The sequence below is a fragment of the Mercurialis annua genome, linkage group LG5 (assembly GCF_937616625.2).
Source record: "Mercurialis annua linkage group LG5, ddMerAnnu1.2, whole genome shotgun sequence".
Taxonomy (NCBI): domain Eukaryota; kingdom Viridiplantae; phylum Streptophyta; class Magnoliopsida; order Malpighiales; family Euphorbiaceae; genus Mercurialis; species Mercurialis annua.
The window spans coordinates 51,758,653-51,830,741 of record NC_065574.1 but is presented as its reverse complement, the minus strand read 5'-3'; the positions used below and the strand labels follow the sequence as shown (position 1 = coordinate 51,830,741).

General features: G+C 30.3%; 5 protein-coding genes across 6 annotated transcripts; 3 read left to right on the top strand and 2 right to left on the bottom strand.

Moving 5' to 3' along the window:
* Nucleotides 1-24,133: 24,133 nt before the first annotated feature.
* Nucleotides 24,134-27,812, top strand: LOC126682717 (uncharacterized). Its single transcript, XM_050378464.2, has 7 exons — nucleotides 24,134-24,616; nucleotides 25,083-25,324; nucleotides 25,426-25,548; nucleotides 25,674-25,790; nucleotides 25,882-26,064; nucleotides 26,645-26,786; nucleotides 27,443-27,812. The coding sequence occupies exons 1-7, from the start codon at nucleotides 24,265-24,267 to the stop codon at nucleotides 27,613-27,615; spliced, it is 1,332 nt and encodes a 443-aa protein (XP_050234421.1). The 5' UTR covers nucleotides 24,134-24,264; the 3' UTR covers nucleotides 27,616-27,812.
* Nucleotides 27,813-28,668: 856 nt separating this feature from the next.
* LOC126680530 (F-box protein At3g26010-like) lies at nucleotides 28,669-31,299 on the bottom strand. The gene is made up of 2 exons (XM_050375664.2): nucleotides 31,091-31,299; nucleotides 28,669-29,942 (listed from the first exon to the last, which is right to left on the bottom strand). The coding sequence occupies exon 2, from the start codon at nucleotides 29,937-29,939 to the stop codon at nucleotides 28,806-28,808; it is 1,134 nt and encodes a 377-aa protein (XP_050231621.1). The 5' UTR covers nucleotides 29,940-29,942; nucleotides 31,091-31,299; the 3' UTR covers nucleotides 28,669-28,805.
* A 2,901-nt stretch (nucleotides 31,300-34,200) lies between these two features.
* On the top strand, nucleotides 34,201-47,276 carry LOC126680531 (MLP-like protein 328). 2 transcript variants are annotated; one of them, XM_050375666.1, is made up of 3 exons: nucleotides 34,201-34,433; nucleotides 39,685-39,713; nucleotides 46,779-47,276. In XM_050375666.1, the coding sequence occupies exons 1-3, from the start codon at nucleotides 34,282-34,284 to the stop codon at nucleotides 47,048-47,050; spliced, it is 453 nt and encodes a 150-aa protein (XP_050231623.1). In that variant the 5' UTR covers nucleotides 34,201-34,281; the 3' UTR covers nucleotides 47,051-47,276. The 2 variants fall into 2 exon arrangements, with proteins under 2 accessions (XP_050231623.1, XP_050231626.2); XM_050375669.2 differs by lacking the exons at nucleotides 34,201-34,433; nucleotides 39,685-39,713 and adding an exon at nucleotides 45,733-45,956.
* A 1,168-nt stretch (nucleotides 47,277-48,444) lies between these two features.
* LOC130014477 (MLP-like protein 328) lies at nucleotides 48,445-51,020 on the top strand. Its single transcript, XM_050375665.2, has 2 exons — nucleotides 48,445-48,714; nucleotides 50,454-51,020. Exons 1-2 carry the CDS (start codon nucleotides 48,534-48,536, stop codon nucleotides 50,723-50,725), a joined length of 453 nt encoding a protein of 150 aa, XP_050231622.1. The 5' UTR covers nucleotides 48,445-48,533; the 3' UTR covers nucleotides 50,726-51,020.
* Nucleotides 51,021-53,749: 2,729 nt separating this feature from the next.
* Nucleotides 53,750-56,147, bottom strand: LOC126681224 (MLP-like protein 28). Its single transcript, XM_050376710.2, has 2 exons — nucleotides 55,922-56,147; nucleotides 53,750-54,135 (listed from the first exon to the last, which is right to left on the bottom strand). The coding sequence occupies exons 1-2, from the start codon at nucleotides 56,109-56,111 to the stop codon at nucleotides 53,864-53,866; spliced, it is 462 nt and encodes a 153-aa protein (XP_050232667.1). The 5' UTR covers nucleotides 56,112-56,147; the 3' UTR covers nucleotides 53,750-53,863.
* Nucleotides 56,148-72,089: the final 15,942 nt, after the last annotated feature.

The following is a 72,089-nucleotide window of genomic DNA, read 5'->3' as shown; positions in this document are numbered from 1 at the left end:
TTACGAGCCACGTGCATAGCACGTAATGCGAAACTAGTTGAATAAAAGAGTATCATTTATTTAAATTTTTTTGGCATTAATTTAACTTAAATTGAATAAAACTAATAAAAAAAATTCAAACATAATTAGTTTATATTTATTATGTTAGAATCTATTAAATTATTATGTTCTATATTCTATATTTTATATTATATATCACTAGTTTCTAATTTTTTTTCTTAATTGGATTAATAATAGAAAATAATTTATTATTACAAATTAAACTTTTAATTTATTAATTTATCAAAGCGTATTAAAAATATTCTTTAAAATAACAGGACCGATTTATAGGTGTCCAAATCAAAAAAATTCGATTCTATTCAATACTGTACTTTTTTTATTTTTGATAAAAAAATATTCAGTTTAGTTGAAAAACTAACCAAACTAATAAATTTAATTTAGTTTGATTTTAAATATTTTAAATATTATTTTGTTCGGCATTATTTTAAAAATTTAAATTAAATTGTGATTTCATTGGTTAGTTTCGGTTCAATTCCAAGAGAATGTAGAGCCTATCAATTTGCACATATAAATAATACTATATAGATAGATAATAATGTAGAAGCAATATTAGGGATATCTTTGTTCTTAGGACCACAATGTCCATAAACTTTATTGTCAAGCTATTCTCATACAGTATCATAATTTGAGAGGACCACTATATGTAGTGATTATTCCTAATTCATTAATTTTCAGCAATTAATCCAAATTCTATGTATTAAATCACAAATTTAAAAATGTGGTCCGCTTGGCCACCCAAGCTCTTTTATTTGGCAATTGTACATTATGATTATGTAGACATACATTTGATCATTATTTTGATTAAATCTTGCTACTTAATTCAATTCATATATGGGACGTAGAATTGAATCTCATACCAATTATCTTTTACGTCCATAGCCCAACAAAAAATTGTTAAGCATGCCCCTATACTTTACTTTAGAGGTCGAATCCGCACCAAATCCCGCATCAATTCAGTCTCTTTTGCAAACTGATCAATTATCAGAAAAGATTAGATAAAGTTAATTATAAGTAGATATTAAAATGAATTAGATATTCCCACATAACGATATTGATATTTGGATATGGATATTTTGATATGGAGATTTTAAATTAGATTTGTTTTGAAGTTAAAAGACGTATTTTCTTCTGTCGTCCCTGATTTTTAGGGACTTTTATCACTTGACGTTCCTAAATTCAATTTCCGGACTTTAAATTTTTTGAGTTTCGATTTCACAGTCAATAAACTCTTTCAGTCTAAATTCCGGCTAACGCTGCTAACAGATGCTTAGGTGACGTTTTAAAAAATAAAAAATATTAAAATACATGTCACATCACTTGACACGTCATCAAAATACTCTAAATATATAAAATACCTAAAATACCCCTAAAACCAAAAAAAAACTCTACAAATAAATTATTTAATTGTCACTATCCAACCCCAGCTGTCATTGCCCTCCTCCACTCCGACCACCGCCCTCCTACCTCCATTCCGACGTCGACCTTCATCTACAAATTTGTTCGTTTGAGACAAACCTCAGACGAATAAAGTTTTTCGTCTGAGGTTTGTCTCAGACGAACCTGCTTGAGGTTTGTTTGACGAACCAAATGGGTTCATCTCCTCATCTAAGATTCTCAGGCAAATGTTTCAGTTCGTTTGAGAAGATGAACCCATATCTGGATTCGTCTTCTGAAACGAACTGAAACATTCGTTTGAGAAAAGGCAGCCAACGGTGATGATCGCAGTGGTTGTGGTGGAGGCGGCCGGCTGGCGACTGGAAGTGGTGTTGCAGCGGAGGCGACGTGAATTGTGTTGGCAGCGGCGACGGCCGAGGTTAATTAGTTTTAGGTTTTAGTTTTGGGAATTTTAAGGATATTTTTGATGATATATCAAGTGATGTGAAGTGAGTAATTATTTTTTTGAACGCCACATCAGCATGTTTTGATTGCATTAACCAAATTTACACAGATTTTAGTATATTGGGCGTGAGATCTAAACTCTTGGAATTTACAGGCTGAAAATTAAACTTAGAGACGTTAGTAATAAAAGGTATCGATGAAAATAAGCAGAAGTTAAAGGGGACGATGACAAAAATACCTAAAATTTTAAAAATATTTACAAAAGTACTTTTAAACTTTTTTTATTTACAAAAATATGACTGATTTAAAATTAATTACAAAAGTACCAAAAAATGAAAATTAATTGCAAAAGTACGATTTGTATAATGTCAGTATAATTATGGTATAATTTTGGAATACTAAAACTATAAATCAGATAATTTAATAATAATATTTGGTTTATTATTGGTATAATTTCAGTATATTTTTGGTATATCGATTATAAATTTTTATATATATTTTCTAGTTGATAACATGTATATTTTTTTTATATGTACTTTTTACTATAGTTGGTAATGAACTAGAGAATTTGTATATTGTTAGGTTAATATTTAGTATGCGATGTGGTGTAATGTTGATGTAATAATAAAATTTTAGTTTATTTTGATGTGTACACTTTTGGTATACTGTTGGTATAATTTTGGTATATTATTAATTTAATTTTTAGTATACGATTTGATGTAATTTTGGTAAATTTTTATTTAATATTAATAAAATCTCAGTATGTATAATGTCGGTATAATTTTGGTATAATGTTGATATAATGTTAGTTTATTAGTATACTGACACTATACCCACAATATACACCGTATGTTTGATATTATTTTTTATTTTTTTGTATTTTTGTAATGAAAAAAATCAACATGTAATTTTGTAATTTTTTTTATTTTTTTAAATAAATGGTGTAATATCCTCAAATTAAAGAGGAAATTACATGTTATACCCCTTTTTCTTGGATCTTTGCAAAAACACTCTTTCAAAAGTTGCATTTGCAAGCGTGCGTACATTTTTAATTTCCATTTTCAAATATACTCTTTTTTTTTTCATACACCTAAGTCATTCTTTCTTCTCTGTTATTCATCTTCTTGCTTTCGTATATATATCAGTTAACTTGGATTTTCTTCTTCTTTTTTTTTCTTTTATCATTTGATTTAGATTTCAATTATAATTTCTACTAAAATCCGAACCGAGAGGGAATAGTTTCTCGCCGAGAAGGAATAGTTTGTCCCGGAGTCGGCGCCGAAGCTAGTGCAAGGACTCAATGACATTGTGTCGCAAAAGGGTTGAACCGGAGGTGCACCCACTGAAACTTGATTATGCCGTTTTTTTTCAACCTGTGGGTTCTCAGATCCACCTCTGGTGTAATCTCCGGTTGATATATCTAATTTTTCATTTCAATTCCTCCATTTAACTTTCAAAATCAAACAAATCTAAATAAAAAAAAGACTTCATCTATTTTCACATATAATATTTCCAGTATAGTTTCTAGTTCAGCTACCTCTGACGACGGAGATGACGCCGTATTTGTCGTTTTTGCCGATTAGATTCTGCAATGACAATCTAATTGGGTTGCTGGCAAAAGCAGTAGGAGTTTATTTAAGTAATTGTTCACCTTCTACTGAGAATGGAATCAATTGGAAAGCTTCTTATATAACAGAAATCTCGAAAAAGAAAATGCTTGATTATATTGGATTTTCTAACTTTTCAGGTTGACTATTCGTTGGTTTCTCTTTTGTTGCTTATTGGTTGCTCTTTTGTTGCTGGTCGCTCTTTAATTGCTCGATAGTTGATCTTTGATTGCTTTTTTGTTGCTCATTGTATTAGATATTTTTTACTCTATTTTATTGGTTGCTATTACCAATTAACATTATTTGTTCATTTGAATGACAATTAATATAGCGATGGAAGGATGTGAGTTATGCAATTTTTTGGCAAGAATCTATAGTAAACCAGACGACGTGAGTCTGTGCTGGAGGTGTGATTTGAAAATTCATGGAGCCATTTTTCTGGTGGAGAGACACATTCGTAAGACTCTGGTGTGACTTGTTAAGTAATGAAATGGCACGTGGACACGGAAGCTAATCCGTTTGAAATCTTCTACAAGTACAACTTTTTTTCCAAATCTATTGCGAATATCAGATTATGTTCATAAACTGTACTTAGATGATCAGTTGATTCTGATACCTGCAATTGGAGATCAATCACAATTAAAATTAAAACTTACAAAAGATCTACTCAAGAGCTACTGCTAAGCTACTAATTAGCTACACTATTTTTTCAATTATTTTCACAAGCAATGATATAGTGTTTAATCTCAAGTTTAAAGACTTTATACATTGACATAGAGGTCGGAATTGATGACTATCGCATATATTATTAATTAATTCATAGTAAAAAAATGAAAAAAAAACAGTAAAAGAAAAAGAAAAGAAGAAACGACAACAATTAAAACAGTAAAAAAAAGGAGTTAACGGAAGGCTTGCCTTCACAAATCTACCAAGATCAATTAAAACAGTAAATAAACCAATTTAATCGAAACCCAATTAGATTCACGAGGTAGTCAAGCCGACAATCTTGATGTTCAAATTCGATTTTTCAATTGACTTGAGTTGCTTGAACTCAAAGTCGACGTGGAACATTTTTCGAGTCAATTCAGATTAGCTAGCGAGGTAAGTCGATTTGATTACACCCCTATAGCAGAACATATTTAATAGAAACCTAGTTAACAAACAATTTTGCAAGTCACTCACTAATTATGGCTTCAAACAATTAGTTAACACAGATAAAAAAGAAATATATTATTTCTCCATAAAAAAAATATAAAAAATGATAATTGAGTAACCTGAGAGAGATGGCCTTTGAAGATTAGGCAACAGATGGTATGGGCAATGAATTTAAAAGCTGTGAAGAGAGTAGAAGAATAATATAGGAGTTAATTGTTTTGAGCTGTTAATAAAGAAAAGCGTGAGTTTGGAAATTAAAAACTAAAAAAAGCGTAGTTTTGCTAGCTTTTTAATAGCAGAGTATTTTTGCAAAATCCTAGCCCAATTCAAGCATTTGTGAACAAAACCCCAAATTAAACTGGTGATTATGGGCGTGGCCCATTAATAGGTAGGATATACTTAACATCTAAAAATGAGAGGGGACATGCTGAATTTTGTGTATTAACAAATCTAACCAATCATGTGATAGAAAGCAAAAATAATTGAAGATTAAATCATTCTCCAAACAATGATGCATTGTAGATTCAACTAGTCAACATCTCACTACTACTGTATGTGTGCTGTAGTTCTGACCACCATTATCATCATCCCGTTCTCATATCATTCTAACCAGGGGTATGCAAAACTTTACCCCAACCAAAAATGAAATCAAATAAAAAATAATTGGTTTGACATATCAATTGTTTACTAATATTTAAAAAGTTTTACTTGATTTCTAATTTTAAAAAATTAAAAAAAAAAGTATATTCCTATTGTAACGTAACTAGTAACATTAAGACATTAAAACAGCCTTAATAACATGAGATCTCACCAGGTCAGGCAATTAGAGGTTCCGGACCAAGATACCTCCACTGAATAGCATACCGGACTATTAACTGCACAACTAGACGAGTTAAGAGAAATGGTATCTCGGCATTAAGCATGACCAATGCGGTAACCGGAATAATCGACCTAACTCGGTTTATGGATAAACCGATCTCTAGTTCTACTAACAAACTCTCTGGGACCACTAACAGAATCTGACACCTATAGAAGGTTCTCCACATCGCGTATCTTACTCGATATACGAGACACAATGAGGAGCTGCCACATTAGCTAACCGATTCGTGGAGACTAAGAGAAGAGGAATAATCAGCTGAGATAGGTTTGCACAAGGTGAACCTATATAAGGCATCTTATGTGAAAACCCTGAGGTAATTCTTTTTTCTTACTCTGCACCTTCTCTTTCCTTTTTTTCTTCCTTTTCTTTCTACAAACACTGACTAGACCGTCAGAGCGATGTGTCCTCCACCGGTATTTTGTCTGACCTTTTCTGTTTGTTCTTGTTCTTTCAGGCTCTGTTGACCGGACCAGGCGACAGTGATGTATCACCTATATTTAAATTTTGACCTAATCACTCAAAACCCCCCAATTTTAATTTCTTTTGCAATTACACCCTAGCGTAGGAATTTTCCAATTTTACCATAATTTGGTTTTGTGCTGAATTGTACCCAAAACATTAAACTGATCTCTTTTTATTTGAAAAAAGTTTAAAATAATCCCTTATTTTTAGCTTATATTCTAATTAGATGCTAATCTTACTAATAGTACAGAAAAGCCTTCTTCCTTACTAAAATAAAATAATAATTATTTTCTTATCTGAGTCATATTAATTACATATAATTTTTTAAAATAAAAAATCATAAAAAATTTCCTTTACAAAAAATAAAATCGATTTACAAAAACAATTAACGCTTAGCCAACAAAAACATATAAAAAAATAAATTTGTCGGATGGCCTCGACCTCGAAAAAAACCAACCACAACTCGCCGGAGCTCCTTCTCGGATCTAGAGAAGGAGCTCAGATTTGAAGAGGAGCAGCAACTTCTTCTCCATTGGAGAAGAAGCTTCGGCAGATCGGGTGAAATCGGTAGAGACGGAAGCGGTTTTAGTAAATTTTGATTTTTAATTTATTTAAAATTTTAATAAAAATTAATTAATTATTCAATTAATATTTAATTGAAAATTTTTAAAGATTAAGTATTTGTTTGTATTTTTTTAAATAGAAAAAAATATGATATTATCCTTCCATTTAATTGTTTTGAATTTTTTCATTGTTAAAATAATTAAATCGTTAAAAAAATTCAATTCGGGATATAATTGAAATACAAAAGGACAAATTAGGATAAAATTAAAGAAATTTAAACGTTAGAGTGTAATTATAAAAAAGACTAAAGATGTTGTGTGTGTGTGTGTGAGGGGGGGGGGGGGGTTATCTTTAACTTTTTTAACAAAAGATATTCTTATAAGCTAAATTAAAATCAAACCGGTTGTTTTTTTATTTGACTTTTATTTAAAAAAAAATTCACAGTTCTTATCATCTTTTTTAGAATAGTTCACTTAATGTGTTGAGGAATCATTCATTTATAATTTTTATTATTATTAATAAAAAGTTTAGTCTTTGAAAAAAAAATTAAACGGGCACCAATGCCCATCCTAATTCTAACGTTCGAATAGCACACACCCTTTATAATTTGCACCTGGCTCAAACTACCTACCACACAAAGCAATGGGGTAACATTAATATATTACGATTTAAACATTAATGATAAAACAATTTGATTTTGCAGTTCTATAATAAGAAAAAAAGTCCTACTTGCATATATTTAAATATGGATGTGTGTATCTAAATATATTATTTTTATAAAAATGATTATCGACATTCAATTTGATATATTTTAATAAACCGACATTTATTTTTCAATAGTAGAATATTACCTGATCAATTAACCTAAATTATATTTATGTGACAATTCTTCACCTAAGTGAAATACTGGCAATCCGTTGGGCACCTAAAAAAATTAATCTCTATTATCAAAGAAATCTCCTATTATTTGAAAAATGAATATTAAAATACTAATATAATAAAATGCCGGAAATCATTTTTAAAAAAGACAATATAATGGAATAGCCAAAAAGTATTTTTTATTTTTGAGGAAATAGCCATAAAATATTCAACCTCTACTTGTACATGTTGGGTTGACTAAGTCGTCATTTTTAATTAACATAGCAACATTTATGCCAAAAAGTTTAATCTCCAGGCTTTGTTGCAAATTTGACCAATCTTTCAAAAGTTAGTATAATGTTCCAATTTGGCAAAACTAAAGCAATTTTAAGTAAGACAAAAATTAGACCACATGCAACATGCAAACATATAAAACTCTCTTCATTTTATAAAGATAGAAAATGTAGCTATTTTTTTTCCCATAAAAATAAAAATAGTCACTTTTAATATTAATTTAAAATAAAATTTTCAAAGTCTATCGTAATATATTATATGAGCATTAAATGTAGCGGTTCCTATGGTTCCATTATAATTTACTCTTAAAAATTAAAGGGTATTATAGGAATATTTTAATAAATTAATCATAATTAATAAAATTTTTAATTCTTGCAAAATCACTAATTTTTTTATTTTTATGGGACGAAGTGAGTATTATAATTTCTAAATTGCAAATCATAATATGATATATTGGACTAAGTACTTAAAACTAACTTTTATTTATTTTAAATAGAAAGAAAAATTAGCTAAAATTAAAAATTGCTTAAAATTTCATTATATTATTCTAACAAAAAGTTATTATACTTTATCAAATTGAAACTTTTTAAAAGGATTAACATTACTTTATGTATTAATTTCCTATGCCTTCTCAAAAAAAATTAGGACACTTTTAAATTATTATTATTGGACCGTCTTTATTTTAATTGATATTCCTTCCGTCCCAATAAATATCAAGTATTTTAATATTGTGTAACGAGCCAAATTATTATTTCTAGTAAAATTTCACACTTGTTTGTGACTTGTGATATTAGGAACCGTCCATAAGGAGAATTGTTTGTGAATTCGAAGACATGGAAAGTAAGTTACAGGAAGTTGATAAGTAGAAGTCAAACCATAGATTTATAGGCTTAACCGATATCGTACAATATGCATTTAAGCATAGAATAGAATGGAAGGGGTAACGGATTTTGTTATCTTGAAATTTTTGGAACTTTTTTACTTTTTATTTTATTTTAATGTCTATGATTTTTGATGATTAAACACATAAATAACAAGTTATTTATTGTCTGTTTAATCGTTTATACAAGATTCCGATAATTGCGAAATCTCTGAAACGAAAAATTGATTGTAGATGATTAATTTGATTCCGTTTATAATTAATATATTTTTCAAATTGATGGATAACGTTCATTTTCATAATAGACTTAAGAGTATCTATAATGCAATTTTAAATTGAGATGTTAATGTTATAATTTAGCATTAAATTTTAAAATATAGCTTCAATACCATGCTATATTCGGTGATAACTTTAACATATACTATATTCTTTGTTAATTTTAGCATCAACTATAATATATGCTAAATTTTAATATTCAATCAAAATTCATTATTTATTAAAAAAAATACCGTTGTTTTTTTTGCAGTATTTATTTCAATTTTATTTTTATTTTTCATTTTAAATTTTATGTGTTTTTAACGATTTCGATTGATTAATTTTTCAGTACTAAACCACACGCCAATAAATTGAATAATTTATAAAATAATTTATTTTATATAATTCATCTATTTTCTTAATTAATTTTTAGAAGAGCTTATTATTATATCAAATATAAGATAAAATTTATATTTAAAAACATAAGGGAAAAGGTGCAAAAATGACCCTAGTGTATAGTCCGTGTCTCATATTGGCAGCTCATGTATTTCAGATCTCAAAAATGACCCTAATGTCTTTAAAAAGTATCAAAAATGATCCTTCTGTTAACATTTCCGTTTAATGCCGTACACATTTCTGTTTAACGCTGTCCATTTTTTGTGTTTTTTTGATACTTTTCACAACGTTAGGGTCATATTTGAGATCCTAAATACATGAGGTTCCAACAAGAGACATTAGGGTATACACGAGGGTCATTTTTGTACTTTTTATCAAAAAATAATAATGAAAATGAAAAAAATAAATAGAATAATTATCATAATATTTTTTTAATATTTTTTTAAAAAATTTATATCGGCGATAAAAAAATAGAATGCCATACTAATTATAATATTTTAGTATCTTTGCATGCTAAAGTTAACATAAAAAAGACGATGTATTGTTGATGCTATAAGATTGAAAATTTAGAACTAACTTTCGATCAAGATTAATATTAAAATTAGGTTTAAATGCACCAAAAATCACAAACTTTTATGTTTTTCTGGTATTTAATATAAACTTTTAATTTTAACAAAACAATACATGAACTTTCAAATTTTTGCAATTAAGACACCGATACCGACTCCGACACCATTTTTGAAGTAAAACGGCACCATTTTAAATGAAAAACAATGTCATTTTCCAAAGAAAATGCAAGCATGATTTTAATTGCAAAAATTTTAAAGTTCATGTAATTTTTGTCAAAATTAAAACTTTATGTTAAATACCAAAAACACGCAAAATTTGATGATTTTTGATACATTTAAGCTTTAAAAATATTGGTTCATTTTTTTTTTTAAATTTCTCTGAAAATCTATCAAAATTTGCCACAATAACCATTTCTCTTGTATTTTTTTTTCATCCGAAAAAGATTATTCATTTCTTCATCCTTAAGTGGATCATAAGAGAAGTTATGCAGAATGTTCTCAATTGTAATTTAAACCATGAAGAAGACCTCTTGAACCTACCATTATAGTACCAATTTCATAACTTTGTAGTTGATTTGAGAATTCAACCCTAGCATCACTCTAATTATCGTTTATAAATATTATTATTGTACTGGGGTTATCAACATGGATATTTATCAAAAATTTAAAACCACACCAATTAAATTTTTTATTTGGTTTGGTTTGATTTGAAAAATCAGTAGTCAACAAATAATTTTTTATTCTAAATATTTTTAGTTTAATTTTTGATCCGAGTTCGAATATTCCAAAACTCATGCACAACCCTAGTTCACATTAAATAATAAGGTAAGACATAACAAAAATAATGAAAAACCGATTGCCATTGCCGCATATATATTTAATTAGAAATTTTAAATATATTGGTTGAAATACAATTGTAAATAAATAAATAATATAAAAATAATATAAAAATTTAACGACTCTTAAAACTAACTAGATGAACGTAAGAGAAAATTAAAATTGTATCATCTTAAATATATAAAAAAAATTATAAATGGAGAAAAGTTTTATAATTATGGAGAAAAAAATTTATATAAATGGAAAAAAGTTTTACAATTTAATCACACTTTTTAAAAAGTGTCATATTTTTACACCAATTTTTAGTTTTTTCCAGATTAAAAATTTGCTAAGATGGCAGCCAAAAATAATTACTACATCAACAAATTAATATAGAGAATGAGTGTCATCTTAGAAAATTATGATCTCATATATTAATTTGAGAAAAAAAAACAAAAATCGTTGTCCAAATGTGATATATTTAAAAAATCATGATTAAATTAAAAAAATATGGTAAAATTGATGAATTTTTATAACATTAACGCTAAAAAATACCACACTTATTTTTAATTACAGTTGTATCTTTATTTTTAGTATCTTGTATTTTCTGTTTAACGTATCCTATCATAATTCATAAGAGTATATAACAATTAATCATGGATTGGGAGTTCCTCAAGTTCAAATAAACTTGAGGGGGTCATGTTTTTAATCTACACCGTTCATTGTAAAATAAACGGTATAGATTAATTTAGTTAAAATTGTACCTTTTTGATCTATACCGTTCATTTTATAATAAACGGTGTAAATCGTGAACTTGACCCCCTCAAGTACAAAATGAACTTCAGAGAATCACAATCCATTAATCATATAGGTAATAAGTGAGTGCATATCATTTGATATAAAAAAAAGTGAATAGTGCATATCAATTTGAGACAGAACGAGTATTATTTAATAAATATCACGTGAGTAAAATCATATTCCATTATTTTAGATGAATTAAATAAGTTAAATTTGAAATAAGATCTTTTAAATTGACCTATAAATAACACAATTAAAATCTTAAACTAATGAATTTTTTTGGCTTAATTCCATAAAAAAAACCCACCTTGTACTTTTTCTTCGTTTACACCCTGACCTTGTAAAAACATCATTTGTACCCAATTTTGGATTTTTATGTTTCATCTCTACCCAAAAGCATTAAATTGTACTCTTTTCATTTGGGAAAAAGTTTAAAATATACTTTTTTTCTATTTTAAAAAATACAAATAAATCCTTAAACTTAAAAAATAATCAAATACATCCAAATAATTAATTAATTTTTTTAATTTTATAAAATAATAAAAAAATTATTATTTTTTTTATTTTTTTGGAAATATTTTTAAAAAAAATCTAAAAAACTTAAAAAAATTAAAAAAATTAAAAAAATTAAAAAAAGCGGAAATATTTTTGAAAAAAATTAAAAAAAATTATTATTATTTTTAATTTTTTTTTGAAGATGGTATTTTTGTACTATTAATAACATTAATATCTAATTAGTATATAAGTTAAAAATGAAGGATTGTTTTAAACTCTTTTTCAAATGAAAAGAGTACAATTTAATACTTTTGGGTAGAGATGAAACATAAAAACTCAAAATTGGGTACAAATGGTGTTTTTACAAGATCAGGGTATAAACGAAAAAAAAATGCAAGGTGGGGTTTTTGTAAGGAATTAAGCCAATTTTTTTTAATCATTAAGTCTTACTATAATATAAAGATTGAGGATTAGTTAAAAAGGGGAAGAAAGAAATAGAAAAGGAAATAAACACAAATATAGTACAAACATAAAGGTTTTTTTACCGATGCCTTTTTATAAATATATTGACATAAAAATTGAATAAAACTCCGGAGACAGCGGCTATTAATACTGGACAGTCCCACAACACCTTCTCCGAGCAACATGAGAATTCAAAAACAAAAAAAAATTGGATTTTTTTATTTTAAAATAATTTAGTTAATAAAAACCCTAAAAATAATATAAATAAAGAAGAAAAACCAATAAAAACAAAAAGAGATTCCAAAAAAGCAAAAAGAGAAGAAACCAAATCAAGAAACACTAGCAAGTAGCAGCAGCTTCTTCAGTTGTGTGCATATGTTATAATTTAGTAAAAAAGGTTCAAACTCCAAAGGTTTTTCAGCAAACAAAAATTATAAGAAGGTTCCATGAATCAAGGGTCAAGATCATGTGCTTAGACCCATAAGATCAGGAAAATCCTCTCTTTTTCCCCTTGTTTTCTCTTTGTTTAATTCTTCATTTCTTGAAAAAATATTCTTACTGATTAAAAAAGATTCAAGAATTATCCAAAACCCTCTTCTTCTTGCTGTTTTATGGTATGTTTCTTGGTTTTAACTCTTAAATTACTGTAAATTTCTGCTAAAGTTGGTGGTGGTGGTGGTGGTGGTGCAATGTTACTTCATAAAGGAGCTACCGGAATACAAAGAAACGGCGGCGGAGTTCGAGTTGTTGCTGCTGTTTTTTTATTTTTATGGGTGTTGTTAATTCTTGCAGAGGTTGGTTTCTTTTACGCAGTTCATGAAGAAACAAGCAAATTAATAGTGATCAAGACCAGTTATAACAGTACTGTACCAAGGAAAATGAGGTTTTTAGCGACAGAGTACTCAAATTTGTTTCATGATGCTCCTAGCAATTCTTCTTCGTCTTCGTCGTCGTTGTTATCATCGTCGTCGTTTATGGTTAATGATAAAAATAAAACTGAAGGAGATTCAGCAGACAAAATATACGAAGATGATAAGAGGATAATTCACACAGGTCCAAATCCTCTTCACAACTAGTTAATAATATGGTCGATTTAATTAATTTGTCGTGTATTCTGCTTCTGCTACTGCTGCTGCTGCTAAAGGTTCTTATTTCGTGACGAGAAAATTAAATGACTGTAAGTTTGTTTATTTCGTGACATGCATGGATCGACAGCTGATTTTTTTTTCTTTTTTTTTTTGCTGTATTGTTTCATTTTAAATATTAAAAACCCTAGAGAGAGAAAGAGAATTGAGCATTGGCTTTAGCCCTTTTCAGTGAATTCATGTAATGTATTAATGAGATTATGGGACAGTGTAGTGTTAGAATTAGAAAGAAAAAAAATGCTAAATTCAGAGATATTTATATAGAGAGAGAGGGGCTAGTTTTAATGGTCTTGTTTTCTTTTGCAGTGTAATTTTTTTTCTTTTTTAATCTTCTGTTGTTGTACCATTGTTCTGCTTCGAATTTAATTGCTGTAGTTACTCTTCTTCATCTACTTTGTTCTTGAAATTATTATTTATTTATTTATTTGTTTCCTGTTTCTTGTTTCAATTCAGTGTTTTTAATTCAATTCCCTCCATTTTTTGTTTGTTTTTCAATTTGAAATTCTTGGTTTGAGACTGAAGAATTTGTGAAATTGAATTGAGAGTGCATGTGTTTGCATTTAATGTTGATGCTTTAGCTGGCTAGACAATGTGAAAATTATTCAACATTGTTCATAAACTCTTCATGCAATAATGGGTAAGTTTAATCACTATACTTCTTAATAATACCCATCATTTCTAGTGTAGTTTTTCCTTATGTTGGACGGAAATGAAAATGTTTTAACGGAAAATGATGAACCGAAAAATGGCGAAATTGTACTTTTTTTATAAAAATAAATTATATCGAGTTTAAACAAAATATAGAAACGTTTAATAAGTTCCGTGCAACATAGGTTTATTAAGATTTTATTTACTTATTTTATCTACTTTTTGGGTTTCTGCTCATCCATTTTTTTTGACAATCCGCTTAAAAAGGCAGAAAACAGAAAGTTGAACGTGGTGAAATTGAGGCATTGTTTATGCATGGAGATTTGCTAATTAAAAAAGGGTTAAACTAGGGTTTCTAGCTTTTTGTTGCAACTTAAGTATAGTTAAATTTATTTATTTATAGTTGGATCATTGTTTAATTGACATACTAGTATTTGAATTGCAGACCAATTAATTAAATATAATTGTCTCATGTTCATGGTTACTCCATATACTTAGATCTTGTATCTTAAACCCTAAACGACCACCCAAACCATCATCCTACCGTTGATCATTGTACCTTATCAGCAATAAAGGGCGGTCAATTAATATGATAATATTAGTAATAATTTGGAATTAATAATTGGAATATTGAGGAAGAGTTTTGATTGATTGTTCCTAGAAAAATTGACTTAAATGCAAAATCTAATTTTCTCAAAGAGGATGCCTGTCTTGCTGGCCCAACACGCTTTCTCAAAGCTTGAACTTTGTACCCCTTTTATTTTTATTTTTCCTACATGAATGCATTATCTATTTAATGCATACAGTTAAATTTTTGGCACTTCACTTTTTTTGGCTAACGGAAAAGGAAAGTGTTTTACAGGAAACTGGAATTCGAAAATTTAAGTCCATCCGAGCTCGAATTTGAACTTTTATAATACACTCAATCTTGCATTTGAGTTTCACATAAGTCGAACTCGGCTTGACTCGTTTATATCATATTTAAAATTGATGTAGCGTAATGTTATATCTGTCTAGAAAGATTAAGTTATATACATATATAGACGTTTTATACCAGATTTATTACATTTCGAACGATGATATAGTTGTGAATAAATAGATTGTTTTTTTTCTAGTTTATATGTACATATATTGACTGAATTAATAATTATTCATTCAAATCCAACAATTTCAAATTTAATTATTAAACTTTTAATATACTATATGACCTACTTCACATTTTTCTTTTAAATAGTATTGATTGTCACGTACAAAGTCAAGTTGAGTGTTGTATTACTATAATTTAAAAATTCAAAAATCAGCCATGACAATAACCTTATATGTAAAACAATTATTTAAAACTAAATTCAAAGTAATAACAATAAGAGTAAAAGAAAAAGAATGAAGGGAAGTCTCCATCCCATACTCTTTGAAAATAGATTGAGATAGTAATTAATTAATTAAATAAGCTCCTACGCAACAATAAGAGAAGCTATAGAAACTTCATTGGAATCAGTTTGTCTGTTGAAAGTTGAAACCTAAAATATGATTTAAAAATGACTGAAAAAATAAAGAAAAAATATTTAATTCTTAAAATGTAAGTTTTGATAAGTTCAAAAGATTCTTTGAAAAAAGAGAAATTAATGTGAAGATGTAGTAATTAAGAGCTTGTTTTTTATTTTTTCCCTATGAAATGAATGTTTGCTTGGTTTGCCATTAAAGCAAATAAATGAAAGAGTTAAAAGAGGACTCTTCTCTCTCTTTGTCAATTTCCCAATAAAACTCTTGTTTATTGCTTCCACCCACTTCTAAACTCATTGCTTTCTGGCTGCTACTGCTCCATATTTATACCTTGAAAAATTATTACTATATCTTTCATTTTTCATTTTTGCAATATGACTAAGGATTGAAGAATCGGACCGCCTGATTTAACCGGTTCAATCGAGAATCTGCCAACTATTCGTCCGAAAGATCTCTCAGTTGAATTAAACCGACAGAATCAGACTGAATCAAAGAACTGACGAATTTTTGGAAACCATCCAGTTTAAGTACCTGTTCACATTTTTTTTTTCTATCAAAGGCCAATTAATTTAAAAAGGAGGGTTGCCTTTAATTTTTTAATATTAGATAATATTATTTTTAATTTTTTGATATTAGGTTATTTTAAATTTTTTGACATTATACCTAAAAGTTGCTAGGAGCATGCAAGCGAGGCTCAATTTTTTTTAGAATTTTTTTATTTAACCAGTTAAATTAACCGAAAATTGAACCGGTTGGCACATCAATTCGGCTATTGATTCGATTTAAAACACTGAGTATGATCACATTTTTGTTATCGCTAATAATAAAAAGGACCCGCTGTAGTTTAGACGGTCGAAAAATTCTAAAATTATTAGTAATTAATTATTATATCAACTACCTAATAAAATGTCTTTTTAGTTAATGTGGGTCGCATTCATGCAAACTCAATTCTATATATTAAGGTGGTTGGTATTTTTAATTGAATGTATCTATTTTTGCTTTTTGGTTCTCAAATTATGACATTCAATATGGGAAATTTTTCCTTGTCTAATCTGGTGTTGTTTGATGAGAATATTCTCATTTTACAGTAATGAATTAAATTGGAAATTTTAACGCTAAAAGAGAAAGCTGGGTAGAAAAAAGATTAACAAAAAGGTCTAACTAATCAGTTAATCTTTAAAAAAAAAAGCTAATCAGTTAATGATTACTAAAACTATAGTCATTACATTGTTTCAAGGATATAATCAGTCATGGTAATTGTCAATTGAATGATTATCAAACAAAGTTCAATGTAACAAAAAGAATATACTCCCTCCGTTCCGTAAAAATAGAAAAAACACTTATTTTATAAGAATTAAGAAAGTAGTTATTTATAGGTAACTTGTGATAATTTATCTAAATTACTCTTTGTAATCAATTAGTTATGTACATTTTCCAAAGCCACTTTACTAAATATAGCACTTACAACTCCTTTTTTTATCTTTTCAAAATATGCATTTAATGTTTTATGATAAGCATATAAGGGTATTTTGATAATTTTTGACTTAACTAACTCCAGTTTTTCTATTTTTATGGGACAAAAAAAGGTGTTACTTTTTCTATCTTTACGGGACGGAGGGAGTAGTTATTTAACAGAGTTTACAGTACTGCCTAAGGAAAGGGAAGTGATTATTATAACGACTTTTTTTTGTAGAAAAAGATAGTATATCTTTCTTAACGATTATTCTAATATCGTTTTTTAATAAAATTATTTGATAATGACTAATAAAATTGTTGTAAAAATTAATAATTTTAATAACAGAACTTACTTATACTATTATTTTAAATTTCAATTATTTTGACAGCAAAATCATATCGTTTTTAAAAGTATTTTTAGTAACGACTTATTTTGATTTATTTTTAAATATAATTATATTACAGCAATTAATTAAATTATAATAAAATATTTAGTTTTTCCAATGATTTAATTTGTGTTATTTCTATAAATAACCATTTTAAAACGATAACCAATTTTAGTACTAAAAGAAAAAAACAATCCCACATTAAAAAAATGAAGTTTAATTTTATAATAATGTCTAGGCTATAATTAAAATAAATTATCAAAATTAAGTTGATTTTTTTTTAATAAAAAGAACATGTCAATTTTTTTTTTTTATAATTTGGGGAGGGGGAGCGCTTGTGGGAGGAATTGAACCTACGACTTATCAATTTGCTGGTTAGCGCTTATACCATTTGAGTTAAAGCACATTGGTATGTTAGAATTATTTTTAAGTTAGATATTTTTGAGATTACGCATAATTTAATAAAAAATTTAATTTGAAGATTTTTTTCAAGAAAACAACTTCAAAGTTCAAGCATGTTAATTTTGGCTTAATTGCACCAAAAATTATAAAATTTCGCGTGTTTTTGGTATTTAACATAGTCTTGTTTTCTTGGCATAAAAAATCGACTTTCATTTTTTGGCATATTCGTCCACATGACCATTTCTTTTGAAAAATTAAGCGCAAAACGGCACCGTTTCACATCTTGTGGACAAATATGCCTAAAAATGAAAGTTGGTAATTTTTCATGCCAAGAAAAAAAATTATATTAAATACCAAAAACACGCGAAAGTTGCTGTTTTTCTATGCAATTAAGCCATTTTTTTTATAATAATAGCCAAATTGTTGTTGCAATAATAGCAAAACTTTAGATTTTTTTGTTACAAATTTGACTATCAACTTGTAATAAAATAATAATGCAATTTGACTATTATTATAAAAATTAAAAAATTAGGTTTAAATTAAAACAAGTTGTAAATATTTATTTTTTTTACTATCAGTAATTCAATTAATCTAACAGTTACCAAATATAGTCCTATCTTATTTATGATATGATATTTTATCAGCCGACCCAAAGATTTAGGGCTAAAATATAGACGCAACGAGAAATTCTTAGATAGATTCAGTCTATCATGTCATCCGTGAACTAAACCAATTATATCATATCACCTCATTAAAATGAGAGTATTATTATAATATTATTATTCAAAAGTGTATGTAAATAACAAATAAAATTATAAAAATACCCTCATTTTAATGAGATGTTATGATATAATTTGTTTAGTACACAAATGACGTGATAGACTAAGTCTATATAAAAATTTCTCTAGAGGCAACATTCGGCCAGAGAATAGTTTCCTTTCTTAATTCAAAGTAAATGATTATCCATGAAAGTCGCCTTATATTGTTTTACTCGATTAAGTATTCTTTTACCTGAATAGTATTATCCCTACATCTTTTGAATCTAGAAATAGATAGCTGACCCCATATTTGTGCATACACTATATGAATTTCTGAGAATTGTGTACATGTATTTAATCTCTCATACTATTCATTTTTATTTATATATCACTAATTAAATTCATACATTTTAATATAAAATTTTATAAACTTCATATCCAATAATATTTTTTCAAGTATGAGATGCTTTACATTACATCGTTAAACTTCAATTGAAATTCAACTCTAACTCATGACCAATGTTTAAAAATAAATCGACTTATCGTTTTTAATCTTTCATTTCGAATCACTCTATTCATGATCAGCCGAACCAGACTATGATGCTATGTTGGAATCAGAAGACACATAATTTATAAATAAAATAAAAATCACAATCATAATCAGACATATAGTTAATTCAAAATTCAAAAATAATAAATATTAAATACTTTCTAACATTTTTATTCTATGTCATATATTGTTAACATTGATTTTTCATCATATTTGATATTTAACAATGAAGTATGTACTTGGTTTGGTTTGACCGATTTATTACTGATGTTTTGGTTCAAGCTAATTATATTGCTTTGACACATTTTCAAACCAAAACCAAACCTGATAGTAATAAACTAATAAAATTGATTTGCTCTAGCTTGATTTTTTTTTTTTGTAACTAGTTTAAAACATCATCAAATAATTATCTTATTTATCATGTAAAATAAAATTTTAAATAATTATCAATTATTTATTCATCACTAAAATAAATTTAAATTTATGGAACAAATTATAATAATGATTAACAAATGAAAAGTATTTTATAAGTTTTTAATTACCATTTTATTAATATGATAGCATAATATTATAGAAATATAGTATTTATTTATCGATAATAAATATAGAAATATTTAAAATTATAAATAATTATAATTATTTATCAGATAATATTTAAATATATTATTTTATCAAGTACGATTTTAAAAAATAATGTTAAAATTTTATTTTTAAATTACAATATTTATGTTTTTTTATTAAAAGTATGAATATGTGCATATATATTGGTTTGGATCGGTATATGTTGATTTATAATTTTTAAAACTGCAGATCAAACTAATAGTTACTTTTTCTTTATTTTTTAAAGTAAAATCAAACAAGTAATCTTTCAAGCAGTAATGTTAAAACTATTTTAAAGGATTTTTTTATACTATAATTTAGTATATAAAATAGAAAATATCAAAGGTAATAACTAGCGGGCGACCCCCACCTTGCTTGCTTCCTCCCCCCTAGCTCAGTCATTTGACAACACAAAGACCAGTTTCATGAGTAATTATAACTGTAATATTCTCCCTTTATCTCATTTTAATTGACAATAATTTTTATGTAGATTATTTAAGATAATTCGTTAATTATTTAAGATAATTCGTTAATTTTATTGCCATAATTCAATTTTTATACTCTCTTCTTACATTAAATACATTTCATTAAAAATTTAACTTAAAAAAGTAATGATATAAGATGATGAAACAGAAAAAAAATCAAGAAAAAAACATAATGAAAATAAAATATCATCACCTAATATAGATATCTTTTTTTTATCTAATAGAATGAGATAGAGGAAATAATTTAAAGTGTTTTTGTCCTTATTAAAATATCAGTAACATTAAACAGAAATTGATTAAAACACGATTTAAATTAAAAATATTTTTATAACCATTGGTGGTTATAAATTAAAGATAATTTGCACGAGTGACATATATAAGTGGAGTCGATGTCCATGACAATTACAAGTTATAAAAACGACAAGTACAGTGGGGCTAAGTAATTAGAGAGTGCAATAATGTCGTTTAATGATTTGAACTACCTATGCTTTAATTCATAATGAATTCTCCATCACTGTTGGTTTTCTTGTACTGAATTCCAGGCATGGAAATCTGATAATCTCAATTGCCATGACTGGGAGGAAACTAGCTTTACTTAACCAAACAGTCAGCAGATATATTATTAATAAGCCAAATGACGAAAAATACAAATCTTTTAATTTGGTTTGTATCGTTCTGAAATGCATATTTTAATTTCACTAATATCCGACCTTAAAAAATTTAAAAATCTGCGTTTTCAAGATGATATAAATTAAAAAGTTTGAAATTTTATGAAAATTTCTTCAAGATTTGGCTTTTTCCCGTCATTTGGCCGTATTAATATAATTCTTTTTTTAAATTTAAAATCAAATAAAAAGCATAGTCATTTCACCTTGAAATTAATAAAAAGGTTTTTTTTGAAAAACATTCAACAATAATATGTAGATCTTTTATTTTGAGTAATTGTATTTGATCGTTTTATGGATAAATTATTGAGACTCCCTTAAATTTTATTGAAATACACTAACTGATTTTCTAGTTTTATAAATTTATAGTGACGTCCCTCATATTTAGATATATTATACTATTACACCTATTCGTTAATTTTTTTTTCCGTTAGTCAATTCATAAGTATAAGCACTAGATAACAATTTGCTAGACCGTAAACTCAATTTTTCCCTTTTCCCAGTTCTAAAAAAAATATTAGTTCGATTTAATAAGTTTTAGTTGAATATTAGTTTGATTTTAGTAAGTCTCAATTTAGCCTCAGTTAAGTTTCATTAAATTTCAATCAAATATCTATTAAATTTTAGTATGTTTTTATAAATTTCAATTAGAGAAGTTTAGATTATAGGAGAGTGTTATGCTATGGGGAACTTTAATAAGACTATTGTCGTTTTATGTTTTTCACATATGTCTTGTAGTGTGATTCATCAAATATTATATTTATGTCTATTTAATAATTATTATTATAATTATAAATTATATTTAAATACAAAATATTAAATAATTATTAAAATAGTAGTTAATTAGGAATAATTTATTTTATATTATTTATATAAATAAAAAATATTAAATAATAATTAAATTAATAATTTATTTGAAGTAGTTTATCTTAATTAGAATTTTAATGGTTTAAATAATAATTAAAAAAATAATTACTAAATATTCAAAATAATCTATCTGATTAATATTCTAAATAATTATTTTAATATAGTACTACAGATATTTTATTTTGGTGAATAGTTTAATTTTAATATTTATTTTCAATTTTTAATTTTTAATGAAATTTTCCCGTTTTTCTTTTACGTTTTCTATTGGAGGCTTTGAGCCATTTATAAGGAAAAGGTGGCCGAAGAGTGCTGCTTCTCGATTGCTTGATTTGAAAGCCCAATTCCAAACATTGTCGGCCCAACGATAAATATGCAACTCAACAGCCCATTTTCAAACCAGACAAACTGGCAAAGCTGTACCTTGACGAGGATCTTTCAAACACATTTTGCAGATTTTATATGGCTACAATGGGTACATGTTGAAAACTATATTTTTTTTAAATACAAATAAAATTGTCTGTATGATTAAATAAAAATAAAAATATAAACTATGTGTTTTTCTTAATTCATATAATTTAAAATGTAAATTTTCATTTTTTTTGCTAATTCATATTGTCAATTACGTCTTATTGATGAAATCTATAATTACTAATAATGTAATTTATAAATAACCTATTTTATAACTCTCCCTGTTTTTGTAAAATAATATTGAAAACTAAAAATAAAAATATGATTGTTCCGATCGTATCAACAATAATAGATTAAAATATTAATCAGTAATATTAAATTGTAAAAACTAAAGATAATACACAAAGTTAAGTCTAGTAATATGCTTGTAAGATGGAGATGAATAATTCTAGACTATTTAATTGCCATCGGAAGTGTTTTGATTGAGTTTTTACCGTGAGGAATTGTTTTTTGTCATTTTTTACTATTTGAAAATTAAAGAAAAGAAGATAAGAGAATGTAAGAGTTAGATAATAATTTAATCCATTAAAACAGCTCGACCAATAGACGTGTTCATGAGTTTGGATATCACCCTAAGGCTGAGTTTGGACAATAATTTTTAGTCCCTAGCACTGGTGCAGCCCAAATCCCAAAAGAGCTCGCTATTTTATGAGCGAATTTGACCTTTTATTTTTATGTCGTAAGTCTAAAAATGTATAGTCTGACCGATATAAAGAGTAAGAGCCGAGTTTAAATAGGAAATATGAAGTTCCGACCAAAATTGAGCCGATTTTTTTTATAAAAAATAATAAAGCCTAACCCGAACACGGGCCGTGAACAAGCTTAATGACAGGCAACAAGGTGCATATTTGTTAAAAAAACTCAAGTTCGTCATCAAAATATTATTTAACATCTAATTGAGATCCTAAACTATAAAATTATATAAATTACATGTCTTTCTTTACAATTATAAATTTAATTATGTAAACTAAAATATAATAATTTCGTCATAGTATATATACTAAAGCCTACTAAAATTATATTAAAATATGCTAATAATTTATAGAAATATACCAAAATTAACTTACGATATTTAGAAATTATACATACGTTTATATATAAATTAAAAATATACATATACCAATATGATATCGATAATTTATAAACAGTATGCTAAATTAAATTAATAATTTTACAAAAGATATACATATTAAAATAAAATCTATTTTTTTATTAATGGTAACATCAAAATATATTGAAATCATACCAAAAATGAAACTCATATTTTATTTTTCGATATATTTATCTATTTTTACATGTTTTCTCTGTATTTTAGAAGTCCCATATTCTATTTTATAATTTCTCATTTTAAATATTTAATTTCTATTAATTTTTTTTATCTTTCGTTAAATCACCTATAAAGAATTTAGTATAGAAAATTCTACCATCATTTATAAGAGTAAAATAAAAAAACATAATAGTAATTAGTAGATTTAATGTTTTTTTAATTTGTAGGTAAAATGAAATGAGACGTTTATAATGAGACGGAGAGAATATATTTTAATAAATTCAGATATTTTTAATAAGGATCCCTAAAAAAAATATCTCCAATTTGCCAATAAAAATTGAAGAAAAAAATAAGATGGGTCAATAAAATCAAGCGAAAAATAGAACGCCAACCATAATTGGTGGCATGTTGTCTACTACGACCCTGCCAAAAAGCCATCAAAAACACAGAGGAATCTTTACTTGCCCAACTCAACGAAAAACACGTGTCCACTCAATATCACTTTCACCATCTTCTTTCAAAACGACATCACTTAACTCTCCCACACAAAAAATCTTCAATATTGCTGGTCAGCATAAGAACAGCAGAGTAAAAAGATTCAATCTTGATAAAAATGGAGATCTGTTCTTTCAAAAACTTATAAACTAAGAGACTTCAGATTTCACAAAAAAGCTTCAAATGGCAATGGCGTTTGAAACGGCATCGTTTCGGTGCTGTTCTTCAATCGCTGCAACCAGAAGATATTCTTCTTCAAAACGCTATCGTTTCAACTCTGTTACTTGTTGTAATTCAGTTGACAATTCTGATTCAGGTGGTAGTGTAAGAAAGTCAGTGAAGTTAAATGTTTTTCCGTCTATTAAAAGAAGCAGAATTGACGGCAATGGCGACGATAAAGACGACGCTGTTAAAGGGTTTAAAAAGAAACGCGTTTCGAGTTTGTTTGGAAGGAAATCTTTTTGGAAAAGGATAGTTTTTGTTTCAACTAAAGCTCGAAGTATTATTTTGCTCAATCTCATCACTGTTATTAATGGTATGTTAATCTTATTCACTATCTAGGTAGCACGGACACGTGGAAACGGGACACTGACACCGAAAAATGGTGTTATTTTATCCTATGTAAAAAATGAAGTTCCGTGTCTGAAATGTTCAAGTGTCGGAAATATTTCCGACTAAATGAAGTGTCAGTGCTACCTGATCTATTTTTATTCTGTTATTAATGGGAGTATAATTTTAGAGTTTTAATTTACTGGGTGATGGTTATTTTGGTAATTTAGAAAGTAATATTGAGCTGCTCAATTCAATCTTATGCAATTGTCACATTTTAGTTCAGCTATATAGCAATTTTACAAGATGAAAGTTTGGTTTGCTATGAGTATTTAGGTGGGGGGGGGGGGGGGGGCGCAAGCAGTGTTATCAGTCCTGTTATAAGTTGCTTGTTAGTTTTTAGTATTATATTTGGATGACAGTGTTGACTTTGTTGTAATGTGATGTTGTAGCTAGCAACATTCCAGTTGTGAAAGAAGTTGAAGCATTGATTGATCCAGCAACCTTTACAGTTGTGCGATTTGTTGTATGTGCTATTCCCTTTATCCCGTTTGTATTGCAAGCTCGGGGTGATGTGAAAACGCGCAATGCAGGGATAGAATTGGGATTTTGGGTTAGTTTAGGCTACCTAATGCAGGCTCTTGGACTGATGACCTCGGATGCCGGGCGTGCCTCCTTCATATGTATGTTCACCGTAAGTTTCTTGATCAATTCCGAGGTATATTAAGAGGTATTTTTTACCCTGTGATGTGTTATCTAGTAATGAATTAGGCATGTTTTGGTTGAATTTGTCAGGTAATTGTGGTACCATTGCTTGATGGTATGTTAGGAGCAGTGGTTCCTGCACGCACCTGGTTTGGAGCTCTTATGTCCATCGTAGGAGTCGGAATGCTGGAATCCAGCGGATCTCCTCCCAGTGTAAGTCATTTCTCTGTGCTTTTAAGTTAATTTTCCGTTCATTTGTTGGTAGTAGAGTATTAGTTCTGATCAAAATTTATGTTGAAACGTTCATACCATGTGGGCAATACTTAACACCTTTTCAGATTGGGGATCTCTTGAACTTCTTGAGCGCGGTGTTTTTTGGTGTACATATGCTTAGAACAGAACACATTTCGAGAAGCACAAATGAAAAGAACTTCTTACCTCTTCTTGGGTATGAGGTGAGCGGTTTATCCACATGTGCCTGCTAAGTAGAAATGCTGCCCAGTTGCCTTTATACATGGTCTGAACAAACCTGATGTTCCTATGTAGGTATGCGTTGTTGCTCTCTTTTCAACGATGTGGTATTTTATCGGAGACGGGTTTGATGGCATCCAAGATTCCGACCCATCATCCTGGACGTGGACAATGGCTTGGCATTGGATGGTTACTTTTCCATGGATACCAGCACTTTATACAGGAGTATTTTCTACAGGGTTGTGCTTATGGGTAGAGGTATCTTAATAGCTTGACCATTTTCTGAAGAAAATACTTTAGGTTCCAATGCACAATGGTTTCTTGAATTTCTTTATTTCGGCACATTGTTTTTTCCCCGATTTGTTTGTGCAAATTAACTTCCTTCAAACTAGTGAACAATTGGAAATGGATGCCACAAACTTGAGGATTTTTGTTTATTGCATGTTGAGTCTCATGGTTCTTCATCACATATTAGGTAGAGGCCTGGTTGATCACTTATTTTACCTACCATGTGTTCCTCTTGTTTCTGGAAACTGTAGATTTTGCTAAACAAAACTATAAAAGAGTCTATCGTTATCCTTACAATCTTGATTCCGGATTCTTGAAATTCCTTTCTGTTATGTCCCTCGTCAAACTTGTATTGTTATTTGTTCGGCGTTGGAGGCAAAATTGTTTGTTATTTTACAATTAGGAGAAACAGTCGCATACAGTGACACAACTTCTCCTGCTTACTATAATTTTCTCTCAAGTAAAAGATAATATAAGCCACATTGCACTCGTTTTCCCCTTTACTTTGTAGGAACTGTAGCTTGATGATTAAAATTGATTGATTGTGCAGATGGCGGCGATGTCCGATGTATCAGCAACAGAAACTGCAATAATTTATGGGCTGGAACCCGTGTGGGGTGCGGCTTTTGCATGGTTTCTACTGGGAGAAAGGTGGGGTACTGCTGGCTGGATTGGAGCTGCTCTTGTGCTTGGTAAACTAACTTCTATATTCAGTTCTTTTTCTCTTCCAATTTTTGTAGATATGATAAACCTGTTTGGCCAAATGTTTCTCTTTAATATTTACCTCTCTAAACCAATTAATCTCCATCTTCCATCCCATGAAAATAACATTTATGCTCACTTGGAAATGCAAAGCCAAAAACACGAGGTCTGGTTAAGCTGTCTTATGTACTGATTATCGACAAGTTTATGAATTTAATCACAAGGCATAATATGTTGCACGAAAACTTGTCAAATCTTACGTTTCAGTGTTTTATATTACACTTCCGACACTTTGAAACTTTATCTTTATAATAAATTTTGTACAAAACTCTCCGTGCAACATTCTGTCAATTAGCAATCATTTGGTTAGAGGAAAAATAAATCTCAGTTTAGTTTCTGAGAATAAAATAATGAAAATATCACCGGAGTAATCAGAAAAGAATGACTAAATGTCTTGTGATTCCTAACTTGAACACCAAGCTATATAAACCCATAAATAACAACTTAGATACATTCCTGACTATTTACATGTCGAAACCTTGAACTTGGATGGTAGTTTTTGTCTTGAACTACACGATCCAATACTCCGTTTGAATCCTCGAGTTGATACAACTAGTATTCATTAGCTTATCATTTTTGCTTGCAGTTGGAAGCCTAACAGTGCAGATATTTGGATCATCATCCCCCGACAGGTCTATACAAGATAAGAGAAAACAAAAAGTTGATAAACTTCTGGCTTCAGATAAGCAGAACGCTTTGTCGACCTCTCCGGTTCCGGTCAGTTATAAAAAGGATGTTACTGATATATTGAAGAAATAAGGAACAGAGTAGAAAATGTATTTGTACGATCTTGTAATTATACAGCATCAAAGATTAACCTTAGTTTTAGTAGCTGATACGGTCCCATACCATGGCCTTAACATGTATATCTATTTGTTTAGAAACTCTCATTTATACGGTAATTCCAATATTAGAAAAAGGCAAATAACGGTTGCCATTTCTATTTACAAATTTAACATTTAGGCCCTCTTTAATACAGTAGTTTTTCTTTCTTTCTACTTTTATGAATTCTTTGATATTTTGTACTCACTTGAGTAATTCGCCACAGTTCCAAAAAGATTTTTGGATAAAGAAATTTAAAAATACTAATCTAAAAACTAGATTTTAGGAATTTGGATAAAATTAATAAAGGGATTCTTTAGGTTGATTTAAAAAATTGGTATAGCAACTAAAGCCACTTTTATTTTAGTACTGTTGCTTTAAGTAAGATGTGCTTGATTAGCAATATGGTATGATAACATATATTAGTTTTAATAATAAATATAGAAGAGTAAATGAATTATTTAATTTAGACATACTTTTTTGATTAATAGATAAATAATTATAAAAAATTTAGTTTAATGGAATATATAATCAAAAATTAAAAGGAATAATTGAAAATTATTCAATTTTTCAAGAAACAATAACACACATATATATACACACTTTTTTCATACTTTTTTTACTCTTTATGTGTTTATAATAATATCTTTTTTATATATTAATTTTAAAATATTTATAAAAATAATCAAGATGAACTCAAGTCTCAAATATTCTAACTAGTTCGAGTTCGAGCTCAAACTCCTAAAATGAAACTCAATCGAGTTCAAATCGAGTTTCAAATTTTACATTTTAGAGTCGAGTCGAACTTGATAGTATTTCGACGTGACTCGACTCGTTTATCCCCTAGAACAACAGTATTAAACAGTTGGAATATGTAGCACATATTATTTTAAAAAGAAAACAATGTTATATTTGCATTTGGTGATGACTTATTCTTATGTTGCAGGCAGAATGGTAGTAGATAACCTTGATTTTGCTTGAACACTGAAGTTTAAGGGAGTCTAAGTTGAAACTAGAGAGATATAAGCAAGTAATTACAAACTTTGTTTGGTTCAATAAACTAAACAAGAGACAAAACATGAAAATTATAGGAAGCACAAAAAGGTTGAAAGCAAACCAAATCTGGATCATGGTAAAGGAGCAAAGCTGATGGTGTAAGGAAGCACAATTGGAGTAAAAGCTGTGTAGGTACCGAACTCAGAAACTTCACAAACCGGCTCCAACCTACTAATTTCAATGTCATACAAGTAAAATCTGTTTGATACCCTCAAAAGCAAGACTCCATCTTTGAATGCTAGTGGATCCACACCTGGCCCCAGTAACTTCATTTTCCCCTGCAAGTTGATCAAGACGCCAGCTTGTTCTTGTTCCATCTCTTCCAAGGATTTTGAAAGCTTCACCGACCACTTGAACTCGAAATAATCTTCAAGAATCCACACCTGAAGTCCTAATTCTTCCGATATCATCACATAATGTAACTTCCCGTTAGACTCTCCGATACAAACCTGAGGAGCATTGTCAAATCCCATAGCGGGAACTGGAGCTGGAATTAACCAAGCCAACTCGTTCTCCACGTTAAAACTTAGGATTTCGTATTGTTGAGTTAGCCAGTGAAGAAAACCACCTATGTAAATGCCTTTCTTCTTGTGTAGTTGACTGTTGCAGCGGCAAATCTCCTCTGATAGTTTCCACATCATAGTCTTTGAAGAATATATGCCGAATGCGAAGTACAATTCCTCATCCTCTGTCTCCATTTCATAAACTCTAACCAATTTGAAGTTGGATGAATTTGCGGAGAAATCCTGACATGGGTCAAACGCAATAGATATGCTGTCTTCTTTGGAAGTTTCACTCCAGTCCAGCTTCACCCATTGCTTGTTCACAGGATTGCAAACAAATAAACAAGGCTGGTTACATGGGAAGCAGCTTCGGCAGCATACTAATCCATTGCTGGCCGTCAAGAGAACCACATCTTGAGGGAGGAAATCAAAGACCTTTTTTTGAAGTTGAGCAGCAGCTCCCCATTTCACAGGAATGTAGTTAATTGTTTCAATGTCCTGTGAACACCATTCATACCTCTGCTGCAACAAGAAACCGGACACAGATTCTCTTCTTTTCAGTTGCATCGCCACAAATGAGTGATCAGTTATTGTTTTCTGCCACCCTTTCGAAACAAGCTTCGACTCAACCAAATTTTTCGTCGGAATTCGTGACAGCACATTAAAGATTATATCACTATCTAGACTCTCAAAACTCCCCATTTCCTGATCAAGCAAGAACAACGAAAGTTAAAGATTAGCAATTTAGGAAAGGCCAACAATATTTTCTTTAAAATACGAAAAAAAGCATCTCAAAGTCAGTAACATATCAGCCATCTGCAAACTCAAACAGTCAATACCTATGAAGAAGGGAAATACAGATACGGAAAATGAAAACCGGAAACCAAAATTGGAAAGGGCAAATGGATTTTTCGAAGTCGTTTCCGAAAAAGAAACAATAACACCTAAACACAAGGCTGAAGAAGTTTTCGTGCAACATAGATTAAAACTAGTGCAAACAAACATATGAACTTGCTAGTTGCCCACAAAATGGCTCATAAAGTGTTCCTGTATTAAGCATATCACCACTTCCACTTTCAAAAGAGTATTTCCCAGAGAGAAACAGGTCATATGAGTACTGAATTAGGGTTGTGGTGAAAAGAATTGAGATGTTTTCAGGTCATTAGATGTTAAAATTTTCATATTGCATATTGATTCTCTAATATTTGGTATTGGTAAAGAATGAAAGTAGAAAATGCAGATTTGCTATTGAAGTTAAAATACATTTTGGAATGACTAAATATGCAGACTGAGAGAAATGAAATACAGATAATTTCTTAAAGTTTTCCAAGGATGGTATCAGTATTTGGTAACATTTGAGCAACCTAAAACATTAACAGAGAATTTCCCAACCAGAGATTCATATATAACCTAGGTAGCACGGACACGGGCACACGGAAATGGACACGGCGAAACGACCTTATATCAAGATTTCCCATGTTAAAATTGAAGTTTTGTGTCCGAAACGTCTAAGTGTCCAACATGTAAACCGGGTAGGCCAACAATACATACAATGCAGTTAAAATCACAACAAAAATCATCAACAAAATCAACCAAATGCCCTGTTTAGCAGCTAACGATCAAATAAACAAAAAATCGCATCCAACAAAAACACAAGATGAAAAAAAAGGACATGAAAAACAAAAGAAAAGCATGCAAAATCCATAAGCTCCATTTTCTCACCAACCAAACAAGACATTAAAATGAAAAACCCATATCAAAAACAAGCTTAAAATTCTCATAATCAGCATTAAAATGAAAAACCCAGATCAAAAACAAGAAAATACAAAGAAAAAGAGAAATATTTTTCTTACAAATTTTCTTGGCAAGAAGTGCGCAGTGCAGGTCTTGTTTTTTCAGATGAATTTCTCTTAATGTGTATGAAATGAAGCAAATAAGTGAAGACAAAAAATGTCTATTTGTAGTGCCTCTCCACTCCCCAGCAAGTTTCTGTGTGCAGTACTGATAGCAGAATACAGCATGATTGTACTGAGTTTTTTTTTTTTAAAAAAAAATTTAAAGTTATAATATCATTTACAAATTTCGTATCATTGTAATACTTATGGAACTTCTTTAAATAGTTGCCTATTTATGTACGATATAAATTTAATTTTCTTTTGAAGAGAAATTAAATGATATTATTACATTTAATTTTAAATGATGATTTTTTTATTAAACACATGTTTCATGTAAAATATACATATTTTACATAAAACGTGACATATTTTACGAAATTGACCGTGCTTCATATTTACTTTGTTATCGGCCATTCTCCAGACCAGAGTTCAAGCAGTCAACCAGTTACAAGTATCTCAATCTATAACATTGATAGCTGTAATGCCAATACAATGGCTCATTCCCTAGCTAAGTTTTCTATTCAGAACTCTTTGAGTATCAAATTTGGATGGGGCATGTTCCACTTGAAATTCAGATTCATGTAATGGCTGATCAATCAGCTCTTTCTTTTGAATTATATAATCTCGTTTTCTCTAAAAAAAATCCAATTTAAATTCTTATTTGCTAGAAATATAGAGGTAGATACTTGTTTAGGACTCAATTTTTCCGTGCAATGCCATGATAGTCCATTATCGAGTGATATGACATTTTTATTCCAATTTATTCATTCAAGTATTACTTTTAGTATTTATCTCCAGTTATCTACTTTAACATAATAAATTGTTATACGTAAAGGAGGATATTCCGGTAAATAGACAAACTTAAAATGGGACGGAATGAGTATAAATACTTAATACTAGAAAACAACAAATTACCGACGGAAAAATCCTAATTTAGCAACGAATTTCAAATTTTAAAAAAATGAAAGGTGTTGATTTTATATGGCAACTTTTAAAGAATGTGATTAAATTAAAACTAAATCTATACTATATATAAAAGCACGGATGGGGGGGGGGGGGGGGGGGGGGGGCAGACACTTTTACCTAATAGCCCTTTCTAATTCATAAATTAATAGAGGTTTTATGGTCATTGTCTAAATAATTTAAAATTGAATCCTATTGATTTCAAATCTCTTTTTCCATGTATACAATTTTTCTTAAACTAAAAGAGTCATAAAATGACCAAACTGTAAACCAACAAATAGACATTGCCGTAGACTATAGTATTGTACTATAGTATTATTGATTTAATGTCATGCCAATCATAATTAAATTAATATTACAACTTCTAATTCTAAAAGTAATATAGTCATGTATTATTAGAAATTTAAGATTAACATGTATATACAGGTACTACTGTTAAATATATCGAGTGTCTATTTATATTTTGAGTAAAAAATAAAAGTTATAATTATTAAAAATAATTAATAATTAAATATAATAAGAATATTTTGACGAGTCACACTACGAGCCACGTGTGAAACACGTAAAGCGACACTAGTAGATGTAAAGGTTGTAATTTAATATAAGATTAATCATTTTTATTTATAGTGGAGAAATCTTATAGATATGAAATACTGAGATTTACGACAGCTTATTTAGTTTTTTTTTTTTTTTGGCTTTTAGGATATGTGAAAAGCTAGAAATCATCATATTTTATTGGCAAAAATTGGTGAAGATATATAGTTTTGTTTACAAATGCATTGGCAAGGCTGTTTCTTTTTACAATTCTCATTATTCAAGTTTTTCCTTTTTTGGGAATAATGTTTATTGCAACTTAGATTGCTTTAGTAAATATTATTTACTGCCTTTCTTTTGAGCTTTCTATCATTAGCTGGTTTGTGGTTATGCTAATCTATCTTTATTTAAAAAAGAACAGGACAAGACCTATTCTAAGATCCCTTAATTTTTTTTTTTTTTGATTTTGCCTGTAAGAATTTTTTTCTTCACTTGGTCCTTTATTTTTAAAAATAAATTTATAAAGTCCCTTCGTTAGCAAAATTGCGGAAGCATGGTGCATTATTAAGGATCAAGTGAAAATACAAGGACTAAATAAAGAAATATAAGAATTTTATAGAACTGTTTTTGAAAGTACAGGCACCAAGTAAAAAAAAAACCAGAAACAGTTAGTGACAAACTAAAAACGGAAAGCACATGGACTTTAGAATAAGTTGAGCCAAAAAACAATAAAATTATTCTGAAACCCTCACATATATGTCCTAATTCATAATTTCGCCCTTCCTGTTTGAAAATTAATGTACATGATCCTTTATTTTTGTTTCTGTTAATGATTTAGACATTCCGTTTATTTTTACTGAGTCAAAGGGTTTAAATAAAAAGACTTAAATTGCAATTTGATTCTTAAACTTGTTTTTCATAGAAATATAAATAAAAGTTATGAAATTATGAAATTCAATGGCTTAAATAAACTTTATTTTATTCTTTTGATTTTTTTTCATTTAACTAAAAAATAAAAATAAAACAAGAAAACTTATTTTAAATAATAAATTAAGACATTAATAAATATTAAACATTAAATCGAACCTGTTAACTCATTAAATATCATAATAATGTAATTTCTATTTCGACAACTTAAAAATCTAATTTAAGGATTACATTGATTTTTTTTTTCTTTAGTCCTTTGACTCAAATGATAAACAGTAAAAATAGACGGAATAACTAAACTGTTGAAAGAAGCAAAGATAAAAGACTATATCATTTAATTTATAAACAGAATAGACAAAAGTACGAACTATAATATATGTGAGGATCTTTAAAATAATATACTCAAAATCATGAATAGTATGGGCAAAAAAATATCCAAAAGTTAAGTAAAAATAATGCTGAAACCTAAGGGACAGCGAGTTCAATTAACCGTAGAGAGCTGTATAAAGATCATATCTACTTACAGATAGCTAATTAATGCCATGTTTAATGGTGGGTACATGTTTGAAACGTGTATTGAATTGGATCCATTAAATTATACTCCACAAGCTGAGCCTGGCTACTATTTAAAGACAATATGTTACCTCTGAGATCTGCACCGACAGACAACATATATTTAGCATATTTCAAGGTTAGAGCATTGCAAATATATAAGTAGAAACATTATGGCTCAGAAACTGGAAACTGGGTTGGAACTGAAGTCAAGTGCTGAGCAATTCTTGAGTCTATGGAAGGGTCGAGCTCACCAGGTGCCTGACCATACCCCTTCTAATATTCATGCAGTTCATGTCCATGAAGGTGATTGGGAGACTTCTGGTGATAAGAAGAGAAAAATTGATCTTTATTGATATTTCAAAAGATGAATTACAAAGACTAACTGCTTATGCTTTTATACTACAAGCATTTCACAGAAAGCCAGCTAACTATAACAGAATCTACAATTCTGTTAAAATAACTACCTCCTCATAACTAACACTGTTAACACCTTCACTTAACAGAAGCAATCTTAGCTGGCTACAGCTGTCATCAATCCACATGCTCCTCTTGTGATATGATGAGCTGGAAATGTACACGAGCTACTTGTGACTTGCTTACTTGAAGAACTTGCTGACTTGGATGACAGTAACTTCTGAGCTAAGTTACTGTGCATACTGGTATTACCCTCCCTTAAGCTTGCAGCATAGATGTTAATCATGCCAAGCTTAGAAATAGCTTCTTGAAATTGAACTGGAGCAAGTGGCTTAGTAAAACAATCTGCCAACTGACAAGCTGATGAGACTGGAAGAAGATGAACAACATTAGCTGTGATTTTTTCCCTGATAAGATGGCAGTCAATCTCAATGTGCTTTGTGCGCTCATGGAAGACTGGATTATGAGCAAGTTGAATAGCAGATTGGCTATCACTGTAAAGTAATGCAGGTTGAGGATGAGGAAGCCTGAAATCTTGTAAAAGATACAACAACCACTGTACTTCACAAGTTAGAGAAGCCAATGCTCTGTACTCTGCTTCAGAGCTAGAACGAGAAATGGTGTTTTGTTTCTTAGATCTCCAAGAGATTAAAGAATCTCCAAGGAAAACACACATACCAGAAATGGATTTTCTGCTGTCCTGACATGCTGCCCAGTCTGAATCAGTGAAGCCCTTTAATTGAATAGTGCCAGTAGAAGGGAAAAACAAACCTTGGCCAGGGGATCCCTTGAGATACTTAAGGACTCTATATGCAGCAGTTAAATGAGCTTGAGTTGGCTTGTCTAAAAATTGAGACAACTGTTGAACAGAGAAGGACAAATCAGGCCTGGTATTGCACAGATAAAGAATTTTTCCTACAAGTCTTCTGTATAGAGAATTGTCTGGCAATAACTCACTATCAGAAGCAGTAAGTCTTGTAGACTTGATCATGGGAGTTGGAGATGGCTTAGCATCCAAGAGACCATGATCAGCAAGCAAATCCAAGCAGTATTTCCTCTGACATAAACTAATACCAGTACTGGATCTAGCCACTTCAAATCCCAAGAAATACTTAAGTTTTCCTAAATCTTTGATGGAAAACTGTTCATGGAGATAAGATTTGATGGCAGTAACTGCAGGCAAATCATTGCTAGCAATGATTACATCATCTACATAGATGAGTAATGCCAGAAAAATTGAACCAGTGTGCTTAATGAAGAGAGAAGGGTCTGCAGCAGCAGGAACAAACCCTTGATCAATCAAGGCATGAGTGAGTTTGGCATTCCATTGGCGACTAGCTTGCTTAAGGCCATAAAGAGATTTTTGAAGTCTGCAAACCTGATTTGGAGCTGTAGATTCAAATCCAGGAGGCAATTTCATGTAAACCTCTTCTTGTAAATCACCATGAAGGAAGGCATTGTTTATATCCAGCTGAAACAAATGCCACTTATGAATGGATGCTAATGCAAGAAGAGATCTGATGGTGGTCATTTTGGCCACAGGAGAAAAAGTCTCTAAATAGTCAATTCCTTCTTGCTGTGTAAAGCCTTTGGCTACCAGTCTAGCCTTACACCTTTCAACTGAACCATCTGCTTTAAACTTGGTTTTATAAACCCATTTGCAGCCAATAGCATGTTTACCCTGAGGCAAAGATGTAACAGTCCAAGTCTTGTTGATGTTGAGAGCATTAATTTCAGATTGCATGGCTTCCTTCCAGCATTCAGACTTAATAGCATCATTATAAGAGACTGGTTCTCTAACAACATCAAGAGCAGCAGTAAAAGAATGGTGTGTTTTTGATAAATGATCATAAGAAAGAACAGACTGTAATGGATGTGGTGAGGTGCTGTATGCATTGGCTATGAGTGTGCTGTGCTGTTTTGGTAAGTTTATAGTATAGTCCTTGAGATGACTGGGTAAGGTTTTGGTTCTAGTAGACCTTCTTAATTCAGGAAAGTCTGTCTCCTGAAAAATATGATCAGGAGAAGGGGAAGAGGGAGATAGTGGTGCTATCCAAGGACTATTCATGGAGGAATTTGAAGGTAAGGGTGTTGTATCAGGAACTGGTGGTCTAGAAGGGCCAAAGTTATCAAAAAAAGCAAGATGAGAATGTTCAGGCTGCTCAGAAGATAAATGAGTTGTATCAGTTAGAGATATAGCAAATGGAAATACAGCTTCATAAAACTGAACATCTCTGGACATAAAAATTTGCTGAGTTTTTAAATCAAACAACTTATAACCCTTGACTCCAGTTTGAAAACCTATGAACACAGCTTTGGTTGCCCTTGTATCAAATTTAGATTTATGTGAAAAAACATTTGTAGCAAAAGAAAGACAACCAAAGACTTTTAGATGAGAGTAGGAGGAATGTTTGTTATGAAGGATGAAGAATGGAGTGTTGTTTGAGATGAGAGGAGATGGAGTTCTGTTGATAAGATAGACTGCATGTAGAATGCATTCTGGCCACAGAAATAAAGGTACAGATGACTGAAAGAATAAAGCTCTGGCTACATTTAGAATGTGTTGATGTTTTCTCTCAACAACACTATTTTGTTGAGGGGTATAGACACATGATTTTTGATGTAAAATCCCATGGAGATGATAGAAATGAGGCATATCAAACTCAGAACCATTATCAGATCTAATGGTTTTAATGGTTTTGTGAAATTGTGTTTTTACAAAATTGCAGAAATTTTGAACATGATTTCTTGCTTCTGATTTCAGTTTCATCATAAATATCCATGTGTGTCTACTGAAATCTTCCACAATAGTTAAAAAATACCTAAAACCTTTAAGGGAGGTATTTTGGCAAGGACCCCATATATCAATATGAACAAGTTCAAATAAAGCTGATGTATGAGATTCACTGACAGGAAAAGGCAATCTTTTTTGCTTTGAATAATGACAAGTATCACATACATCTGAAAAATGACATGAAATAGAAGGATCTATTTGCTGTAAGAGCTTTAATCTAGGATTAGACAAGTGTCCTAATCTAAGATGCCAGAGTTTTGATGTAGCAGTTTTGTTTGCAGAAAATGCATTACAGAAAACAGTTTTGTTTATCTCTAAATGATACAATCCATTTTTCTTTCTAGCTAGCCCAATCATCCTCCATTTGCTCAATTCCTGAACATAACAGAGAGAAGAGTGAAATAAGAAGAAAATGTTTGGTTTATCAGTAAGCTTACTTACTGAGATTAAATTGAAGTTAAAAAGAGGAATATACAGCACATCATTTAGAGTAAGTGAATCTGTCAACTTAACATCACCAATGTGAGTAACATCAACTTGTTCTCCATTTGGTAGATTCACCTTAACACCAGATACAGTCTTATAGGTAGTGAAATACTCAAGAGAGCAAATGATATGGTCAGTAGCACCAGTATCAATGATCCATTCATTTGTGAAGAATTTAGCAGCATTAAAACAGGTATGAGTAAGCTTACCTGTGTTGAAATCTGGTTTAAATGTTGCAGACAAAGTGTTAACATGAGCTGATGTTGCTCCTGCTTCTTCTTTATTCTGAATTAATGCCATCAACTTGGCATATTGTTCAGTTGTGAAAGGAAATGAGACCTTGTTAGGATCTATTTTGTTATTGCCTGCTGAAAAATTATCATGAGATGTGAAACTATTCTTTCCAGAATTGTTCCAATACTGAGGATCAACATTCTCTTCTTGGCTCACAAAGTTACTTTGCTTGCTTCTGAACTGATAACCAGGAGGATATCCATGCTTCTTATAGCAGATATCAATAGTGTGGTTAGTCATACCACAATAAGAACAAAGCTGTTTCTTTTGTCCTGGATAGCCAAACTTCTTGTTAAAATTTGGTGCATTGCCCAAAATTCCTCTACCTCTCACCATTAAGGCATTTGAATCATTCAACATTGATTGTGCATCATCATAACTACCTTCTCCAGAGTAGTTATTATTATTTCCTTTTGCAAGGAAAACATTAGAATCTGTGATACCTGGTTGTCCCAGCTGCCTTTCAAATTGCAGCACTTTTGAGAAAACCTTGTTAATAGGAGGTAAAGGCTCCATCATAGTTATCTGAGATTTTACTTGTGCAAAATTCTCATTAAGTCCTTTAAGGAACTTAATCACATGATCATCATCATAATACTTCTTAACTGTTCTTGAGACTCCACACATGCATTGATTCAAGCAAGTACAGTTAGGCACAGGCCTTAAATTGACTAATTCATCCCACAGAGACTTCAAAACTGTGAAATATTCTGTTACAGAAATATTATTCTGTTTCAGAGCATATATCTCCTCATACAAATCACCAATCCTTGTGGCATCACCTTGTGAAAATCTTTCCTTCAGATCATTCCATATGTCAAGAGCATTATCAATGCATGAAATACTTTTGGCAATGGTAAGAGATACAGATCTATTAAGCCATGAAACAACCATCGTATTACACCTTTCCCATACCTCATACATTGGATCAGTTCTTAGAGGAACTTGAATTGATCCATCCACAAATTTATACTTATTCTTTGATAATAAAGCCATTTTCATTGACCTAAACCAAGAATGAAAGTTACCTTCAGTCAATGGAACAGTTACTAGCATCAACGAAGGATTTTCTCCTGGATGAAGAAAATAAGGACTAGAGGTCATCTCCTCTGGTCTTACATCAAAGTTGCTGCGATTCGCCATTGTTGCTTATCTCAAGCTTTAAGAAAGAAGAAGAAGAAGCAGATCAGATTTTGCGGAAGAAGAAGAATGAGAGCTTTTCAATGCTTTGATACCATGATAAGAAGAGAAAAATTGATCTTTATTGATATTTCAAAAGATGAATTACAAAGACTAACTGCTTATGCTTTTATACTACAAGCATTTCACAGAAAGCCAGCTAACTATAACAGAATCTACAATTCTGTTAAAATAACTACCTCCTCATAACTAACACTGTTAACACCTTCACTTAACAGAAGCAATCTTAGCTGGCTACAGCTGTCATCAATCCACATGCTCCTCTTGTGATATGATGAGCTGGAAATGTACACGAGCTACTTGTGACTTGCTTACTTGAAGAACTTGCTGACTTGGATGACAGTAACTTCTGAGCTAAGTTACTGTGCATACTGGTATTATCTGGCTGCGTTTTGGTGTGGAAGTACACTATAGGTAATACTTTTACTTATTTTTATGGTGACAATTAGATTTTGCTTCTTTTTCTTATAACATTTTTTATGTATGCGAAATTTCAATTTCACATAAGAGTTTTTGGATCAAATTATATGTATACATGATAAATTTTCAGACAAAAGAAGTAAATTCTGGCTGCCGTATATGTGCTTTTTGCTGGAAAAACCTTTCGTTAAAATAAAATCAAATTTTGATAACCAAAGAAGTGAATTAAAATTTAATCACTAAATTAAAAAATTGTACTACTTAAATGTAACATGAGATGGAAGATTTGATGTGTAGATATCCAGTGCACAAGATTTCCCGTATCTGATATATTTTTCTTTTTTTAGTCTTTTAATTTTTAATTGTGGTTAGGTTTAAGTAATGAACCATTGCTTTGACATTAGATTTATTATTTTATACTAAAATCAATGATATATTATCATGTATATTCAATAATTGCAGCATTCACTATCTAAATCCATGCTATCTACATTATTAACCTAGATCTTTTCTTTCTTCTCCTCACTGGAAAAGCTCTAAAATAATCCAAAATCACCTTTTTAAATAATTTATATTTTTAAAAGGTTATTATTGAATATAAAATCTTCAAATTAATAATAAAATCGCTTTCATTGTGTTCAAGCAAAATCAAGGCTGTCTATAATTTTGTCTGCAACACAATAATAAGTCATCACCAGCTGCAAATATAATTTTCTTTTTTCAAGAAAGAATATTTTTTTATTTTTAAAATTGTCCTAGTGGTACTAAAAAGTCGTATTTTCTTATTTTTTTTAAAGATTTACCTAATTGTTTTTAAAAATTATAAATATAAACTAATTTCGCATATACATTGAAAATCTATTCAATTTTTTAAAATCGTTTTAACATGTAAATTAAAAATGTACATTTTCAAAATAGATTTATCTGATTCATGTGATATACGACCAATCGACAACTCAATTACATCCAATTTTAAAAGAAAATTACACATTCAATTGCCACGTAGGTATAATAAAATCAATTTTTCATAAAAAAGTCAGTTTGGAAGAAATAAATGAATTTCAATCGAATTTGTCAAATCCTATAAATTTACAACTTTTAAAAATTTTGGATAAATTTTTAAAAAGTCAAAAAAATTTGACTTTTTGGCACCATACTATCTTTGTCCTAAAAACATAGATAAAGTTTCTATTTCGAAGGTTTTAAAATAGGCCAAATGTCGTAAAAAGGCCAAATCTTTTGCAAAAGTTTCACAAAAGTCCTGACCTTGTAATTTTGTCGATTTTGGCCGAAAACTGATTATTTGGTTTCACAAAAGTCCTGAACTTTCAATTTTGTCAATTTTGGTCAAAAATGGATTATTTGGTTTCACAAAATTCCTGACCTTTCAATATATGTGCATGCCATATGAGCGTCACATAAGCAAATTGAAATCAAATTGAGAGTTGGCCACAATTACCAAATAATCTGTTTTTGGCCAAAATCGATAAATTGAAAGGTTAGGACTTTTGTGAAACTTTTATGAAAGGTTTGGCCTTTTTACGACATTTGGCCTTTAAAATATAAGTAAATTTATTTTAATTTGAATTACTAAGTTAAAATTTTAAATTTATCATTCATTAATTGCAACTATTTTTACTATATGTTCTTAATTATCATTAATAATTACTCTACCTAATAAAAATAATAAATTGTAAAATTATTTTTTAAAGGTATTTTATAAATTTTAAAAAATAATTGGTTACTTCAAAGTATAATTTTTTTTAATGAATTTCTATAGATCTAAATTAAGGATAGAATGAAAAATTAACTGGAAGTAACTAATTTAACTCTAATTTTTGTGGTCGTAAAAACCGAATTTTATCTATTTTTAAGAAATTGGAGATTATATACGAGTGTCGCTATTTTCAGAGCAAAAAATACTAAGGACAAAGTGAATTTTTGTACTTTGACCAAATTATTCTTTTCTATTTTAACTCTACCTCTTTCTCTTACTCCCTCCGTCCCTCAAAGATAGGCCGTTTGACAAATACGGGAATTAAGAAAAAAAATAGTTAGATTAGTTAAAATTAGTTTATTTATATACTTTTTCATTTTTAGCCTTTAACAATTTTTTAATAAATAAATAATATATTGATGACTAATTTTTGTATTGGTGCATTTTATATTAATATTAAAAATTGACATTTATTCTATATTGGAACATGGAGAAATTATTTTAGTTAAAGATAACAATTAATGTATATTTGTTAGAGGTAAATAAGACGTTTAGTTTTAAAATTATTAACCAAAAATAGAAGGTGGTCTATAATTTAGGACGACAAAAAATAGAAGATGGTCTATCTTTATGAGACGGAGGGAGTGTTATATTTTTTCTTCCAAAAATATCTCAACTAACTTAAATAGAATATAAAAACCTAAAACAACACATTTTAACTATCACAATTTAGTCTCAAAATTTCAAAAAAAGAAAAAAATATCACAAATCTCTTTCTCTAACAATAACACAAGTTTAATATGTAAGAATTAAATTTGAAATTTATCAACTTGCACAGAAGTGGCACTATTTACTATGTAGGGTGGTTAAATTTCTTGAAGACTCCGGATAAGCTGTTTAAATTTATGAATATCTTTTTTTGAGCAAAAATAATTTTTTAGGTTTTTGCTTTCTATTGAAGTTAATTGGAATATATTTGGAAGGAAAAATAAAATAAAAAGAAAGAGATAGAGTTAAATCAGAAAAAGAGAATTTGGTATTTTGTAAATGAAAAATATTAACACCTATTTTTGTAATTGTATTTAGTAAATGGTATAATTTTCTCATATAAAAAATGTAAAACAAAATATAAATATTTATTTTTTATAGTTTATTAAATTTATAATTTATAATTTATCACTTACTGAAATGTCACTACCATCGCTTCCAAATCCAACTCCACCACCCACTTTCTTTGTTAAATTAAGTCTTACATTTAAAAGTCATTTTCTGAAGAAGAAAAAAACTTGAATTATGCAAGTTTTTTAAGAAATCAAATCATATCATGAATTGATAAATAAGTCCATTATTAGAAAGAGAAGGCATCCTGAGAAGATATTTTTTTTTGATAATTGGGGAGGGGGAGCGTTTGTGGGAGGAATTGAACCCACGACCTTGACAATTTGCTGTCCAACGCTTATACCATTTGAGGTACAGCTCGTTGGTAACATCCTGAGAAGATATGATTAGCTGTCAAGATGCCAATTTTTATTTCGTCTATTATTAAAAAGAGCAAATTAAACCCCAAAGCGTAGATGAGTTGGTAAGGCACTCTTCTAACTTAAGTGAGGTCGCGGGTTCGAACCGTACTCATGTATGCAGCCGTTTAAAACTTGGGGCCAGAGTTTGCCTCCCGCAAGGGACCTACATGGCTCGAGTGAGGATTAGTCTGAATGTGGAAGGTTTAAAGGTGCCGTCTCATAATTGAGACCCGTTCAGGAAACCTCATGCACCCTGTACCAAAAAAAAAGAAAAAAGAAAAAGAGAATTTGGTCAAAATATAAAAATTTGCTTTGACTTTAGTATTTTTTTTGTCTGAAAATAGCGCCACCCTTATATATTGTCTAACTATTTAATACGTTGCTGATTGAGTTTGTCATTCTCACCGGAGGCGGCTATAGCTTACAAAGGGTGCATGGGGTTTAATATGTAACTATTTTTCTAGTGTTAATTCCAATAAATTACCAAACGTTGTCCGTTTTTATTAGTTATAGTCAAACTTTTAAAAATCGACAGGATTAGCCCGTTCATAACACATCCTAATATAATAATATTAAATTCACCAAAATCCACTACAAGCTGCAAGACTGCAGAGCGGTTTTTAAAAGATTTGTTTTGAGATGCATCATATTTGTAAATATATTTTTTATTGGTTAAATTAAATTCTGCTTCGAATATGCTAAAATGGATTTATTCTGCCGATTTTTAAAGGTTTCGCTATAACTGACAAAAGCAGCAAACGCTTAGTACTTTATTGAGATTAATTCTTTTAAAAATGATATTATTTATAATAAAAAATGATCTATAAACGACAATATTTTTTAATAAAACATAAAACATAAATAAAAAATAAATAGTTTATATAAATTGAAAACTAATAGAAATTATTTACATATAATAGCTTTTAGAAATTCAATAAGTATTTTATTTAAATTGAGAATTCACGAGAATGCTCTTTTAGCCCTTTCTAATCTATAATATATTTAATCTATCTGTACTATTTATAAAAGCACGGAGGGGGAGGGGGGCAGACAAATTTACTGAATAATCTTTTTCAGTTTACTACTAAATAAAGGTTTTATAGTCATTAACTAATAGTTATTTAATTAATCACTATTGTAATTAAAGTCCTAATTAGAATAGGTAGTTAAATTATCTTCAATTTAATTTTTAGGCAGAAGGTACAAAAAAATCCTCGACTTTTTCTCAAAACTACAGATCAGCCCTTTTATTTTTTTGGGCATAATTAAACCCTCGTGTTTTTAAAATTGAACAATTAAACCTTTATTGTCTTAAAATTGAACAAATAAACCCTTTAAGTTTATTTTTGAGACACTTACCCTCTCAAATTTTTGGTAAATATTTTAAACATTAAAATTATTTTTGATCTTTTTTTCTATATGATTATGAGAGATATGTCAGCCATTAACGAGTATTTCTAATGATGCTGGATGAAAGGGGTTATTTGTTCTATTTGAAAATAAAGATGGCTTAATTATACCTCAAAAAAGTAAAAGGGCTGATTTGTATTTCTATGAAAATTACGAGGGTTTTTTTTGTACCTCTTGCCTAGTTTTTAGTATGTAAAAAATAACTAAATTGTCTTCAAATTAGTAGGAATACCTATCTTTTAGTTTGATTGAACTATAAAATTAAAATTTTGTATTTGGTCACTATATTATTATTTAAATTTCTATCTTATTATTTTTAAAGATATTATTAATAAAATTAAGTTAATTATTTAATTATGGTTATTTTAAAGCCAAAAGAAAAATAAATTCAGTATGAAAAAAATCTAATAACCGAATATATTATATTTACTTTTATAAAATTCTTAACTAATTTAATATTAATTATAAATAAAAAATTGATATAATTATAATAAATTTACTATAATATCCATTGACAAATTACGTTACGAGCCACGTGCATAGCACGTAATGCGAAAGTAGTAATATAAAACACACACATGAAATCATTAATAGAAGAATCAAACACTATTGATTTAAGAGAAAATAGAAAAAAAAAAGAATGGAGGTTAATATTAGATTAAAAAGCCTTAATCCTAATACAAAGTAAAAGAGTGTTATATATATGGTAGACCGTAGACTAAATAAGAAAAATAAGATACTCCCTTATATAATAATAGGCATAATAATGGCTAAACCCATCCTGAGGTTCCTTGACTCTTCACTTTTTTTTCATTGAGTCTCTTTACTTTATTTTCTCCTTATCGAGTCCTTTTACTTTCGTTTTCGTTGTTATTACACTCTTTTATGGATGTAATTCGGAGAGTGCAATATTAATCTTAAAAATAAAATAAAAATACATTAAACCTATTGTATTTAGTCTATAATACAATAAAACCCTTGTACTTATCATACAAAATAAAATCAAACCCAAATTTTAAATTAAATTAATTAATAAAAATATTAATCCAGACTTGATTTTTTTCCGAAATAAAATTTAATCCGTAATTTTAATCTCGTTACCCTTATATAAATTTTATTTAATTAAACTAAATTTCAATTTATTTCAAGTGAAGAGTATAGGGACCTCAGGATGGGTTTGACCCATAATAATCTATTTAACAACACACACACACACACATATATATATATATATATATATATAAAGAATTATAAAAAAATTTAATAAAAAATTGACACTTGTACTAATATTCGATCCATGAAGGTATACACAGAAGTTGAGCATTTCTGCTATAAAAACATAACGTTGCCACTGAAATCTGCACCAACATAATTAATCATATTTCTAAACTAGAGCTCTCAAGAATAAAATGGTTCAGAAACTTGAAACTGTGTTGGAGCTAGAGTCAAGTGCTGAGCAATTCTTGAGTTTATGGAAGGGTCAAGCCCACCATGTACCTAACCATACCCCTTCCAACATTCATGGAGTTCATGTCCATGAAGGTGACTGGGAGACTTCTGGTTCCATCTTGGTCTGGAAGTACACTGTAGGTAATAGAGCAACACTCTTATATAATATTTTTATCTTTACTTAATCAGATTTTGATTCTTTAAGTAAAATTATGTTTAATTCTATAAACATTTGTTTAGATTATACTATTCACACTCATATTGTAATTTTACTGCCTGTCTATGCTAAATGTATAATTTTCATGTTACTCGGTATTAAATTCAGACTTTAAAAACTTTTTTTTTATTTCAAAGTGGTACGTAATGTTATTTAATGTGAACAATACATGTCATTGATAGAGGATCAAAATTATATTTTTTATAACGTTTTAATTTCAAATACAAATAAATTATTCATGTTCGAATTGAATAAAACTTTACCGCGTGCATATTCGCAGAGAACGAAAAAATTAAATTTTGTTAAAGGATGATTCACTTTGTCATAAGTTTTTAATAACGTTAGGTACCACTTTAAAATTAAAAAAATTATTAAGGTCCAAATAAAAAAATCAACTCTAACATTAGGGTCAAAATTATACATTTAACCTTTTATCTATAATCGTAAAATGATCGAGTTGAAAGCCGAACTCTATCCATCACATTCAGGAACGCGACTAAAATAAGCCGAATGCTCAACCGTCTTTTTCTTACTGTATTTATTGATTATTCTCTTATTCTTTCAAGTATTATTTTCCCTTTTAAGCGTCTCATCCCGCCCCTCTTGTCATTATTAGTCGTGTTTTTTTGGTTTTTTTTTATTTCGCCGCTAATCATATTATCATACATGTATGAAGTACTAATTAACCTTTAACTAATCAAATATTATTAGTACTAATTATTAATGCTGTAATGAAACTATTATAGGTGGGAAAAAAGAGGAATTCAAAGAAAAGCTTATAGTAGATGATGAGAACAAAAAAGTGACTCTAATTGGTCTGGAAGGTGATGTATTCAACATCTACAAGGTCTATAATTGCATCTGGGAACTGACCCCTAAGCCACAAGGCAGCTCCACCAAAGTCACTCTTGAATATGAGAAGCTCAATGAGAGTGTTCCTGCTCCTGATATTTACATGGATTTTGTGATCAAAATCACTAAAGATATGGATCAAGGGATCAACAAGGCATCTAAATAAAATTAAAAGGATGTTATAAGATATTATCCTATACCTAAATAAAATTGTGTGAGAGACAGCAAATATGTTTGTAATTAATATGTGAAAGTATGATGTCCCAAAATGAGTAATGTATGTTTATGTGTTTGAATAAAAGGGAATTAAGTTCTTGTTGATGTTGTACATTCCCCTTGTTTGGAAAATTATCGTATGTTGTTTTTGAATATATTTTAAATATTTTGAGATATTTGAGTTGCTTTTAATATTTTTTTTAGCTTGAATTTTAGCGTTGTAAATCAAGATTAGACCGCATTTAGCCTGAAATATAATAAATATTCCTCATTGAGAAAATTTTATTTTATCATTAAAGTGAATAAATCAAAATATCATGACTAAAATAAAATTAAGATTTCTTTCATATCTTTTAGTCATAAAATAAATTCAGCGTATCTTATTTCATGTCCCCAAAAGTATAATCAATGATTGGGGTGAATTTGACCTTAAGATGAAGAATTTTGAAATTAGTTGTTCAAAAAAATAAAATTAAATTGAATGACTCTATGTCATAAATTCAGAAGACGGAGTGATACTTTTTTCTAAAAAAAATTCATTGGCAATTAATTTACTATGCCTGGATTATGAACTTGAGTTTGTTTAAAGTAATTATTTGCTTTCAATTATGACATGAAACCACATGTTATAATTTACACTTTCATTTTTCATATTTAAAAATCAAACTATATAATCCTCTATTTTTGTCAACGATTTAGTCCTTTTATTCATTTTTGGTGTTATTCAACCGAGTCTTAGGACTTAAATAAAAGACAAAATAAACTTATCTACCGACAACTATCGTGGTTTTGCGAAATATACTATGATCTTTGAATTTTACCAATTTGTTCCATTTATTCGATATTTGCCAAATATACCAAAAACTCATTTAAATTTTTCCAAATATAACCAAATATATCCAAAATTTGGGTATATTTGGCAACACCGAATAAATGATGGATCAAATTGGCAAAGTTCAAAGATCATGGTATATTTGGCAAAACCCCAGTGAGGAGATAAGTTTATTTTGCCTAAATAAAAAAACTTAAATTTCAATTTAGGTTTTAAATTTATTTTTAACAAAAATATATTTTTTTTTGCCTCATTGAACTCACTAAATCTCCTATAATAAATCTTTTTCAGTATGAATAAAATGGGCAAAAAATATCCAAAATTTAAGTAAGATAATGCTGAAACCTAAGGGACAGCGACTTCAATTAACCCTAGAGAGCTGTATAAAGATCATATCTACTCACAGATAAATATTTAATGCTATGTTCTATGGTGACTACATGTTTGAAACGTGTACTGAATTGGATCCATTAAATTATACTCCACAAGCTGAGCCTGGCTACTATTTAAAGACAATATGTTGCCTCTGAGATCTGCACCGACAGACAACATTTAGCATATTTCAAGGTTAGAGCATTGCAAATATCTAAGTAGAAAAATTATGGCTCAGAATCTGGAAACTGTGTTGGAACTCAAGTCAAGTGCTGAGCAATTCTTGAGTCTATGGAAGGGTCGAGCTCACCAGGTGCCTGACCATACCCCTTCCAATATTCATGCAGTTCATGTCCATGAAGGTGATTGGGAGACTTCTGGCTGTATTTTGGTATGGAAGTACACTATAGGTAATACTTTTACTTATTTTTATGGTGAAAATTAGATTTTGCTTCTTTTTCTTGTAACATTTTTTATGTATGCGAAATTTCAATTTCACATAGAGTTTTTGGATCAAATTATATGTATACATGATAAATTTTCAGACAAAAGAAGTAAATTCTGGCTGCCGTATATGTGCTTTTGTCTGGAAAAACCTTTCGTTAAAATAAAATCAAAATTTGATAACCAAAGAAGTGAATTAAAATTTAATCACCAAATTAAAAAATTGTACTACTTAGATACCTTCCGAATCGAGCGAAGGATCATTTTACCTCCTGAACTTGACAGAAAGTATTAAAAACGTTCAAATTAGCAAAACATTATCACTTTTACCTTGAACTTGTCAAATTTAGTACAAAAACCACCCTTCCTACTCTCATCCTAGAGAGTGGGTACACTCTCCGGTTTTTATGTTAGTTTTTTTGAAAAGTGGTTTTTAATGATAAATAGCTTAAAAAAATGCTTAATATTTTTTGATTTTTTAAATTAACACATAATAATAAAAAAAACTATTTACTCTATATTTTAGAACTTTATATATTTAATCAATTTTCATTAAAAATAAAGAGAACTAATTTGCACTTTTTACAACAAATATTAATTTTTTTTAAAAGATGAGCAGCTGCCAGACTTCTTCTCCATCAGCTGCTCATCAAAGACGACGAGCTTCGTCTCTGAAGCTCGTCGTCTGGTCTCTGTAATAGAGACGAACTCAACTGGGTTCGTCTCCTTACAGAGACAACTGTGATCTCACTATTAGAAATGAACCCGTCTGGGTTCGTCTCTAATACTGAGACGAGTTCGTCTCTGCAGAAACCAGACGACAAGCTTCAGAGACAAAGCTCGCCGTCTCTTATGGGCAGTTGCCGGAGAAAAAGTCCGGCAGCTGCTCATCTCTTGAAAAAAATAAAATTAGGTTAATTATGGGTTTAGAGTTTTAGGTTAATTATGATTAAGTGTTTAATTAGGATGTTTAATTTAATTAGATTAATTAGAGTTAATTAGAATTAAGTATAATTAAGTAGAGTTAATTTTAAAATTTGAAATCTCACTCTCCAGTTAAGTGCCACGTCAGCATAAGGAGTGTTTTTGAGCCGGTTTTGCCAAGTTTAGGGTAAAAGTGATCCTATTTTGCTAATTTAGACGTTTTTGATACTTTGTGCCAAGTTCAGGGGATAAAGTGATCCTTCGTTCCTTCCGAATCAGTTATCCTTACTTTGATATGGCCAAATAATAAAAAAAACACCAACCTTTTATAAAAGTTTTATAAATGTCGAAATCTTTTAATTTTATCTAATTTCTCCTAAAATGCATGATTCCGTTTCAATAATGTCCAACTATGTATATAAGTTGGATATAATTGAAACTATGCGTTTTTAGACATAATGGATAAGATTGAAAGATTTGCACTTTGTGAAATTTTCATGAAAAATCTGAGTTTTTTTAGTCATTCGGCCTTTTGATATTATATACTTTTTCTATTTTATTTATGGTGAAATAAACCGAACTCTATACATTATATCCAGAACCGTAATCGAAGAAGACAAATTGGTCCATCGTATTTTTGGCTGCTACGTTTTCTCTTATTTCTTAATGTTTTGATTCCGTCACTGACCCTAGTATTGCAGACGAGTCGATCGAGTACTAATCGACCTTCAACTAATCAAACCTTAGTACTATTATTAACGTTGGAATTAAATTATTTCAGATGGAAGAAAAGAGGTATTCAAACAAAAGCTTACAGTGGATGATGAGAAAAAACAAGTGATTATGATTGGTGTGGGAGGTGATTTATTGAACATGTACAAGGTCTATAATATTGTTTGGGAGTTGACTCCTAAGCCACAAGGCAGCTCTACCAAAATCACTGTTGAATATGAGAAGCTCAATGAGACTGTTCCTGCTCCTCATAGTTACCTGGATTTTCTTGTCCAAATCACTAAGGATATGGATGAAGGGATCATCAAGGTCTCTGAATAAAATCAAAAACGATATTATTAATATATATTGGAGTCGCACTGATCGACAGGAAGAGCTCGACTTCTTGCCTTGCATTACCATAACGAGAAAAAAAATGAATTAGTATATATCTTTCAAAATTAAATAAAACTGTGTGAGAGAGACCAAATATATATATTTGTAATATCTTGAAGTATGATTTGTGTGCATGCATGCACGAGAGTTTTAGTGTTTTTATGTGTGATGTCCTAAAACGAGTGTTGTATATGTATTTGTTTAAATAAAAGGGAATTATCATTTGTTGGTATTGCATGTATTTTGACTATTTTGAGAGATATGAGTTTGTTTTTTTACGGCTGCAAATCAAGATTAGGCAACATTTGTACTGAAATGTTATAAGAAAATTAAAACTCAATAATCACAAGAGTACAACAAATTGAAATATCATAACTAAACTAAAATATTATTAAAGTTTATTGACTCCTAAAGTTAGTTACCCCAATTTCTTATCTTGAATTTTGTCGTCGCAATCAAGATAAGGCAGCTTATAATCTTTTTTTTTTTTGAGAAATTATAATCTCTTGTTAATGGGTGGTGGCAAATGGAGGAAACTATTATGTTGTTTTGGATATTTGGAGTGGGGGCTGCGGTGTGAGGTGGGTGCAGAGTAAGAAGGTTATTAATTAAGGTTAATTACGATTAATTTAAAGTAATTAGTTTAGATGTATAAATTTTTTATATAATACTAGACCCTCTAATAATTAATACTTAATAATAAATTAATAATTCTAATAATTAATAAAATTTCAGAGAACCAATTGCAATATTACGTTTTATTTTATATTGATGAATGAAATATTTTCCAATTTAGAATTTTATGAATATTTGCTGTTTGTGATGTAATAGATGAATGAAATATTTTCCAATTTTAAATTTTATGAATATTTTTCGTTTTTTAATTTTGGTGAATATTTTTTGTTATCCTATTTTAGTGAATGTTTTCCGTTTCTAAATTTAACGAATAATTTTAATTTCCGCTTTTAATTTTGTTCCTTAAATATAAATTGTTGCGTTTTCTATATAAACCGTTGTTTAAAATTTTAGCCTAACATTGCATCATAGTACATATATGTGTTGCTTAAAGTACTATCCAAATCGTTGCCTTATAAAAATAAATGTTGCCTAAAGTAATATACAAATCGTTGCCTTATAAAAAGAAATGTTGCATAAAATACTATACAAATCGTTGGCTTATAAAAATAAATGTTGCCTAAAATGCATTTCAAAATTGTTACAGTAGATGTTTGAAACTGTTGATTTTGTTATTAATTGCAACGATTTTATTTCTATTACAATAGTATGAAAAAACTGTTGCAATAACCTATTGCAAGTGGCCGCAAATGTAGCCGATTTAAAAGCGTTGCAATAGATCTAAGACAATTGTTTTTGTACATACAACAACACTTATCCGGTGTTACTGAAAGTGACTTATGTAGTAGTGAAAAAGTAAACCCTCTAATAATTAATATTTAATAAATTAATAATTCTAATAATTAATAAATTTCAGGGAACCAATTGCAATATTACGTTTTATTTTATATTCAATAAATTAATAATTCTAATAATTAATAAATTTTTAATCCACTATATATATTTAATTATTAGAGGGTTGACTGTATGTGTTTATTTATTATTGGATTAAATTTAGGGATAAATTGAAAACTACCCAAAATACTCTTCTTCCCAATCAGGATATCCAAGTTGAAAATCAACGGTAACCATCTTCTTCCGCTTTTTTTCTTTAAGAAAATTTAAAATCAAAACTTTAGAAATTGGTTTCAGCTAGAAAATAATTTCAGCTAGAAAGTGATTTCAGTAAGAAATCAATTTCAACTTGAAATTGATTTTAGCTAGAAGTTGATTTCAGATAGAATAAATAGCTTCTGCAAGCAATCTTCACGATGTTATTTTTGAGAGCATTAATGCTTCATTTTGAAAATATTAGGGCGTTTATGTATCTTTTCAGACTTTGAGTATAGTTGATCCTTGAGCCAAATATTAGAGGCATATATGATCTTTTTTCCCTTTTTTAATTTTCTTCATTTACGTTTTAAATAAAAAAATTATTATTTTTAAATTAAAAGGATAATAAAAATTAAAAACTTAAATTAAAATCATCAATTTATTAACTTTTATAAATATACAATTTTATTTATACATATTATAATTAGGCCTAATTATAGAAAGAAAAACTAAACTTTTACGGGAATAGTAATTTAAATCAAGCTTTTTATTTTTTATAACTTATTATTCCGCTTTCTTTCAATCAATTTAATTGTTTTGAATCTTTCACCTCATGACAATATCTATTTTCTTTATTTGTTTTTCTAATCAGTTTTAAATTCAATTTTTTTTTCAACCATCGAAAATTACATAATTTAGAATTAAATTTTAATATTATTTTTAATTTTATTTTTAAAAAATTATAAGTAATATTTGCACTTTTTTTCACTTGCTTTATTTTTTTCCGGATGCTTTTTGTTTGGTACGAGATCATATGGGGTTTGCAGAAAATCAATTATGCCCTCGTATTTTTAAAGAAAACAATTGTTCCGGCGTAACCGAATTGAGAATACATCTTATTAATGCATAGTAACTTTTTACATCGATCATATATAATACAAGGTTTATTAGCCAAAACGATAACAAACTTTTATAACCTTATATTAAAACGGTATCTTTTGTCAATTTGTATCTTTTTAATATTCTAATTTCTATATTTTATTTTAAATTAATTTTTTTATTGATTCATGCCATTTTTTATGACATGGCAACCGGAGCAAACTCCACGTCATAAAACAATATTTTTGTTCTGGTTGCCACGTCATAAAAAATAGCCTAAACTTATAAAAAAAAATATTCCTAAACAAAATATAGAAATTAAAAAGTTACAAAAGGGTACCATTTAGATATAAGGTACAAAGATTTGGTACCGTTTTAACTGATAACCTTACAATATAGTTATAATCATAAAACATTTATAGGTGATAATTAATAACCATGAAATCCCAGGAAAAACAGCTTTTCCTGGATTTTGTTCTCGAGTATTTTATATATAGTATAGATATATAAGGATCGTAGTTCCAATAGAATATGCAATCAGGGCTTGAGAAGGTGTACATCGACGTCCTTGACGACGCAAAGAATAAAGTCTAGATACTTAGTTGGAGGTTCATCTTCAGGCTTGAGTTTCTCATATTCAACAGTGATTTTGAGAACATCAGCTGCTCCTCCACTTTTTGGAATTGCTTTATGAGTAATCTTAAAGCTCTTGTATTGTTCAAGAATATGTCCTTCAATTGCAGTCATTATTACTACCTTGTTTGCTTCGTCTACTTCGACCTTCTCTTTAAATATCTCCTGCTTTCCATCTATATAAATATACATATGGTTTACAATGTTATATTAAATTTTCACGGTCACTAAAAATGAAAGTTCAATGATCAAAAAGAAAAAAAAATAGTTTAGTGACTGAAATGAAAAAACTAAAAACCGTGTTGCTTCACAAAGTCTAGATATATGAAATTGAATTTATGTGGCAACTGGATCTTACAAATTCATATTTTTTTCTTAGATCAGTAACGTTATTACCTTTTCATGGATACTAACAGTGACGGATGTAAGGTAGGGTCAGGCAGTGCTTGGGCCCTACCTCCCTTAAAAGAAGATTTATCTACAATTCAAACTTTTTAATAAATTACACTTCCCTAATTATTTTGTACAGCAGAGTAAGCATTAATACATGGCTTGGGTTTATCTAATATGAAAGATTCATCAGACTTCGTAAAATACTATTGTATGGCGAAGTCTAATATGCAATTTGAGTTGATTGAAAATACTAACAAAGTTTGGAAGTGTACACCAAAATGAAATGTGTAGCAACGTCTAATTATTATATAAATTAACTAAAAAAACAGTTTGTATCCAAATTAAACTCTAATTCTAAAATTTTAAACATTTTATTTAATATAAACATACTTTTAATTTTCTATTTTTTTCAAATACCGTGAATTTAATTTCTATAAATGCATATGATATGCATTAGCAACTCAACAATCAACTTCAAATTTATGTTTTTAATGGTAAAAATACAAGCGATTTTTATGATCGTTGTAATATTAGTAGTCTTGCTAAAATGATGGTTAAGACGGAAAAATGTTTTTTATTTTCTTTGACCTATTGCGTAAATTTTATAGAAAAACAAAATCTTTAAGAGTGTTAAAGATTATAATATTTTACAACAATTTCAAAAGATGAAAACTCCCATGATACGATTGTCTCTAATTAAAAAGCGATGATTTTTTTAGTTTTAAAATGCATTTTTTAATTTTATATTAAAAAATTTAATAATTATATATTATTATTATATTTTTTGTTGTATTAATATTTTAATTTAAAAAAATAAATAAATTTGTGCCCTACCTCAATATCAAGGCTGGCTTCGTCACTGGATACTAAACTTTTATTTTCTTTCATTTTAGTATAAGAAAAAAAAATTATTACTCCATGACATGTCAAGATCCGGTTGCCACATAGGCTAGATATCAATATGAAACTTTCCGTCATTTGCATTTTTAAAGTTTGACATTTAAATTGGAATAAATCAAAGTTTAATGACCAAAATAAAATAAAATGAAAGTTCAGTGATTTTAGAAATTCGATTCAATATTTGAAAAGGAGCATAATTTTCTCATAAGCTAGCGGTATTTTCGCCACTACTTGTGATTTTTAACTAGGCAAAATGAACTTATCTACCCGCAATTTTAACGTTTTTATCAAATATATCACGATCTTTAAATGTTATCAATTTGAATCATAATTTTTTAAATCTTTGCCAAATCTACATTCGGGCGCAAGGTTTTATACACCACGTAGGATAAATTTTATACATGTAAACAAATAACATTATGCCACATTCGCTCAAAATAAATTATGGGAATATTTGACAAAGGTCAAAAAAGATGATGGAACAATCTGGCAAGGTTATAAGATCGTGGTATGTTGTTTGACAAAAACACAAAATTGTGAATAGATAAATTTATTTTGCGTTTTACTTTTTAATACTCACTTTCATTCATAAAAAAGAACAAAAATTAATTTTATTTTATTTTCGATATGCATATATATAATAGATTGTCAATAAGAAAGAAAGAATACCAATAGTATATGACCAAAGCTTGACAGAGCCAGAAGTTTCCCAGTCTCCTTGGAGAACATCAATCTGCTGAATTTTATCAGAGGAAGCTTTGGAAGTGTGATAAATCTCTTTGCTGAGAAGTGTGAAGAACTTGTCGGCAGAGGAGTACTGGAGCTCTAACTCAGCCTCTAACTTTCTTACTAGACTCATTTCTTAGGATTCTTAATTTTCTAATTCCACAATTGTTTAATTTCTCTTCTTGTGCTTTATAAAGTTCAGGATTGTCCACATATATATAGGGGTGTGCAAAACCAAACCAAACCAAAAATCAAGCCCAACCGACAAACACAGACTGTGGCGGAACTAGGGAGGCTCGAGGATCACCAGAAATAATCAAAACAACATAGATTTATTTGTGTTTTTTTAACCGCCCCTATATGTGTTAGGGGCGGTCTTCTTATATTAATTTAGGTCTAATGGTAAAACAAACCCAAACCTTTACGACTTGTTTCAATTTAATGCAAAAACCTTTTAACTTTTACAATAATATCCATATTGCATTTTTTTATTGCAATAATAACCAAATTGATGGCTAAACTTGTTGTTTTCAATTAAGATATTAGGCTATTATTAATTTTTGATGTATAATAATATAGTAAAAGTCACAAGAAATGACAAGAAATTCAAAAAAAGTCACATAAAAAGTGCAATTTGGCTATTATTACAACAAAATAATGCAATTTGGATATTATTGCAAAAATTAAAAGATTTGGTTGAAATTGCAACAAGTTATAAAAGTTTGGATTTTTTTTCGCCATTATGCCTTTAATTTATTACTATCAAGTCCCGAATTTTAAATATTACAACGAAAAAATCCTTACCATCTATTTATAGTTTTTCCTTAAATTAATAAACACCATGATGTGGTAAAATGCTACGAATACAGAAAAAATTTATAGAAGTAATATATCAGCCAATGTTTCAAAAACCGACTGGTCGGACCGCTTAAACCGGTACCCGGCCAATGGTGCAGTTCAAACAATACAAAAAAACCAAAAATCTGGTTGAACTATTTGTTCGGCGATCTGAATATGTCATCTGGTTAGCTGTACTTACATCTTGAGGAGTACTTTACGAGGCCGACTTACGGGCCTCATTTCACGAGTCCTATTGTTTTATTATCTCGGCATATTGAGTTTGGCTCCTTATGTAACCCGGTGACTGTCCGTTCTATAGCCTCGGGCTATTCTTCCAAGATCCGGTGATTTTTGCCCTCCAATATCTCGGTTATTTTCGGATCTTGTATCTCGATATTTGCTTTTACCATTTCTAAAAAAATCTGCCTTTAAAAAACAGTTAAGAATCGCCGTCTTTCTACATGGAATTTTGTTATGGAAAACTCTACTTTTCCTGCACTTTCGAACTCTACTATTCCTTTTATAATATTTAGATGGTTGAAAATAATTTTTATCAAAAACGTTCGTAATTGATGGATACCGAATCCTATTCTACTTATAATGGAGCCGAGTCGTAGGAGATTTATTCTCAGACGACACGAGACTCCCGCCCAAAGGGCTGAATCAAGATAAACCAGTGGCCGAATCCACAGGATCCGCCTAGACTGGAACACAACATCATCCAATAAGATAAAGACCGAATCCCCGAGGACTCGGACAAAGCGCGTCGACCCCGGGATTCAGATAGATTACCAGATTTACTATATAATCTCGAAGTATCTTTCCTACCTGGATACAAACTCCAACTTAGGAAGACGAGACTATTTAGGAAGTCGGTCGTACTTTTGCTTTACTTAACAATGGTCGTTCTTGATGAGGTTTCTTCGCCCCTAATAGTTATTAGTGCTACGTTATCAGTATCTTCTCAAGAGTGAATATACTAAGTGTTTAAAAACTTATTATATTTTTAATAAGACTTTAGACCGTGGATATTCATTCAACCTAGAGACTGACATTTATATAAATTGTTTGTGATCGGCACATAAAAAATATGTATTTTGCTATGTGTGTGATTTTATCTATACTATATATAAAAGCACGGATGGGACAAACACATTTACATTAATGCCCTTAATACTTTATAAAATATGATTATTAATTAAAAACTATTAAGATAATTATTAGAATTAGAGTACTAATTAAAATAAACTACTTATGTTAAGATAATTATATAGAGTATTAACTAAAATAAATTACTTTAAACCTTTAATTATTAAACACTAGACTACGGCAATATTATTTTCTATTGCAACTAAACATTATTTAAGTATTATCAAATCTTATCAATTAATCTTTTATTAGTTCGGCAAAAGCCATATGCATGGACTTTGCATAATTGTAAAACTGTTGTAACACTTATAATTTGTATGTCACACATTTAGTACACACATGTTTGAATATTTTTCAATTTTATAGTAAACTATGAAAGCTACAGATTATAAGTTTGCAAATTTCATAATAAATAGTTTTAAAATTATTAAAATAGATAAAGTTAAATGCGAATTTAGTTATAATATTAATGATACAAGTAGTATAATTTTACTAAAACTCTAAATCTAATTCTAATAGGAGACGTATTAGAGGTTATATAAACAAAAGTACTAAAAGTAGAATATAGAAAAACATTGAAAAACTACACTAACTGTTTTTTGTTTTTAACTAGAAAGAAAATAATTTAACTAATTTTGGAGGCAAACAAGCCAAATATATTTAATATTAAGACAATAAGACTATTAATGTAGGTGAATATAAAATAGAATTTTAAATCAATAACACAACTCAGTTATAATTAGTTCAAATTCACAGTTATTAGCTCCATATAAACACATGCGCTGAGAAAAAGAAAGTCCATATAAATACATTTCTAATTTGTTGTTCTTTATTTTTAATAATTTCTATTTTTATAATTTAATTAAGTTTAAATTATATATTTCTTTGTTAAAATTAAGCGATGATTTAATTTACGTTATGTTAAAATTAAACTTCTATAATTTATATTCTCCTATTTATATTAAATATTATAATAAGGACAGGCACATTTACTTTATATGGATTTACATTTTATAAATTGTTTCATATTATTAATTAATAGTCAATTACAAAAAGGATTTAGGAATAAGAATTCATTATAGGTATTTAGACAATAGTAAATAATATGCCAATTTTTTTTTTTGAAGTAAAATATGCCAATTTAAGTTAAAAGAAAGAAAACAAAAGATGTAGGCTAAAGAAGTGTGAGAAACTCGTATGGGAGTTGATTATAGAGAAAGTGTAAAGATAATGTCTACTAATCCTAAAGGCTTATCCCCTTAAAATCCCCCCACCTTTTACCCCCAATTCATTTGCACCCTCACGTTGTAAAACCACCAAATATACTCAAATTACGACCTTTCACTTTCAATTGCACCCTCAAGCATTAAATTGACCTCTTTTTACTTGAAAAATGTTCAAATCAATACTTTAAATTTTAGCATATATTTTAAAATAGGACTTAATATTTTATTTAAAACAAAAATAAACCTATTTTTTCAAGTGAAAAGAGATTAATTTAATGCTTGAGGGTACAATTGAAAGTGAAAGGTCGTAATTTGGGTATATTTGGTGGTTTTGTAACGTGAGGGTGCAAACGAATTGGGGGTAAAAGGTGAGGGTTTTTTAAGGGGATAAGTCAATCCTAAATAGCTATTACTTGTCCATATTTGATTGGTTATTACATGTTTTACTCGTGTACGGAAATTTGTGGAAGACAGTTATAGACAGAAGCTGGGGTAATTGACACGTGGCTATCCAAATTAAAACTTCTTTTGGATTTGGTGATCAAATATTAGTAATTCTTTTTAAAGGTTTTTCGGGCAAAAATATTTATGCGGCAGCCATAATTTATTCTTTTACTTGAAAGCTCACCATATATATGTAATTTAGCTTAGAAACTTCTTTTTAAAATAAGATTATAAATATGTGACAAGTTCTTAAAATAAAAATAATAAAATTCAATAACCATGTGGTAGTTATCGTTGAATTTTAAGTTTTATTGAAAATCTCAAATTGAAAAGATATTAATAAAATGGAATGGATGATTAGTTAATTATGCAAGTGCACATAATCAATTGTAGCAAGTAACGCTCGGAGTATTTGATAGGAGTAAAATACTCCTATTTACTCGAGTCGTTTCATTACGTTTTATGTTATTTACCGTGCATTTTGAGGTGTTTGTGTGCCTTATTATGTGTTTGAGCTTTTCAGGGCATTGAAGCGTTTTGGAGCGTTTTTGGCCAAAGAATGTGAAGGAATCGACAAAGAATACAAGGAGCGAAGTCTTGTCGAAAAAGCCATGATTGAAGCCAGTCTCGATCGAGACAGACACTTATGGAAGTGTCTCGATCGAGACAAGAGAGGAATTTCAGGCAGTAGCTTTTGGAGAAGCTTGTCTCGATCGAGACACATTCCTTTAATGAATGTCTCAATCGAGACAAAGGTTAAACATTGGGCTCAGATTTCGAATTTTGAAGACACAAGGCTTGAGGCCCACTTCTTTATTTGACCAAACACTCATGTAATATGATGTTTTTATTCCCTTTTTGGAGAGTACTATATAAACACTTTTATCTCTATTTTTAGGGTATGTCTCATTAGTGTAGGAGACATCAATTTTAGTGTAGTTGTAATTCCTTTTACTCTCACTTTTATGTGGGGATCTTTATTGTTCTTAGTGTTCTTGATACAATTTCCAGATTTTGGGTTTTACACCCACTTTAATGCAAGCTTTTATTATTGAATCTTCATTATCTTGTTTATGTTAGTGCTCTACAACCTACTTAAGGTAATCTTTCTTACTTTTAATATGTTTATTGAATGTTGTTTAGTGATTAATGTTAGAGTAGTTATGGTTTGCTAAACCCCTTGTTTGGGGTTGCTTATGATAATTGTGTGATGATTAGTTGATTAGGGGTGGTTTGTAATTAGGGTTTGATGTGATTTTTGTGCTTATTGACCTAGGTTAGATTGATCTCCTAATCTATGGTTTTTGGACTAATTGCTTAGGCGAGGGTCACTTAATTAGTCGGATTTAGAAATCACATGTTTAAGGCTTAATCACGCGAGAGCGGTTTAGGTTTTATTTGGTTATAAGTTAGCTTCATGATTGGTTTCGATTGGTATTATCGAAATCTAATTACGCGAGAGCGATTTAGATTTCGGTATATTAATCTAATTTCAATTAGCTCTAATTGCGGACTCGAGAGAGCGGATTAGGCATTTTAGAAAGACTTGATCCAAACCAATATTTCAAACAACCCCCGGTTACCTAGGATTCATAGATTTGATTAGCAACCCTTTAACGCTTTTTACTTCTTGTTTATTCCGTTGTTTAGTTAATCGTTGCTTGATTAGTTTATTGTTAAATTTTAGTCTTGTTTACTTTAGTTGTTTTTAATTAATTGTGATCCAAAACTCATGCTATTTGTGTGCTAAACGAATTGAGTGGTAACTAAACTCATTCTCATCATAACTCTACATTCCTCGTGGGTTCGACAACCCGGACTTAAAGTCCACTTTTATTACAAGTTGGTGAGTAAAATCCTCCAACAAGTTTTTGGCGCCGTTGCCGGGGAATGAGAGCGCCTTATAATTGATTGAAATTAGTTGAAACTCGGTCGAGTTAGCTTTATTTTCAGTTTTTTATATTTTTGTTCATTTTTGCCTTTTTCGTGGTTTACACTTGGTGCTCCTGTCTTTGGTTGTGTAGGAAAATTGTGTATTTGTTGGTTGATCTTCAAATATTATTTTTATGGTGAATCTATTTGGACGTGAATGATGGCTTGGGATCCGAATTGTGAGATTTGTGGGGATTTTAGGCATATTGGAGCCGAGTGTCCTACACTCTATTCAAATTGGAATGACCATGTCAATTATGTGGGTGATCAATGGCAAGCTAGTAACCCTTATTCCGACATGTATGATCCGGGGTGGCACAACCCTCCAAACTATGGTTGGGACAACAATTCGGAGAACTTCAATGAAAACTTGAACTTCGATTCAAGTTATCACCCACATCAAAACCAATGGGACCTCAATTCCAATTTTGACAATGAACCACAACAATCACATGGGTTTCAACAAGATTAAATGTTTGATGAATCTAGCAAAATCGACAAGATCATGGAGTTGAGAGATAGAATGGAGGTACATCATGAAATTCAATCTACACATCTTCATAACCTAGAGATACAAGTTGCTCGGTTAGCTAGTGCTTTGCAAGAGACAAACCAAGAAGGATTACCGGTCGCAATAGAAGATACTCCAACACATCATGTTTTAGCTATCGAGTTGGAAGATGACAATACTTTAGTAGAACATCCTCCCACAAAGGTTCACATAGAGATCGAAAGAGAAAAGTGTGAGGATGTTGAACTTGAACCTCCAATTTCCAAGCCACTTACTTGTCCAATGAGCTTAAATGATGAAAGTGGAGAGAAATTTGGTATAACGGTACTCTACGAGGAATTCAACAAATCCTTTGATTATAAAGATCCATACTTAGAGGGATTTGATTCCGAGTATGAAGGAAATAATACCAAACCTATGAATATGCTTCATGCTCCCCATGTTCATTATTATAGAGAACAAGCATATTCCATATCATCTAAGCTTTATTCGAAGGAGCCAACACGCAAAAAGAGGGAGAAGATGCTACCAAGACGGCTTCCGCATGTTAGGTTGTATTTTTAACAATCTTACACAAAGAGTCTAGCTTTGGACTCCAACTAAAGCGCACTCGGGAGGCATTCCCGAGAGGTTTGATTTTAATTCTTGTCTTTTTACTTGTTTTTAGTTTAGTTAGTTAATTTCAATATTTTATTTACTATTTTTAAATTTTTGCTGTTCGATCTTATGCCGGGTGTGTTTGATTTGTGTTGTGTAGGAAAAAGATAGAAAAAATTCAATTCTTCTCAGGTGTGGGTGTCTCGATCGAGACATTCATTAAAAGAATGTGTCGCGATCGAGACAAGAGTAAAAAATCAGGCAGAAGCTTTTGCAAGGGTGTGTCTCGATCGAGACACACATCAAACTCAGATGTCTCGATCGAGACAATTATTTAAAGGGGAGATTGATTTTGATTCAAACACAAGCACATGGATAGATGAGGTGGCACGATCCTAGCCATTCTTGAGAAACACAAAAGACATGGATTGATGAAGTGGCAACATCATAGGCTTTCATTTTGAATTGAGAAATATTTCCATAAAAGCCTACCTACCACTTCATTTTCTCCATCAAACTTTGCCATTTTAAGCAAAAACAAAGCTTCTCTATCTCCCCTCTAGTAAAATCCAGCCACCACCTTTGCTACCACCAAACAACCATCAAAAGCCAAATAAAATACATTTCCGGCCACCCTTTTTGCCAATCTCAACATGGTATTGATGCGGCAAGGCGAGCGGAATTTCCTACGGCGGATGGGCCGGTGGAGCAACCTAACTAAAGGTCGACAAAGGAAAGAGTGAGGAGGAAAGGCAAGGAAAAATGGGTGAATCTTCCCAACCCGAGCAAGGGGGCCCTATGGTCGGCTTTTGACCATCGTTTTAATGAATTAGCGGAGCAAAACCGTCGGGATTGGGAAGACAAGAAAAAGATACTAGAGCGGATGGAAGCAAGTCAAAGGAGGGGAATGACAAGGATCGAATACAAGCAAGACCGATTGAAGGCCAACATGGACAAGTAAAGGAAGGCAATTCCGTGACTATGTCAACGGTTCGGGAATAGTTTGGATTGATTTCCTCCACCGTCACCACCACCCCCGGATTTAGAAATCACATGTTTAAGGCTTAGGCGAGGGTCACTTAATTAGTCGGATTTAGAAATCACATGTTTAAGGCTTAATCACGCGAGAGCGGTTTAGGTTTTATTTGGTTATAAGTTAGCTTCATGATTGGTTTCGATTGGTATTATCGAAATCTAATTACGCGAGAGCGATTTAGATTTCGGTATATTAATCTAATTTCAATTAGCTCTAATTGCGGACTCGAGATAGCGGATTAGGCATTTTAGAAAGACTTGATCCAAACCAATATTTCAAACAACCCCCGGTTATCTAGGATTCATTGATTTGATTAGCAACCCTTAAACGCTTTTTACTTCTTGTTTATTCCGTTGTTTAGTTAATCGTTGCTTGATTAGTTTATTGTTAAATTTTAGTCTTGTTTACTTTAGTTGTTTTTAATTAATTGTGATCCAAAACTCATGCTATTTGTGTGCTAAACGAATTGAGTGGTAACTAAACCATTCTCATCATAACTTTACATTCCTCGTGGGTTCGACAACCCGGACTTAAAGTCCACTTTTATTACAAGTTGGTGAGTAAAATCCTCCAACAATATTCCAAGATCGAATCCATAAGAGACGAACTCTTTAAAATATTATTTAATTTAAATTATAAAGTAACTATTCTGTTAAGTTGATTTGATTTTGAAAACAACTAATTAAATAATGAAAAGTAAAGAATATTTTTAATAAATTATCAAGATTTAAAGCAACTAGAATTTCGAGGTTCACCATAGTTGAAGGGAAATCCTATCAGAATTACTAATACATCTCAAAAGTTTTTTCATGATAATTATTTTTAAAATATATTTGTTCTTTACAGACACAAATGTGTGTTTAATTAATTCTGGATATTTTCCAATAACCATGTTAATTAATTAAACCCATTAAGTAAAATAATTAACACCATCACAATTCCTTAAACATATTCCTATTCTAAATAAATTATGTTTAATCTCTAGATCCGAATTCATGCTTCACGGTCAAGTACTTCACATGAATTCTAGGATAAAAACATTATCAATCTTAATATTCATGATCAACTCAAGAAGATTAAAGAAAAACTTTGTTTAAAATATTAATGAGATGTAATGATAAATAATCAAGAATTCCCCCTAACTAGACTACATCCCTAATTCTAGTTTAGGAGTTTAGTAATCCATTGTTATTTTCAATATGACAATAGATCCCTTTTTGAGTGTGAATCAAGGTTATATCGACATGGAAGGTCTATGAGTAACCACCAAGACCCCGCACTTCGCATAACTGTCAAAAACTATATTTTCCACGTTCTCAGCTGGCCTTCGGCCGACTTGGAGGTCATGGCTGGCTCCAGGCCGGCCGAGGGTCTGTTTCCTAGAGTTCCATCTATTTTGACCAATCCGATTTTTGGTTCGCACTAGTTCCATCTTAGAGGCCTTTTGGAGTCCGTTCGAGTTCGAATTTGAACTCGATTTCTTTATGAAAGTTGTAGATCTATCTCTTATCTTTTCATGACATGTTTAATCACATGATTTGGATATTTCTACCTCTAGATATGATCCGAATCCAGACAAATGTCCGAATTTTCAGCTTTTCGATCTAAACTTTCAGCGACTGATTTAGCGGCTATGTTACTTGTACTCAGACTTGATTCTCCATTCTTCTTCTTCTTAGAATTGGTAGAATCAATCCGGCTTGGATTTCACTCCATTTTAAGCTCTGTTTACTCAATTATACTCCAAAAATGCTAAACATTCACAATTTATATTAAAAACTACAAAAGGGGTAAAAATGATTATAGAGCTCTCTATTTTACATAATAAGACACTAAAATATAATATACAAATGATATGAAATTGATATAAAATAGAGCCTTATCAATAAACTATCTACCCATTATCTTAGTTTTGGGGTTGATGTGGTGTCCGGCCTACGGTTATATGGTTTCCATTTCGGGCCTGATATAATGTATTCTCTCATACATTATGCTCCTTCTGGTCCAACAGCCAATTGATCATATTTATTTTTGATGTCATATGTGAATTTTTTTATATATACTAGTTAACTTTGCATGGCCAAAATAAAAGAAATACATGGGTCAAATATATGGCCGAACCGAACCACGACCAAATTAACGAACGGCTCAAATAATTACCGAAAATTCTTCAAAAAATGCCAAAAAACGGGATATTACAGTTGTTGCCTCGTCTGAGAAGAAGATGAAGTGACGAACGCCTTCTACTGCAGTTGCTACTCGTCCGTGAAACATGTTTTCTTCCGTTTCTTCTTCTTTCTTCCTCCTCTCCATCTCGTCACCAAGATGATTGCATCGACTATGGCACCTACATGAATCAAAGAGAGAGGAAAAAGACGGACGACGTTGATGCTTTGTTAACCTGAGCTCGTCGCCTCCTTTCGTTTTGAAAATGAAATGTTGGTGATGGTATGATGGAACGATGATGATGATGTGATGGTGTCGGCGAAGGATGATGTTTAGGTGATAACGAGAAGAAGAAGATATTAATTGCTTTCCTCTGTTTTGAAATAGTTGTCGCTTTAGCCATTTTCACACAAATTAAGAAAGTAATAAATATGTCTAAATTTATATGTATTTTTACTAAATTAGCCCTTCTTGAAATTTGTGAACATTAATTACTATAACTATTTATTTATATTTTTGTATTCTTTCAATGAATAAATGAGGGATATATGTGAAAAAATAGCAATAAATGCTTTCTTGGTATTATAAAGTGACAAGTATTATGAAACAAATTTTTTTCTCTAAAGCGACAATTATTTCAAAACAGGGGGAGTAGGTTAGATAAGGTTTTCTAGTATTTTAAGTGTTTAATTAGGATTAATTTTGATTAATTATAATTGATTATAAGAGTAACTAGAATTAATTTGGAAAAAGGTGTCACGACCCAAATTATTGAGTCGAGACCGGCGCTAGGGAATGGGAGTGGTAGCTCCAAAACCCGTAGCAAGCCTAAAACCGTTATTAATTTTTCGCGAATTAAAACATATTATTATATATAAAACGTTTTCAGACATCTTCTTTAAATAATATAATTCAAATATCGAAATATTGTATTCCTTTCCTGGAAAACGTTTGCAGCACAATTCCTTAGAAACCAGGATCTTACCGAGCGATATCTCATATCCAGCACCGCCCTGTTTCTGATCACAAACATAACCAATTCCTCTCAAGGCAATTGGTACTCAATTCAAACGGATAAAACATCATCTTTATAAATGACTTATTTATAAAATTATGTCAGAGTTTACTTTTCAAATACCGTTTGAAATCGAATCACAGACTTTATACTGACACCTATTGACTACTGCAGCTCTATAAAACTCATACTTTGTGTGAGCCAAAAGGGCTGCTGACACAAAGGAGATGGTCTGTCTGATCCGACTTCCACTACCTGCAAACATCAAAGTGAGGGGTCAGTATTTGGGAAATACTGAGTGAGTTTGCATTTACTAACAGTATTACATTAAAGACACAGCATCGCATTTTAAGAAAATGATATTATAAAACATATAACATGTATTTGATCCGTACGAAACTAATATCCTAGCATGCGACACATCTCTTAAACAATCATATATCATTCAACCCAATCGTAAATATCAATTGCGAGTCCAACTCGCTGGTGGCCCAGCCACTAGATACGGGGACTTCCAGGCTACACCGTAGCCGAGTTCACTCTGCGTATCTAAATCATAACCCAATCGTAAATTTCATATTCATCATCAGCTTCCAGCTGGGTTATATCAATTCATCACTCATATGCAAACATACTAGACCGACTCGGTACTGGTGATCACACAGCCTATTGACACCCAATAGGTAGCTAGTTTCTTCGGATCGCATACTAGTTCTCGTATATAGAAATTAAGTGAACATATAACATTTCAATCAATTATAGGTAATGCGATGCATATAAACAATATACGTATATATATGAAGGTAACTTTTATACTAATAATACGCGAAAGTAAATTGCCACTCACAGTGACCGCTATTCCTTATATCCAAACGTAAGCTCCTGGAGACTGGTCCGTCAATCCTCGTCGAGCTTCTTGGTTCGTTATACTCGTAGTCCGTTACATCTATCATAGGATTCTATCGTTAAAACATATATTTAGAGAATCCTATTCTTAAAAACTGCACTAGATACCTAACACGACAAAAGCACGAAACATAACCGTCGTGCTCTAAACATATCTTTCTCTGCAGATATCTATTCATATCTTGATTACTTATCATGCTAATGTTCATTGCTATAATTTCTTTTTTTTTTTTTTTGATAATTTATAATTTCTTTATTAATATTCATTTTAAGACATTAGTCAGAGTTCTACACCCGTATCATGCCATCGGAAGCCAGTTTTCGCTCCCGGAAGTCCCAGGGAGGTCACAATCGAAGTAGGGCACGTCGTGCCAGCTTGGCACATCGTGCCCTTCACTGGTGCACGTCGTGCACCCCTGGTGGTGCACGTCGTGCACCCTTGTGGTGCACGTCGTGCACTTCTGGTAGTGCACGTCGTGCCCACTTCGGGTACGATGTTTCCGACATGCTCTAGACCATTTTTGAGGCCCCAAATCATCCAAAACTCATACCAAGTTGCATCTAACTCATATAGACACTTAACTTATCATTTTACACCTCAAACGTATCAAGAGTAACTCGATTTATATCCGAACGATTCAAACGTAACTTTTCAAATGAAACAGCCACTAACTCAGCAAATTTCACCATCAAAATGAAACTCTTACCTTGATTTGAGGCTGTAAAATGATAGAGGATCCTTTTCTCGTTCCGTGGCCGCGAGAATCGCTCAATTCCGAGTCCGAACGAAGGAGTTATGTCGATTTTAAGTTTGATCGCGTTACGAAACTATGTCGCACGTCGTGAGACATAGTCGCACGTCGTGCGACACCCCTAAACAGGACCAAACATCATCTCGACATGCTCCCGACATCCCTAACTCATTCCGACATGTTTCTACATCAATATAACACAATATTCAACTCAATAATCATCAAAAACGTCAAAAACAACGTAATTACGGTTGATACGATTCGATCTCGACATGGCAGCCCTATATTCTTCAATTTCAGCAACTAAAACGTCAAGCTTACCTCGATTTGAAGCTCAAAGATGATAGAGAATCGAATTCTGAACGAATCGATATAAAGAACTCGCGATTTGGACGAGAAACGGTGAAACGGCGACGGATCGAAGTCGATCGCCACATTTCTCTCGTCTGTTCTTTCTTTCCTCTTCTGATCTTAACCTTTCCTTATTCTTAAGGAATTCATATATATATGTTGGCAAATTAACCACTTTCGTCCTTAATTTCTTTAACTTAAACCAATTCTCTTTTAAACTTTCTAATTTAACCAAATGGTTAATTATTCACTTTAACTCAATTACTTACGTATTATTTATATTCCAATAAATAATACTAACACAAGATTATTACTTTCCGTCAATAATCTTTCAATTGCTATTCTCGAGGCTTAATTGGCTAATTTACAATTAGGTCCTTGAACTTTACAAAATTGCAATTTAGCCCAAAACGCATCCGCGTCCAGATTTTAAAAGGTCTCCGATTGAATCGAGACTTTTACCACATATACTATAAAACATTTCGCGGACCTTGGCGATATAATTTACATTTTAAGTCGTAGTGGCTAAATTACCACTTTAGTCCCTGTACCTTATTTCGAGCTTTTCTTGACATTTTTCCTTCTAATTCCAATTCTAACTTTAGAATTGAAATATAATATTAAGTTTCTCGAAAATTATTTCCAATATCGCCACCCTGGCGAAACAGGACTGGACACGTAGTCCAATTAAATGCTTCAATGTTTTGGGGTATTACATTCTTCCCCCCTTATAAAAATTCGTCCTCGAATTTTCATATTCTTTTCTTACCTTAATCTCTTTTACATCTAGAATTTAGTAGGGATACCGTGTTCATCTTACAACACTGGTCAGCACATGAAATCGTTATTTCAATTTCTGTACTTCCTACCCTTTGATGTCAGTTAACACTGTCAACCTTACTTTTGATTTCATCTCTTTGAACTTCTAGTTCCTTACTGCTATCCAATGGCAGTTCGTCTTAATGACGTCTTATTACTAAAGACGATAATCTTTGTCATTCAACATCTCCCTTTTATGACGACATTAGTCGTATTCATATGTATCTACGATTCGCCGTTCTTAATTCTTTACTCTTGTAGTCTCTTCCATATGGCCGTCATCACGGCCTGATTCTTATTTATCGTTATGTTGGGATCTTTATCCCATTATCCACTATTCTCTTTTTGTCTTGTTACTTCACTTCTCATATGAAGATTCTTTCGCTATCGTCGTTAATCATGGTTATCCATGAAGTGAATCCTTAGGATATATCCTTATGAGGTCTTCACTTTTCTTGTAAAGCTTACTGAACCTTCTTCTTGCATCTTGATATCTCATATACCTCTTTATTCGTTTGCATATCCATTGATTTATTTTCTTTTTTCTTAAGCATGACGTACTATTCTTTGAAATTCCTCATCTCTTCTTACCTCACATCGATCTGTTTCATCAATCTGGTTTTCAGCCAGATAGGATTGTCATATTGGTCGCTGAATTCTTATTTTAATAAGACAGCGTGTGACCAATGTTCTGGTAAGCTTTCTTTGCTTATAATCCTTAAATGAGGATCTTAATCCTTTTCCAATCATATACTTGCATTAGAATGTCCTCTGATGACATCGTTACTTATTCCATGCTTGATCTTTTTATTCATCATAATCTAACTTTTTCTTATCTATTCCTTCCTTCCAATTCTCAATCTTAATCGGCTCTTAGCTTTCAAATCATTTCTCTTTACTATCACGTAGTACTAAACTTACTTCTCATTACTATTTATAATCTTTCCATTTCACTTGTTATTCCTACTTCTATCCATATCGTAGGTACACTTCTTCGTTACTTTCTTTGACTTCTTGTCCTTAGTTAACCAATAGGATTAATAGTCTAAATGCTATTATCCTATGGTACTCTTATTGCGTTCCTAATTCACGCTTTTATCATATTTCTTGATTATCTTTATCCCTTTTTGTTTCTATGCGTTGACGACTACATAGAATTTAATCCATATGATCCTCTCGTCATCTTTCCACGTGACTTTCTCTTTTTCATTTCTCAATAACTCTTATCAAGTTCCTTGCGACATACGCAGGTTATCCGTACTTTCCTTAACTCTGTTTACTTTAACTAACTTCTTATTATCCATAATCTACTTTTGCGTCTTTATACTTTATCATATACGTCATGTACCTTTAGCAATCCCTCGATCGTACGCAGGAAATCAGTGGAATATAGTCCTACTGGTAGCATTTTTGTGAAAAGGAGCGCATTTGCTTCCTAACCTGATCAGAGCCACTCGTGTCTGACCATTGGCTATCTCTGCATCCTCCCTCAGATTGTGATATTTCCGTACACTGGACCAGAAATGCTCACTCCGGTACTCCTTGACATCAGACTCGTCTGATAACTCTTCTTCCCCGAAGTCCTCTTCTTGAGGATCTCTTTCTGGGAATGTATCAAACAAGTTTGATCGTGCCTAATACATCTTAATCCTTTAAGGATCATAGTCAATCTCCTATATTGATCACGTCACTCTTTATTTGATCTAACTTGAAGTCTAAGGCTTAGCACTTCACAAGCATCCATTACATTTGTACCTTGATCTTTCCCGATTATCCTTAACCGGAACTAATAGTCGAAAGAATTTCCCAAATCGGGTCACAAACTTAGTTCATGTTATTTGGTCTTTCACTGCTCTAATTGCATGTCGGAACTAATCATAGGTTGAACCTTTCATCGACATCTTTATCGACATTACTGTTTGTCCTTCATCTGCTCGATGTGTACGAGCATCTTACTTTACTTCCCTAGTGGATCTAGCATACCGCTTCATCCGTCAAACTCCTTTAGTCTTAACTTAAGTATACAAACATCAAATTTCTATAGGTGTTCCTTTCTTCACGTTGATATTATCTTTATATCCATCGTCCATTCATTGGCACACAATTCCTTATATCAGTTGCTTTTACGGCTAACTGATTTATAATGACGTTGGATTACTGCGGCACTCCCGATGCCTGTATAATCCCACTTTATTTTGCTAGGTTCCCATTGACCTTCATCTCGTTTCTGGCCTTCACTGTCCAATAGGACTAGGTTGCGTTTGCTTTAATTACCTCGATCTTCTTCTCGCGCCTCATATACTTGTTGTGCAGCGGCACACGTTCGCGCAGCTCTTTGTTCATAGTATAGCGATTATATAAAGGAAA

Excerpts from the sequence above, each read along its gene's own strand:
- LOC126682717 (XM_050378464.2), top strand. The coding sequence starts at position 24,265 with ATGGCAATGGCGTTTGAAACGGCATCGTTTCGGTGCTGTTCTTCAATC. Across the intron at positions 24,617-25,082 it reads TCTCATCACTGTTATTAATG|CTAGCAACATTCCAGTTGTG; the intron begins GTATGTTAATCT and ends GTGATGTTGTAG. Across the intron at positions 26,065-26,644 it reads GGTTGTGCTTATGGGTAGAG|ATGGCGGCGATGTCCGATGT; the intron begins GTATCTTAATAG and ends TTGATTGTGCAG.
- LOC126680530 (XM_050375664.2), bottom strand. The coding sequence starts at position 29,939 with ATGGGGAGTTTTGAGAGTCTAGATAGTGATATAATCTTTAATGTGCTG.
- LOC126680531 (XM_050375666.1), top strand. The coding sequence starts at position 34,282 with ATGGCTCAGAAACTGGAAACTGGGTTGGAACTGAAGTCAAGTGCTGAG. Across the intron at positions 34,434-39,684 it reads GGTGATTGGGAGACTTCTGG|CTGCGTTTTGGTGTGGAAGT; the intron begins TGATAAGAAGAG and ends GGTATTATCTGG. Across the intron at positions 39,714-46,778 it reads GGTGTGGAAGTACACTATAG|GTGGGAAAAAAGAGGAATTC; the intron begins GTAATACTTTTA and ends AAACTATTATAG.
- LOC130014477 (XM_050375665.2), top strand. The coding sequence starts at position 48,534 with ATGGCTCAGAATCTGGAAACTGTGTTGGAACTCAAGTCAAGTGCTGAG. Across the intron at positions 48,715-50,453 it reads GGTATGGAAGTACACTATAG|ATGGAAGAAAAGAGGTATTC; the intron begins GTAATACTTTTA and ends AAATTATTTCAG.
- LOC126681224 (XM_050376710.2), bottom strand. The coding sequence starts at position 56,111 with ATGAGTCTAGTAAGAAAGTTAGAGGCTGAGTTAGAGCTCCAGTACTCC. Across the intron at positions 54,136-55,921 it reads GCTTTGGTCATATACTATTG|ATGGAAAGCAGGAGATATTT; the intron begins GTATTCTTTCTT and ends ATATTTATATAG.